At 41.2% G+C, this 72,089-nt stretch overlaps 3 protein-coding genes across 3 annotated transcripts in view; 1 reads left to right on the plus strand and 2 right to left on the minus strand.

The window, feature by feature from the left end:
* Positions 1-14,906: 14,906 nt before the first annotated feature.
* Positions 14,907-33,923, minus strand: LOC101869821 (lipase member H-like). The gene is made up of 10 exons (XM_005146699.2): positions 33,821-33,923; positions 29,834-30,210; positions 28,178-28,286; positions 25,295-25,396; positions 23,777-23,866; positions 22,516-22,683; positions 20,918-21,010; positions 19,661-19,772; positions 19,137-19,310; positions 14,907-14,994 (listed from the first exon to the last, which is right to left on the minus strand). Exons 1-10 carry the CDS (start codon positions 33,921-33,923, stop codon positions 14,907-14,909), a joined length of 1,416 nt encoding a protein of 471 aa, XP_005146756.2.
* Positions 33,924-39,493: 5,570 nt separating this feature from the next.
* CCDC191 (coiled-coil domain containing 191) lies at positions 39,494-57,217 on the minus strand. Its single transcript, XM_034074419.1, has 16 exons — positions 57,083-57,217; positions 56,205-56,346; positions 54,509-54,634; positions 53,800-53,978; positions 53,254-53,474; positions 52,400-52,556; positions 50,394-50,584; positions 49,892-50,141; positions 48,301-48,776; positions 47,709-47,803; positions 46,059-46,141; positions 44,617-44,718; positions 43,322-43,465; positions 41,708-41,860; positions 41,174-41,328; positions 39,494-39,749 (listed from the first exon to the last, which is right to left on the minus strand). The coding sequence occupies exons 1-16, from the start codon at positions 57,173-57,175 to the stop codon at positions 39,617-39,619; spliced, it is 2,700 nt and encodes an 899-aa protein (XP_033930310.1). The 5' UTR covers positions 57,176-57,217; the 3' UTR covers positions 39,494-39,616.
* A 7,009-nt stretch (positions 57,218-64,226) lies between these two features.
* The window catches only part of QTRT2 (queuine tRNA-ribosyltransferase accessory subunit 2), a 16,529-nt gene continuing 8,666 nt past the window's right edge, over positions 64,227-72,089 (plus strand). Inside the window, exons 1-3 of the mRNA XM_034060244.1 lie at positions 64,227-64,561; positions 65,123-65,178; positions 67,211-67,287. Coding sequence (XP_033916135.1) covers positions 64,353-64,561; positions 65,123-65,178; positions 67,211-67,287 — 342 coding nt within the window. The 5' untranslated portion in view covers positions 64,227-64,352. The remainder of the gene's footprint in view (positions 64,562-65,122; positions 65,179-67,210; positions 67,288-72,089) is intronic.

The following is a 72,089-nucleotide window of genomic DNA, read 5'->3' on the forward strand; positions in this document are numbered from 1 at the left end:
TTAACAAGAAAAGTAGGGTTTATTTTTCCTATGGAGATTTACTGTAAGTCTTCTTTCTGTCCTTCTTCTGCTCATAGCCATGCAAAACATGGAGAGGAACAGACCGCATCAGTAACAGTTACTGCCCCCTTTTCCTGACCAGTACCAATCCACCTCCTTCACATTCCTTTTTACTAACATATAAAGTTCCTAACATATTAAGTTCCTAATACCGTACCTAAACCAACTACTGTTAAAGAAGTGGTTTTTATTTTCCCAGACATGGAGAGTTCTCGTCTCCTCTGTCTGTTATGTAAAGGGCTCATTCTCACAAGGACTTTAACCTATTTTCACAAGGAATTAAATAAGCAGTATAATTCACATCAACTGATATCTGTGCTGAACAAGTACCCAGCTAGTTAAATTTAGTATTGCATCTGTCACAGGAAAAAACGTTTAACCATTAATGAAAATCGTGTGAGCTAACTGACAGCATTTCACAGGTGAGCTATTTACAGAACAGTACTTCTTCTGTTTCAGCTGGCATCAGTGTTGCAACATGACATACAACCTTTGGGTGCCTGTGAAGGCTCTTAGCCAACGAAGTAGCAAATTTTCCTCCTGGAGCTCTGCAAAATGATGGCATCAGCAATAAAGCCAAGTAGAAAGAAAATAAGTTGAAAGGGAAGCAGGAAAAGATGCAGGGAATGTAGTTTAATTAGGCTACAGTTTCATTAAACCTGGATCATTTCTAAGCAGTAAATCATTCCTCCCATCATTGTCCCAGCCTTTTTGGGTGGCTGCCTATTTGCCCACTGACACAGTAGCACTCTCAGTCCCTCCTTGGCTAAAAATGAAAGGAAAGCTGATGACTGTCATTTGTTACCCTCTGGCCTTACAAATAACAGGTATTTTGATGCCATTTGACTTCTTCTTGCCAGCACATTTCCAGCCGGATTTATTGGATAACCAGACCCTTGTGGTTCTTCTTTGACCATGGATAGGGCTGGAGAAAAAGCAAAGCAGAACAAAACAAAGAAATTTGAGCAGTAAGAAGGAAAAATTTCCTCCTTTCTCCCTTTCAATCCCAAGCAGAGAGCAATAGTCCTCAGCATGGGTTGTCAAACACACTCCTGATTGAATAGGTGGGGAAGAGGGGAGTAAAGCTGGCCGTTAGCAGTGATGGAGCATCAGAGTAAAAAGGAACCAGGTGTAGTTACTCCATCCCCACCATGCACAATGTGACTTTTTCTAGTTCTTGGATAATATTCTCAGTGGATTATTCTCACCTTCCAGGAAGATGTGCAACAGAAGGATTAAGAAGTAACCTCTCTGCAGAAAGCCCCAGACTCAGGTTTAGTGCTACAGAAAAAAGAGGCATCCACATAGAATGCTGTTAGAAGATGTCAGGCTTAGTCTGGGTGAATAGAGATCTTACCTGGGCATGCAAGGTATTTTTAACTGTTTATGTTCATGTCTCCTCTGGACCCTTCTTAATATTTGCTTGGGTATGGTTTAAAGGTAAATGAGAAATTAACTGTTAGAGTTTTGTATTTTTTTACTGTGCATTATTTCTATAAAATTTTGTATTTTTTTACTGTACATTATTTCTATAAAATAGAAAATAAAAATAAAAAATAATATCTTTTATATATTATAAAATATTATACTTGGCAATATTGATCAGTATAAATCACGCATGACTCATTTTGAATTACTTCAATACCCAATTTCTCCTCTTGCTAGTAGGAATAAATTAATTATAACATCAGGAGACATTGTAGAAAGGTTAAAAACAGGCATGCATGTGTTCAATCTACTGCAAACTAAAAAGTTTAGGTTAATGAAATGTCTGAGGAAAAGACTCTTATTAATTAGCAGGTTCACAGCATTCTTCACAGCTATATTTTAGAGATGCCAAACTGTAATATATTAGCACTGTAGGCAAAAGCTGCATCTCCATCTAGAGAATCATTTCAAGCTTATTTTATTCAATCTTGGATCGTTTTTCTAGTGATTTGTATGCTGTAAACACTATCTTTTCTTCAAAGTCTCACATGAGACAGAAGCCAAGTGCCATGTTTATGGCCCTGTAGATAATGGGACAAAACTACTGAAAGAGCTCTAGTTGTATTTATTTTTATAAAGATTCATTAACATCATACCTCATGCAGGGAAGTTTTTATAGATTTATTTCCCCTTTCATTGACTTTATATATGATATAATCTGCTTTCTTCTTTTCATTGCAATGAGCGGGAATCTTTCCATTGACTTTGCCAAGTACTTCAAACCTAGTAAACAAAAGAAGTACAGTACCTCGCAACCTAACAGACTTGGAGCTTCATACATAACATGCAGAGAACGCATGGAGCAATGAGTACTGGCACTAGTTATCACACTGCTCCAGTCCTTCAAGTGAAATCTGAAAGCAGATTATTATAATGCTTCATTTTTGATCTTTTCAGCCTTTGTGCTTTGAAGAATGTCAATAATGTTGTTATTCATTGGGATTGCTTTTGTGAGATAGACACTTCTATTTTTCAAACACAAAGCTTATCCTGTCACTGAGAATCACCTTTCAGAACCAAGCAGTAAAACTGGCGTTTGTGGTCCTGTGGGTTGTTCTTGTTGGGAGGAAAAATCATTGCTGGAGGGAGGTTAAGGAACGGGTGAGCTGCCAGACTCACAGGCAGTTCCAGGGATGTTCTGTGCCTGAGTGGGCAGGGGAAGGAGGAGCTGATTGCTGAGCCAAGTTTGGGTGGCATGGCTCCAAGTGAAGAGTGTACCAGGGTGGAAAGCAGCACTTAGTGGAGGCAGCACTTCTTCAGCTGACAGACAGCTTGGGATCCAGCTCTGACTTTAAATAAACTGCGTTTGGCTCAGCCTGGGATGCAACTGTGTCAATGAACAAAGTGAGTGCCCTGGTGGACAACTCCCTTAGTTCTTTTCCCAGATAAGACTGCATCCAAGAATCTCCCTCCTTTTCTCTTGAGCACGTTCCAGAGCTTGCTTTTGTCATTACTTGACTGTCTTTGTTTCTGAAAGACTTCCTACATTTTTCTTTATTTCTGTCACTTCAACCTCCTGATTATGTTGAAGATTTATGTTATTTTCTGGCTGCATTCTTTGAAGCTCGTCACTACCGTCCTTTTGGTAGTTACAATGACCTCAACAGGTTTCCTAACCTATCCCAATGAAGGTGACACACTTTAGCTGGAGCAATTTAAACAGGAGGTCTTTGATAACAATCCAAACACTCTGAGGTAGAGGGGGCAACAAGTCCATTTACAAGAAAGGCAAAAGTCTGAAGGGCTACCAGCAGAGATCTGCCAGTTCTCCCAGCGGCTGACCACTTTGCTTTGCTCTGTGCTGCCTATCAGTCCTCAGGGAAGCACTAGAGGATGGCTTCTGTTAAAGTCTTGACACCTATTTGCACATATTAGATAGAGCCTTAATCTTTTTCTTCTTTCGATAAAGATGCTTGTTTGTAAACCCCTATGCCCCTGACCTCTCTGAGCCTCCCCACTCAAAACAAACTCAGCAACCCACAATCTTTCTGTGTGGGCTGCTGAACAGTTGGTGAAACTCTTGGCCCATTTCATTTAAATATATTCCTTTTCTTTCCTGTTTATCATATGTAATAGAATACGGATGTAGGTATTCCAAAGAACAACCAGAAAGATTGTAACAGCACAGATTCAGCAACAGAATTTAGGGTGTGTGGACCAGATACAGTACAGATCAGCATGAGTTTTTCACTTGATAGAGCTATACGCTATATCATTATACTATATGTTTATTGTATTTATTTAAAGTATTATTTCCACAACAAGGACATACGATTTCAAAGTAAAACTGGCAACTTTGCTGACCAGAACAGTCCTCCTCTTTTAGTTCAGAAGGAAAGGAATGCAAAAATGAGAAAGGAAAAAAAACACCTTTTTATTTCCAATTAGATCCAGCTATTGATAATCAAAGATGGCCTGGAGATCCTACTGATAAGTTAACAATAATCTGTATGAGGACTGAAGGTTTTATTGTATTGCAATGGGTTTGTGTGGAGAGGTCTTGGTAGCAGTGAGGTTACAGGGGTGCCTTCTGGGCTAGAAGCTTCCCCCATGTCTAACAGAGCCAATGCCAGCCAGCTCCAAGATGCACCTACTGCTGGTTAAGGCAGAGCCCATTAGCAATGGTGGTAGTACCTCAGCCTCTTCCTGAAGGACTGAAACCCATGGAAGGGACCCACGCTGGAGCAACCTGTTCCTGAGGGATGCACTCCATGGAAGGGATGCACACTGGAGCAGTTTATAAGAACTGCAGCCTGTGGTAAGGACTCACATTAGAGCAGTTCATGGAAGACTGTCTGCTATGGGAGTGATCCTACACTGGATCAGAAGAAGAACATGAAGAGTCCTCCCTGAGGAGGAAAGAGCAGCAGAGACAACATGTGATGGACTGACACCCATTCTCCATACCCCTGCACTGCTGGAGGGGAGAGATAGGAAAAATCAAAAGGGAAGTTGAGGCTGAGAAGAAGGGAGGGGTGGGGGGAAGCTGCTTTTGAGATCCGTGTTTTATTTCTCATCATCCTACTCTGATTTGATTGGTAATAAATGAAACCAATTTCCCCAAGTCAGATGTGTTTGCCCATGATGGCAACTGCTGAGTGAGCTCTTCCTGTCCTTATCTCAACCCATGAGCCTTTTGTTGCATTTTCTCTCCTCTGTCCAGCTGAGGAGGGGAATGATAGACCAACTTTGGTGGGCACCTGTGGTCCAGCCAAGGGCAACCCACCACATATGCATATAGACAGACAAGTATACAATCTACTACCTCCAATTCAACCAGGCTAAGAAGGAGACAGAGCTTAACAGACAGGCAGAGTCATACTGTTTCTGGAAAATTTCCAATTTATATGTGTCTCCTCAATAATGTGAACTTACCAGGATCCCATGTGTTTTTGCTAGTCAAAACATTGGAAAATATCCAAAATTCAGCGATCTTAAAATAGGATATTATGCATTATATATACCACAACACCTTCAAACCGTAAGCGCAGTTCCTGACACCTTTTATACAGCCCTCTGTTTCTTTAAGGAAAATCAGCTGGAAATCAAATCCTTTAAAGTGAAGGAATTGTTTTGAATAAGAACTGAAAAACTAAAGCTCCATCTGCTCTTCATCCACAGTGAAGATGTCTTGCTGTATTTTATAGGAAGAGGGGCATGTCTTGGCATCACATACCTGACAATGCATGCACCTCCTGTTGAACAGTATGCTATGCTATGATTAACTCTCTATCTTCCTCTTCTAGTTGCCTGAAGGATGGAAACCACAGACCAAAAACATTAAGGAGCATGGAGTGGATGGATGGGAGAGAAAAGATTGGTAGAGCCTTTAAACACCCTTTGCTCCTTTCCTTATGCTGTGTATTTTTTTCTTAATTGGAACAAAGGCATAATACGCATATTATACACAAACTATATATTTTATGACAGTTTTGAGCACTAAGAAAATCTTTGCTCGTCAAACAAAAAATCCTTAATTGCTTGAGACTGTAATTAGGTAAGCTCCTTTTTAAATGCTTACTTAGTTTTCATCTTAATCAATCACTTAAATCACCTGGAGTTTAAGTGCTCTACTGAATCAAGGTCTAAAAACTTCATTATCTGAAAGAGCTGAGTTCTTACTCAGCCATGTAGCTAGACCCAAATATCCACTCAAAGTAGATCTCCAAACCTTAAGGAAATCTAGCTACTTTTTTGACATTTGACACATACGAAAATAGACTTGGAGTTAAAGACTTACATCAATAAGTATTCAATACACCAATACATTAATAAATAAGGTTGATGATTCCTCTGATTTCACCTCCTTCATTTCCACTGTTATGTTGCCTTTCCAGCAACATAAGTCTAGGGTTGGAACTAGATGATCTTAAGGTCCTTTCCAATCCTAACCATTCTATGGTTCTATGATACTATGATTAAAATTTCCTTCACTGGGTTTATTTCTGATACATGTATTTACAAGTGAGGGGCTTAGCATCCCTCACATTGGCTTGGCCAACATCTGGATTTATCTTGAAACAAAGCCAAAGTAAACTTGTTTTCATATTGTACATGTATGTATTTCAGCTACCTAAGGTTTTTTAATTCATTCTTAGAAATCACTTGCCACCCCCTCTCGCCTATCAGAAAGCCACAAGAATCTATTTTGAGTCATGAAGCTTTCTTCTTAACTGACAGAGAAAACATTATAAGGTAGAAAGTTTTAACATCAAGCTGGTTCAATTAGGCTCCTAGCTTGTTCAACTTAGAAGTATATTTGAAGAGATTATTTATGTGGTAAGTGCAATATATTCTTCTTGAACACAGTCAAAAACCTGATACCCCCTGTGCAAGGGCTATTGCTTGCCAGTTCTTAAAAAAGAAGAAAAAGAATCACTGCAGTCTAGTTCTAATTTTGTTAAATTGCTGCAAAATCTAATTCACTAAAGATCTGCGAAAGAAGTGGCTGTGCTGTCTTACATCTTGCAGGAATGCATTGACATATCAACTAGGAGGAAATAACAACCTGAGTTAGAAGCACTAACTCCCCCACACCTTCCCTCCCTTTCCCTTCTCTTCCTGTTCCTATTTTAACAGAGAGAATGTGTTAAAATTGCCTTGTCTCGCATAGCTAGCAAGCGGGGTTCCCATTCTTAGAACACAACAGATAAATTTTCTGCATACACTGTTTGGAACTTGGATTACTTTTTACTGGTGTAAATCTGTATGTTCAAAGAACTTTTCTCCTACCGAGTTGACTATAGTCTTTGTCTTTGTCCTGTATCTTTTATGCTTGACTCTTTCCACAGACCATGGATTGAGTATCTACAAGTAGATGAGATAAGAGCTTTCTCTGCTCCTGCTCTGAGCTGCTGGCTGTGGGATGCTTCTGATCTTGAAGACACTTGGCAACAGTGGCTGAGTTAATAAGCTTTGCTGAGATCCTGGACATTTTAGTTTAAGATTTGAGGAAAGGTCCTAATGTGGAAAAGTTCCAATAGGTACTGATATATAACATATGTAACTGTCATGTTTGTGTTAAATTTCTATGAAATATGCCTATTTACACCAATGGTAATTCTCATACAGACTTTCCTAGACAGTTTGGGAGTTCCTGCTTCATTGCCCTGACCTGTTCCAGGCTAAATTGCTCATAAAAAGACACAGCCACAAGGCTACTCCTTCCACTCAGGAATTGTGGATTGTATCTTCATGATCTCTTCTATCAGCTCACAAATGATGTTAATTCAAATGTTTTCTATTTTTTCACTGAAGTGGTGAATGCTCCATCCCTGGCAGTGTTCAAGGCCAGGCTGGAGAGAGCCTTGGGCAGCATTGTCTAGTGTGAGGCATCCCTGCTCATGGCAGGGGGTTTGAACTTGATGATCTTAAGGTCCTTTCCAACCAAAACCATTCTGTGACTCTATAATTCTATGGTATATTCACTGGAATAGCTGAAGACTAGTTGTAGCTGGAATCTATGGACTAAAACAAGTTCTTTATAAAACCAGTGTAGTCTGCCAATTACTTATGATATAAATTTCACTATTTGAAACAGTCTTCATGACTACATATTGTATTTGAATAAATACTGAGACAGATTGCTGTGATTAAGAATACATTAATAAAGCATCATTTGTTTAATTTGCTAGTGCTTTGTTAGTTCTTAGTCTAAATATTGGCTTAACTCTCTACAACAGTATTTAAGCAAGTGTATTTTGCCCTTAATACCCAAAGTATTCAGAGTTCATTTGCCTTTAACTAAAAACAAACAAACAAACAAAAGATTATTGCATTTCCTTTGTTGACTCATCTTAAAATAATTTCCAACTCCATTGTCTGGATATAACAGGAAAAAACTAGCACTACAAAGCAAGGTCTCTGTCCTTTGAAGGTATCACAAAAGAGAAGCATTCTTGTTATGATCAAATTTTGTGCATGTTGCAGTTCCCTTAACAAGGTTAACCCCACACTGTCATGCTTCACCATAGTGAAAGGAATAATTTCAGATGTTTTCTGGTTTATTGTTGGTTCGTAGTTTATGTGAAAAGGCTGCCCTCTTCTGACAGCTATTTTATTCTTCTAAAAACACATTTTTTCTCATCTCTATTTATAGTTTATCCTTTGTTTCTCTGTATGATGTTTTTGTAGGACCATTATGCCCTTTCCTTATACTTTCACTCAGAACAATATAAGAAACGTAAGTATGAGAAGGTTAAATACACTATACAATTAATATGTAAACTGCATGAAGCTAATAAACATGATAAAAATCACCACCTCCCTATTCAAACAGTCAAGCAAGTGAATGTCTGGTATTCTGAGATATGGCATAAAATTAATGGCCACAGGTATCACGCTTTCACTTTTTCAACAGGTGTGTCATCTTTCCACTTTTCAGATACACCTATTGTATGGATACCTTTATCCACAGCATTTTGGCAGTACCTACATAAGCCTTTTAAACTGAATCAGGTCTATCCTGACTCACCACATCCTAGTTCACACTGCAGAGCAGTCTCAGAGCATGCATAGAGTAGGCTGCTTACAAATGAAATTAAATTCAAAGATGCTTTCCCAGAACACATCTAATACACTCTGATAAGTACTGGGAAGTCAGTCAGTGGTACCAGAACAGTACTTGTCTGAGTATTAAAGCTAGAGCATATGATGAGCAATCAAGGCTCACATCAACAGCTCAGATTACCAATCCTGGCCTCATAGGCAATGCCACTTGATGTCTACAACTATTGTCTCCAGCTGCACCAAAGTCACAGGGTCAGGGACCTAAGAGCTGAGCTTATCTAAAAGCTACCACATTATAGATCATAAAGCTTGTGATCAGTGTGCCTCTCTTACATGCCTGCAGTGCACAGATGGATGCAACAGCTGAAAAACTGTGTTTTAATGCCACAGTGCAGAGCCCCTTTGACAGCTGCAGTAAATCCAGAACTCTGTGTCAGTAGGCATACAGGCTGCTGCTTCATCTTGTGAGGAAGGAAAGACAGTTCAGTTGGAATTGAGAACAACTGAACACCGGCTTTAACAGTTATCCCTTTTTATACTAACCATTTAATGTAAAGAATTCCTTAATGTGGAACAATGGCTGATGGAGCGTGGGCATGTGAATTATGAAGGGCTGAATAATCCCTGATTTCGACTTGCACAACCCAGGCTTGAAACTTAGTGAACGACAGTGAACGGTTGTGGACTGGCTGCAAGGCAGTGGGCATATTGTGCCCAATCCCGATGTCTTAGCATTAGAAGATGGCATTTATGGAGAGTGCAGGCCACAATCCTAAGTCAGTAAGTGCCTACGTAGAGCTTGACATGAACCGAGGATGAAGAAAGCTGTGGGTAAAGAAGCAAAAGTAGCAGTGCAAGCAAGATAAGAGGAAACTGGGATGTGTTAAGACACAATAGTGAACTGTTAGCAAGTTTTGGAGACTAGGCTCTCATAATCTTAATGTAACCAATTGTATCCTAGTTGCTGTGTGCTACACTGTACATGTATCCACTAATACAGCAAGCTATTGATTATGTATCCAATCTTAATACAGCCAGTTATTGTGTATGTATCAAAGTATAATACACTGAGCCATTGTAAGCAGACACAGACTAACATGGAAATTCTAGTTTAGCCAATAGCTATGTATAGATAGGCAGGTAGACAAACTAATGTAACCCATGAGTGTTTAGTAGCACATGGGCTATCAATAACTGTATAAATATAGGCGATCAAGATCAATAAAGTGGAACAAGATGTGTAACTCATATTGAGTCATCCTCTTGATTCTGGGTTCCTCTGACACCTTAACAGCCCCTGAAGCAAGGCCTGTCACCCAGGAGTCCCTCTCCTATTGAGAACACCCTTTGCTGGGCTCACCTGTGTTTTCTCTCTGTCTCAGTCAATCTTAGAGGAGGGGAAAATGTGGCCCAGTCCAGGATGGCTTAGAGGATGGTGGCACTACCACTCCCTTGGGAATCCATAGATGTAGACCTAAACCTTCTTTATGCCATGAACAAGTAATTTGTACCACAAACAGGGTATCTTAACCATCAAGTGTGTCTGTGAGGGAGCAGTAGCATAACACTTTCCTTATGATTTCTTAACAGAAGACATATTCTGTCTCAACTCTTTTTGTATGGAGCTCAGTTCAAAACATTAGATGTGCACCAGGCATGCTCATCAGACTGAAGGGAGAGGTGTAGGCATGCTTAGACTTGAGCTATTGATTAGCTAGAAGACAGTGTCAAACTGTTCAGCACTGGAACTGGTACACACATGTGGATGTGTGAAACCTTGGAAAGTTCTAAGTGAAAAACTTGAGGTACCCACTGATCGCTGTCAGTGGCAGCTGTCAAATGCAGAAAGTGACTCTTGATTTAGAACCTCTTTAGCTCCCCATGTCTGAATCCTTCCTTCCACACTCATACAATCTATGTTGTATTGGTCCATCACTTACCATCCAGATATTAATGTCTCATATGATTATTAATTACCCTGAAATGCTCCTTTAGAAGTAACCTGTAACTCTATTTACAAAATCCATGTAAGAAGAGCAGATGTTTTTAAAGGGCTTTCTTTGTCCTAAAAAGATATCCAATCACCTTTCAGCATTTCGTTACTAAATTGCTTTCCACTTAGCTGTGTATAAATGTAGCCATTAATTTCACCAACATATATCTGTACTTCACCTTATACAAATAAGAAATCCCAATGTGAAATCAATCCTTATTTGAGGCAGAGATCATAAACTACAGGCTTAACTGTATATATAGCTTCACTGAAATCAATAAAGCCATCCCAAATTAAACTAGCAAATGGTCTTGTTCTACATATCTTTAATCTAGACCACTTCAACCTACTGAGAATTAAGAGAGTGATCTAGCAAACATCTTCTGTATTATACATTGGTTTTCATCTGTATTATACATTGGTTTTCATCTAAGTAAGCTACTGCTTACTCCAGTGGCTACTACTGCTTACTGAGTTTCTTGACATAACCTCATTGTCATTTCATTTGAAATAGTATACATAAAAGATGAATTTATCATATGCTAACCAGGTTTAACACAAACACAAGGAAAAAAAAAGCTTATATTACTTTTATAAACCTGTCACCTAACCATTTCATCTCCCTGTGACTAAATATTAAATATAAACATTGCATTAGCTCTCCTAAGCTTGTTGCATTTGATAGAAGTAACTTAGAGTTAATCACTTCAAGTATATACTAATGAGATCCCTTTGGTATTACAACTATATATGGGTTAATTATACAGTCTCCATTTACTCATGGGATATATGTTTCTTCACGTGTATAGAGATTGTTCCTTAAGGTTAAACACAACAGATACAAGCAAACTTCTACAATAGCATTAACACAACTTATCATTACAAATTGGGAAGTGTTTCTTGACTGGACAATTTTACAGGTGAGAAAATCAAAGCACAATAGTATCACCAAGCCACGCAGCAGGCCAGTGCTTATTGCCAAATACTAAACCAGGAGAAAATTGGAGCATTTGGGGTAGTTGTATAAAGCAAATATTTAATTCCAAGTCAAAGTAATCTGAAATGACCTATTTCTCCATTTTATATTTTCTCAATGGAAATTGATTTTGAGCTTTCAGCTCATTCCGAATTTTCCTAATGAAAACCTACATACAAAGTTTTGTAGTAAAATGAAGAATGTTAGTGGATATTTGGTACTCTGACAGAGAATACAGAAGAGCACAGCAATGAGTCCAGCCTCTCCTCAGCCCTGACGCAGAAGTGTGCTCCACTGAAAGCACCATCACCACTTGCTTCAGAACAGGGAACTCCCTGGAAGACCTTAATTTCCTGCCTGATTGTGGCATCCTCTGCTGAGCAGGAAGGAGCTGATAAATTCAGTACGAAGTAGCATGTGGCAGTGAGCCATAAAAAGCACTGCATTTACGAACAATTACAGCATATTTTGCTGGTGCTGGGAGACACAAGGCTACAGTCCAAGTGCTTAGCCACTTGAGAAGTGCAATTATGTGCTGGAAATGCACTGCCTGGAACAATCCTTCTTATGAAATTAAAATTACCAGCTAAAATGGTGGGGAAAAAAGTTTCTTTCCATGTCATGTTGTTTATTGTAACGTCCTTGTCAACCCTGCTGCTTCTTTCCTTTTTACCCAAAGTTTACCCAAATCAAGGCAACAAATCACTATTCCTGTCTTACCCTTTTTATGTTTAAAATGTGTGAAAATATTGTCATTAACTTTATACTGTGCCACGCTGTCTGTCATGTCTGCATGCCTCCTCGTATCCTTTCAACATCACCTTTTACCTCACATTTATGCCATGCATTTGTAACAGAAAAATTCTAGGAAGGTATCTCAGTCCTCAATTCTGCACATTTGCTTGCTTGTGTCTTATGTTCTGTGTCACAACTCAATACATCGCAACTGGTTGTGTAGCCACCACTTTGCCAGTATATTTGTGTGGTAGATAAATGATGGAGGAGGCTAGTAGGCCATTGTCTATGAGTTATGATTACTGCCTAAAAGTATATATTAGTGCTGCATTGCCAGAGTTTTATTCTAATTTGGGGAGTAAGTAAATGACAAAGGCTATAGTTCATAGTGAAAATGCCAACCCCAGCAAATGCTGAAAAGGTGAACTTTTATGTGTCTCTAAACAGAGGAAGCTGTTGAAAATTAAGCTCATGGGTAAACAATCCACAAAACAGGGGAAAAAATACCCTCATTTGACAGCTACATCAATAATAGCTCTGGTAATAAACAAGCACTCAGTTCCATTACTGGAAAGAGCTGTATGAACCCTTTATGCTGTCAATTTAGAACTAACAAAACCTCATTAATTTTTCCAGGTATTAACCAGTAAATGAGTATCTCAATTAAAATAAAAGTTTATAGTCAGAAGTCATACTCATAGCTCTGTGCTTTAGTTCTTCGCAGTAGGGCATAAAATCAGTGAAAAAAAAACCCCTGAGAATATGTGAGACAAAACAAAAATTAAAAACAAATAAACCAAGAAGCATATAAAACCACAAAACTTCAGAGAAGTTTTAGAAAGCAGCATTAAAAGGAAACTTAAGAGGCCATCTGATATACTTCTCTGCCTGAACACCTATGTCACCCATTGAAAGATTCTTCAAACATCTCAAATTTAAATGTCCAAAGACATTTAAAATTTACTCTCAGGTCTCTACACTTTTTTTAAGTGATACAAGAAACAAGTATTTGGAGGCAAAGTGATGAAAGAAAGGAGGCTTAGAGACCAGTAAAGAGGAAACTGGGGTTGATGAGATCAAGGGTTGATAAAAACCTGCAGAAAGAAAACAAGCAGAAAACTAGAAGTTTAAAAGACTCAAAAACAAAAAGGGAAGAGAAATAAATCCCACCCCTCCATACACATGTATATAAGCAGACAAAAATGTCTTGTATTGTGTACCTCCTAATGACTCCCTCATAGGAAAGGAACAAAGAACTATATCATAAAATTATAAAGTCAAGTAAGACACCACCAGAGAAAACATATGGCAATGTAATCATTATTTATATAGAATAAGTTATTCATTTTTTTAACAGTCAGTCCATGAGCCAGTCTGTCTGCAGTTCTGTATTATTTTTTTCCTGTATCTAGAGATATAAAAGCATGTGCAATGGTTGGTTCAAAGCTTTGGACATACTGAACAGCATAGTGGAGCTGCCTTTTGTAATGAAAAGGGGAAGCTGTAACTTGCTCTCCTTTCCTTAGGACACTATCTTCCATCTTCCTTCTAACACAGCTGTTGACTTCCAATAAAACTTAAATTTCATAGGTTTTGGACATCCCATTCCATTGACATTCAGACAAAATTTGTTAATAGGTTCAACCAATGACTGATGGCAGCAGCATAAGAAAGAAAGGAAAAAGATAATGTGCATAGGATACATTTACATGAGTAATCCAGGTTAAACACATAAGATTAAAAATACAAGCATCTGTTCTTCAATAAGTGGCATCAGGAAAAGCAATATGGCATTAGAAAACCTTTTTTTCTTTTAACTGGAGGAGGATATCTTTATGTAGGGCTTATTCTTGTTCACATGCCAATAGGTGAAAGCTGTCATCAATCTCAACCTGAGCAGCAGCTATAATTTCAGAAGGCCCAAATGGAAATTTAATGAAAATGCATTTATTTAATCTTTAAGTTCATCTTTGCAGAATGGACTTTAAGAATTACTTTATATCTGAAACCTTGCTGCCCTGTCCATAGCTTTGATACAAAAACATCTGAATGGTTGCAATGATATTCATCTAAGATAAGCATAAAGCTCATATAATTGATTTAAATAGAAAAATTACATATGTGCTCACAGATCTTGTTGTTCCAGCTCTGAGACAGACATTATACAATAAGAAATTGTGAATTCATTTATCCAACCAGCACAACACAACAAAACTGTTGTGTATTAGATCTGTAGATCACATGTACAGTATATTAAATTCACTTTGTAGACAGATAATTATGTCTCCATATAAAAGCCATTACAAATAATAAATAATTAAATATATGTATGAATTGACAAGTAATGTGCAAGGATCATATAGATAATTCATATGTTAGCTTTACTGCTACCAAATAGTAATAAATAGACCACTGCACATTCTCCACCATGATACCTTTGCTTTATTCAAATTTCTCAAATGCATAGATACCTGAACTTTTAAATTCATTTCACCCTTAGGCACTCAAAGCAAGTAATGCATATTACCAGATAGATCCTGAAAATAAATCTAGCTTATCTCATTTCCTTTCTCATTGCAGTCCTTATCCTGAGGAAGAATCAAAATGTCACTGCTGCAAGAGAGATTAGGTTAATCGAAGCTCTCTTCATGTAGCCTTCTCTAGGCAAGGGATAGGTTTGAAGGTCAGTTCAGTGTTCTCCATCAGTACAAAATCATATCTGCACAGCTTCAGCCTACAAAAAGTAGGGGGAAAAAATGAACACAACAGAAGTTAACACTAATATAAAAATATTTCAGTATTTGGATTATTAAATCTCCAGTATTTACCAGTTCTCAGAGACAGTACTCAGGACAAGGAGAAACATCTTCTTGTGTAAGTTTACACCCTATTTTACGTATCTCTGGAGTAGTTTTGCCACAATGAACAACAACCAGGACATTAGCTGTATGGTGCAAAGTGGCATGAGTAAGAAGTATATCACATTAGTCTGAAACATGAAGATGCAATATTTCACCATTAAAGTTATTAATCTGCATTTAAATTAATTCTTCAGAACAATGGTCCAAGAACAGCCCAATTCTTGTTAACACTGGACCTGAATAATTTGAGTTCCCTAGGTATTGATTTTTCTCTGCTTGCATTGCACGGTGGAAAGTAGAACACCACATCATATAACTTAGTTGCAATGACAGCAAGCGTAAGAAAGTTTCATGCAAGAGAATAATTTGCCATCTAAACACCTAGAGAACTCAGAGCTGCATAATACTACATGAGCACATACAGAGGGAGACATACAATCAGAATCTTACTTTATGAGGTCAGCATGGATGCTCTGCTTTTAGGACAGAAGCAGGTCACAGCTCTGCCCTTCATGTCCTACTATAGATAGCGAGAGTTGGTTTGACCAGGCTAATGACTAGAGTACCCTCTGATGGCACATCTAACAGTGTACTAGCTATGATATTTATTATCATCTATATTGCTCTGAACACACAATAAGGTTATAGAACATAATCCTCCTCAGACTGAGATGTAGCATACAGTGAAACAGCTAAAGGACAAAGCCTGAGAAAGAGCATTCTGCCAAACCTTTCTGTTGTTGCCCATTAGTGTGAGATTTCCAATAAGTCTCTACCTGTCTGTATGTGAAAGGACTGTCAGATTTCTATATATGAATTTGAAACTTTGCAATGTCCCTACAAAGCTAAGACTAGATTTTATGACTAAAAAGATCAAGACAAATTCTGGTATTCTGTATAATGCAAAGCACAGAATTTCATCCAGTCCTTTATCCACAATTTGTTTTGATTTTAATTCAATGGTTTACTATTATATTTTTGTACAGGGAGGAAAAAAGACGTAAAAAGCACAGAAACTGCTAGCATTTTAATAGTCCTTGTAAAAGACTGTGAAAGAATTCACAGGGCAAGTTTCCAGCTGTAACAATGTAAGATGATTATATGCATCCACTTCCTGAGTTGACTTTCAATATTTCACATAACAATATGACACTGTATTTTAGCACATTTGCAAGAGTGTTTGCAACACAGCAGCAGAACGTGTTAACATAGCCAGCTCTCCAACAGCAGTCATCACCTGGGAAGGGCTTTATCTAACCACAGGGGACACAGTACTTAGACAAGCCATAATGATGAATACTAGAAATAAAAACATATGTTTTTTGACATGTTCTGTCTCATTTGAAGTGCAATCCATCTAAGCTTGTGATTACTGAGTACCAGGAATGCATTATGGGAGAGTAGTCCTGAGTGAGGAGCAAGTTCTCCAGTTCACTGACAAAGAGCAAAACAAAACAGGTTTTGTTATGTGAGGCTTTTACAGTCCCTTAGCCCATGTGGATTACCTGCCATCTACTAAAAAGCAAGGGCATGCCACACTCATTAGTTCAGTAAAGGTATTAGTAAGGTCTTATTTTTTGTTACTCCTGTTCTTGTTTTCATTAAAGAAACACAGAGGTAGCTGGGCCAAGTATCTTTAAGACCTTCAGTTTCTCCATCAATTGAGTGTTAAGTGACTGACAGGTTCAAAAGCTTTTTGGGACAACTGACATCTGGGCATGTATAAGTTAGGAAAACTTCCTGGCTTTATGAGCGAGCAGAAAGGATTTATCTCAGAGACCAGAAGAATAATCTGAAAATTATATGTACCTTTTAGCATTCTCACATTCACATACCATCTGTGTGAATAATGGACCAGCACAGTAGACAATTGGTTGGTGATATTCCCCAGTCTTCCACTGTCTGCTATTAACACTGATCTGGGGAGCCTGAGATTTCTATTGTCTTTTATCCTTGTACCAGACCCCTGGATTTACCTACTACTTTATTATGTGGATAATTTAAATACTTTTAATGCAGTTTCTAGGTGATTATCTTGTGTTCAAGTAATTGTTGTAATTACATGTAACTGAATAAGGTAAATATAGGTAGTTATAATTACAATGAGCAATTATGTAATTATATGAACCAATAGTGTTGGAACATCTGCATTTAAATTACCTTCACAAGCTGATTCAAAACACTATTTTCCATTGCCATCTAAAAGTATCCAATGTGCTTATATGACTGCCATCTGTTCAGGCTCTGTATGAAAGATTTTAATGGTCCCTACTTTAAAGCAAATCAAATGCATCTTACTTTAAAACTAACAAGACTCATAGTAACAGGAATGGAAACTCAAACCATAAGAGCTGCTGACTGAAGATCTTCTGTATTTGCTAGGTCATTAACTGAAAAAGTCCAGAATGTTGATAGGGTTGTGAGGTGCTGGAATGGGTTGCCCAGAGAGGTTGTGAATGCTCCATCCCTGGCAGTGTTCAAGGCCAGGCTGAATGAAGCCTTGGGTAATATGGTTTAGTGTGAGGTGTCCCTGCCCATGGCAGGGGGGTTGGAACTAGATGATCTTGAGGTCCTTTCCAACCCTAACTATTCTATGATTCTATGATATGTATCTTCTGATTTACCACCATCAGGTTGAGAAAAAAAAATTGCAATATGATTTAGAGCTTTTACCATATCTCATCACCACCTGTTGTTCAGTAAAATCATATCACTTCACCTGATAGCTTGAGACTTATGGTCTTCCATATCTTAATGAGTATTCATTCTGGAGTACTATTTTGGTTACTTAGTGTTCTGTTTCTTCCTAAGTCTGTCCCACTTATCTTGCCCTCTTTTCTAGTAAATACGAAGTAGTAGATTAATTTAACAAGGTTTCATAATGTTTACAAAGGATCATACCCAATTCCTACTAGGCTATTATCATATACCAAATCAGAAAGCCATAAATGTTCTTTCTCAAGTTAACAAAATATACTGGCTTTAAACTTACTCATATGTAGTATTATTCCCACACATTACTTATTTGATAAGCACCACTACTTATCACTGCTGGGCTTTATTTTAAATTCTGACTTTGTTGAATCTGCCATTCATAAGAAGCAAACAGATGTAATGATTCTAATATAACATACTCTTGCTACTCCTGGATATTTCCTACCTGTTCCATCTAATACATTATTTTCACAAGATGCAAACATTAAATGTAATTTGTAGTGCTATGGTACATCTGAAGATTGAAAATAATGAACATAGGATCATAGGATAGTTAGGGTTGGAAAGGACCTTAAGAACATTTAGTTCCAGCCCCCTGCATTGGCAGGGACACCTCTCACTAAACCATATCACCCAAGGCTCTGTCCAGCCTGACCTTGAACACTGCCAGGGATGGAGCATTCACAACTTCCCTGGGCAACCCATTCCAGTGCCAACATATGGCAATACTGCTGAAATATTTAAAACCAGATATAATTAATAAAATCTTATTAATTATACAGTTATGAAAAAAAAGGCAGATTATTTCATTTTTAGTGTAGGCAAGCACACGTTCTGGTCTTCAAAGGTCTTTATCTTCAGCAACCAGATCAAAAACCTATTCCAGTAACACAAGTAGCCGAAGTGCTCCATTTCATGTGTGGAAAGGTGTGTACCAACACATGACTAGGGTAAAAAAAGTTCCTAATAAAATTTATCTTCTGGAAGAGATCTTAACTGGGCAGGTGTATGTCAGGCTGGTCTACACAAGTGGTCCTTATAACACAGTGTGACCAGACAGCAGCAGCAGCCTCCTGTAACAAGCAGCATGCATGACATCTACATGTACAAGGGTGCTGTGCGCTAAATGTTAATAAGCAGCTCTTCCACATGATAAATTTGATCCTAATAGGATGAGAAGGATATTCATGCATCTAGGAATACATGATTTAAAAAGTCAATAAAGGGAAATACACATTTCTGAGGAAGCATCCTGAGCAGTTCAGTTGATACACAAATTGCATATGTGACAAACACTTACCTTTCTGGATTATTGAGAGACTTCAGCCTCATCTGGAGAACCCTAAGCTTGTGTTTTGGTCCTATTACAGTCTTTGTAGAAAAGGTCAAGGACATTTTTGATATTTTGTCAAGGTCTTGGTAAAATCCAGTTAGTATTTTGACTCTTCTATATTGCTGAAATGTTGAAGCTTCACTAAAGAAAAATGATATTTTGAGTTAGGGGTGTGTTAGATGAATAATATTCATTGTTAGTAAGAATTTATTAAGTTCAAAAATCTGGTGAGATGTAATGACTTTGAGCATTCAGAACAAGGACATCTAGAACTGGATTCAAATCAGCACCATACAAGGACCTGTGGTAATTCATGCCTATTTCAGTGTGAGGACCATTGCCTCTGACAGTAAGCTATATCCAGAACGGAGCTGTGGAAAAGTCTTAACAATCTCATGATACTTTTTGACTTGCATCTTAACAAGTTAAAGGTTTAGGAAACGTAGTCCTATAAAGTGATTTTAAAGATTCAGAGACAAAGCACAACATACCTATTCATCTCTGATTCTACTGTGTTTCCAGCATAGTCAGTTAATTTAACTTTAATGAAACCTCTTCTAATGTTTTTATTCCAGGTAGTAATATCCAGTAAGTAGTTATACACTGTAAAAAGAAATAGGAAATAATAAGATTCAAGGCATGACTTTAACAGGATACAGTTGTTATTATCACCCTGTTAAAAGTATACATTAGTTGATGATAGGAATAGCGACTCTTTACTGCAAAGCATATTTTGCTGCTAGAAGTATGAATAAGGAGACAGACCTAGAGGCCTATACAGCATTGAGAGTATGTAGGGGCAAAGTCCAAGCAGACAGGAGCAGGGAAAAACAGTGGTAGCAGGGTTGGGTTGAGCTGAAAGAGCACTGGTAATAGGAGTTGATTTATATAAAATCCATCACATCTTTGTTAGCCTCTCCTTGGCCCTTTGGAAGAAACAGTGATGTAAGTAAGCGTGATCATCACTATAAAAAGAGATATTCAGTCCCTGGTCACAAAACTTGCCAAGATAATGGAAAAATCTAAGGCAAAAACCTCATTTCACTTGAATTCTCCATAAGCCTATCTCCATACCCCATATCAAAGAACCTTAAACACAGCCAATTAGAAAAGTGTGCTAACATTTGCCTGTGATAGTAGAGTCTGCTAATAAAATAAATTGAATGAAAATCTAAACAGGACCTCTACATGGATATTTAGATACCTAAACTGATGCGGCTAAAGCCCATGCCATGAGAATTCATTCCCATAGAGTATAACCCTGAAGTTGAGTTTTCTCTCCACTGTTCTACTTCGAGGAAGAAACGGACTTTCAAAAGTTGGACTAGCTTTAGTTGGCTGTGTGATGCTCTCCTTCTGGGGTGGAACATAGAGGTGTCTCTTTGTTGTCCCTCACCCAGGGCAATCTCCCATTTTTTTCCCTCTGAAAATGGCAGCAATGATCCAGTCTAAGCAGGTTCTCTCAGCCCAGCTTTTTCCCTGTCACTTGATTCTCATTTTCTGGCTTCCTTCTTCCTCTTGGCAGTCCATCCCATTGCTTTTAATGTTTTCATTATTACTTACTCTTCTGCCACAATCATTCTTCTTCCTCCAGTCTGCAAACTGACACTTAGCTCATGGTTTATTACACCATTTTACACACCAGCTAACAATAACTTTCTACTCTTAACATGCTTTCACTCTAGATCAGCTAACAAATAACAGCCATTTTCATAAAGAGGTCATTATGCATGTATTCAGTCACTCACTGCAGAATGGGTCTTGGTCCGTGGTATCAAAATAAGCTTTCGTTGGTGAACTGTTTGGGATTAACATTTTTTTCCATCTATCAGCATAATAACCTAAAATCCAAAGTTTAAATATTTAATTTCAGACATTCAGCAAAATAATGATACACACATGATTGTACAAAAGAATCTCACTCAAAGTGACAGATTTGTCTTTCATTTTCTTAAATATTCTCTGACAAAGTAAATTGAATTAGAAAACACAGGAATCCCCAGAGTATAATAGTATTTGGTATGCAAGAATTTCATTCTTCTGATATTTTAGTATCACTAAAATTGTCATAATATAACAGTTGGAATCTATTTAGTCTAGAGTACGAACTCAAAAAATAGTGCTTGTAAACTCCAGCAGAGGTAATGGAAATAAACTCCCCAAAGTACCCCACATATTTGCAGAGAACAGCTAGAGAATAATTTCACATTAGGTAAAATTTCTTCCTTTCTTTTTTGAATCATGAAAGTAAACATTTTTAAACCCTTTAGTCTATAATTGTGATTATTCTTTAATAAGATGTTAGGTAGTCTGTAAGGCTCCTTACCTTATGATGTAGAAAGAACTTTAAGGTTATACAATTCTATACTTATTTTCTTCGGGGCTTGATAACAGTCCTTGTTTCTAAAATGGCTGATCTTATTCTCTCCTTCTTAATTTCATTACCTAGACTGAACAATGAGAGCTAGTTCCAGGCTGCAGAGCTACCACTGCAAGGCAGCAAGCAGGAAAGCTTGCAGTAGGACTAAAAAATAGGTGACACCTGAGTGTTCAAATATATCTCCCTCTGTAGTTTGGGCATTCATTGCAAGTGCATCAGGCATGGCTAATAACCATGCTAGGGTAGTCCTGGAATCTTTCTGTCCTACTATAAGGTCCCATTACAGTTGTGTTTTATTATAAAATAGCATACAGGTCTGTCTGTCTATACTTTTTCTTCAGACCTGATCTAACTAGTATAAGCATATATCCTAATAAAAAGATGTAAAAAACCACAAGTTATGTATTTAAGGTTAACTTCTTACTTTAAAATTAATTCATAAGAAAACCCTGCCAAATACGAAATGCTCACACTGTTGTAGCTCTCTTCAAACTGTCCCCAGATCCTCTCTAAAAGCAATAAAATCCCAAAAGGCTAAAACCCCCTCCAAATAAAAGCTTGATTCCAAAAGAAGAGCCAGAGAAACCATGAAGGCTGTATAAACATTATTACTCTTCAATAAAGGTGCTCTAGGGATGGTAACACACTGTGAAAGCCTGTAAAAGTGATAAACTAGGAAGCAGCAGTTTCTCTGTAGAAAGGAAATACATTGTGAACCCACTTCAGGCTAGAAAGTATAATGATCCAGATTAGGAACACTCAGGACCTGTGTCTAGCAGAGATAACTATAAAGCAGACAAAGTCATAAACTTTAAACTACTTTAAATAGTATGCAGCTTTGCATGTGATCAGTCTCTATGGATCCCCTAACATGATACTACAGATCTCTGGAGTGGCCCCAGAAAGAACTAGGTTGTATTTCCTGGAAACTCTCACCCAACCTAGAGTGGATTTCACAACACTTACCCAGTACTGGACAGGACATTGGGTGGAAAGCTTCACAATCGACACATTTTCCTCTCTTGTAATCAAAGTAAGAGTCACAAGGATATGTTATTATGTCACATCTTCTTTTCAAAGATGATAAGAAGAGAAAGACGGATCTTTGATGGTCACACTTAAAATACTGAAGTCCTTCAGGAAAGAAAAAAATTAAATACTCAGTGAATATATAATAATTTTATGTTCATGAAATAAAAGGTTTTATCAAAGTAATCCCATTTACCTGAGTCATTCCTAGCTAGCCCTGCTAGTTAGTTGCCCACCAATTGGATGCTCACACACACACAAGAAAAAATTGAAGACTATTTTGAATATTACATATTGAATATTACATAAAGGTTTTATATTTAAGAAATAGTCCCCCAAATCATATCAGATTTGCAGATTTTTTTAATAAAACATAAGTGAGTTAAAATTTGCCTCATTGCAGGCTGTTCTGGGGGGTAATAAATTCCTTCCTCTCCTAGCAGAACATACTATGAGGACTGTACAGACGAAGATGATCCTGAGTCTTAAGGAATTCTCCCAGACTCACAGACATACAAGTGGAAGCCCTAAGCTTTTGCAGCAGCTTTCTGTTCTGCTATAAGGTCCCATTACAGTTGTGTTTTATTATGTAAATGAGTGGTGCGGCAATAGAAATATAGACAAACTTAAACATATGCAAAAAGAGTAAAAAAGCCAACAACAGGCAGCAGCTTGCTTAAGATTTTGGGGGCTGAAAAAACCCAAAATTCTGCAGTAAAAGATCATGTCATAAAACTGTTTTCATCCTAGAGCTTGCAGGACCTGTCAAATCCTAGTTCATCACTGCCAATGAGGAGGAATCTAAGACACAGCAAAGACTTGAAAGCCTTGCCTTCCATGTCATATGCAAGTGATCCTGTACAAACCACTTGGACACAAGCATCTTCCCCCATGCCTAGTCATATATAAACATAGAATAATAATGATCACTATATGCTAGTTGTATATATATAATAATATAATTCTATACTGCCAATAATAATGATATGGTGGAATATGTATGCTCATAGGAAAATACAAAAAAAAAAGTCAAATGTATTTGTTATTTCTCAACTGCTGAGCAAGGGTGGAAAAGAAAGAATCCAATGGCCTCAGCTCCCATATTAATGAATACGTGCAGTGTCCATTGAATTCAGTTTAACTTCTTTTGATTTGATCTCAAAATCTTTCCTTATTAATTGAATACATTTGTATTTACCGCTGAATAGTGTTTTTGGACAACCAGGCTGATCCGTTCCTCCATTTGGATAGAAATCAATGGTTCCTAAAGGTTTCTTGAAACCTAGTGCTAAAGTAAAACCATCAGGAATCAAAATCATAAACAGAATTATCCAGTCAATTATTTATCATTACATTCCTTACAAAATAACATGGCGGTCTTAAAGGAAAGTTTTGCAGTTATACCATTCTTTTGTTCTATAAATGGAAGCCACATTAGGAGTTAAAATCATTAACCCCATAAAAATGTTTTTTTTTCTTTTTAAGAAACTTATACACATGTGAAATGCTGTACACAAATGTATAATAATTTGTGTTAAGATTTCTACTGCCACAAAAGGAAAAGGAAAAAACAGAAGCAACCATTCAGTGTTGTATCAGACATTATTTGCACAAAGGAAATGATGGAATTCATGTTCTCTCCAGCAAACAAAATTCTTTCCCAATGTAATTTTTGTCACAGTAAGGTCTTCCATTTTTTTGCATACATTGGATTCTGAGCTACACTAATATAAGCAATATATCAAAGCAGAAAAATCTGTATCTACTCCATAAAAGATGATGAGCAGCTTCAGCTCAATCTTACGTCTTCCTTTGTACCACTACTTATCTTTAATCACATAATATGAACATTAAAAACCCAGGTTTTTGAATGATTCATATACAAATTTGTATAGTAAAAAGCTTAACTTTCAACGTTATAAAAGAAACTGGTGTGAAACTACAGAAATACTGCTATGAGTGGTAGATGTGAAAGGTTTACTTATAACTCTGAGGAAAACATTAAACCAGATTATAGCATGGATGAGCATTTATAACATTCTTTGGTTTAACCTTACAATAATGTGTTTTACAACTTTAAGCACTGGATCTGTAGTGTACTAACATGATACAACTGAGATGGGGCGCCTCAGAAAGGACTAATTCAGTGATAATGGCATGCAAACAACTGCTATGTTCATACACACTAGCACAGCAAAAGAATGTTAATACTGAACTATTTTGGAAGTGGAAGTATCATAAATCAATGCAATAGGCATGTTTTACTCAATGTGTGGGCTTGTTCTTTTCATATTCAGAAGGAATATACTATAACAAACAAGACATAAATGACTGGCATTATCATTACTATATCATTACATTAAATAGACTCATGACTATCTGGTTATCTACATATGCTTTCAGTTAGCTGTTGGACATGAAAGTTATTTCAGTATTTTCAGGTTCAGCCATGAAGCTTCACTTACTCAATAACCAGCTACTTATATGAGAACTGAACAAAACAGCTCATCACTGCTTAAGTTACTAACAAAGCTGAATTATTTCTTTTGATGAATAGGCATAATAACATACAGTATGATTTCAAAATTATAGACATTTTTAGAAAGCAACAGCACAGCAATCTACATGATAACACAAAATATGTTATTGAATTTCTCTTTTGCTTTCCTGCCTTTCCTCCAGTTCTGATAGGAAAGCTATTACCATTAGTCATTACCATCAGTATCTGAATGTATTACATCAACAAACTGTGCATCAGTTCGGTCCAGTCTCCCTTCTGGTGGTTCTTGAGTGAACAAAGGGCCTGCTGGATCAAGACCTAAATGAAAATAACACTAGCATTACAAATCCTGGGGTCTGGTTCTACAGATATATACAAGACCAATGTATATGATTCTATTTAAGCACTATTCCTCAATGACTCTTCATATTCCTGGGATAATAATAAAAATAAAACCCAGTACAGTACTTCAAGTTTCTATTATTCAACTTGCTAAGCAAAGGGAGGGTTCCTACCAGACTGATCAACCCACCTCTTTGAGTTTCCCTCTCTCCATAATTCGTTGTGCTTATCTCCCACTTCCCCAGATTAAGATGAGCCAATAGCATTAGGGATCAAATCCCAAGATATATAAACACTGCGGATTCTCATTCATTTTAGGGATAGGGAATTATAGTTGTGCAGTCCTGAAGCCTGGTAGATTTTGAGATGGTAATTTCTGTCCTTCGCTGAAAAGTGAAATTGTTAGCAGAGGTTTGCTCTGCTCCTATTTTCTTGACAACAAAAGCACAGACAAAATGAGGAAAAGAAAAAGCAGCAAACATGGAAAATGAAACTGTTGAAGGCAAAACATATTCCTACACTTTGATGACTCCTAAATACATTCTCACTGACTACAGGACAAGGACATTGTATGACCTTAGATTATCTAAATTTATATCATGATTTAACTGCCAGATGTGTTTAAGAACTAGTCTAGGAAGGTTCTCTCTCAAGATCAAGATAAACAAGTCCCAAACCACCACAGAGGATCATGGAATGCCAGGAATTTGCATTCATAGTACCCCAGGTGACAAAAGTAATTGGTTTAGTCCACTAATTAGTTTTATACTTTCAAAACCTCCAAACAGTGAGGAGAAAAATAACTTTTTCTTGTATTTTTTTTAATCCCATTTTTCCAACATTTCCAATAGTTTGGGACACCAGCTCAACTTGTTTGAAAGAGAAAGTATCAAAACAGTCTCATAAGAGGTTATAATCCTTGTGTGTTCATACTATTCAATCTTTGCCTTTATTTATCCACATCTGGAATTATAAGAAGGCAGTTGAAATATCTCATATAATTCCATTTACCAGTGAGCATGTGAGTTCAGGAATTACATGGATCTACTTATTGTGCAGAGAAGACACAGACCTGCTAGCCTAGCACTGTAGTCAAGTCTGCCCTCAACCAGTGATGGAAACAAGCTCTAGGGAATTGTGTAAAGCATAACTGAGTACTCTTAACCAATGGAATACAGCTGGAGCCTGTCACACTCTTAGAAAATTCCCTAACTTTCAGATTACTGCACAAAGAGGTGTGGAGTCTCTAATGCCCTTTGTTAAGGCTTGCTTCTGGCTCTTCTTACGTTTTGAAACAAATTAAAGTACTCTGAAGAGAGGGTTTGGAGATATAAATCTCAAGGAGAGGTAACTTCTTCCTTTCAGCCTGAAAACAGCTGCTCTCTTAAATCCTAAATACTATCAGGCTTCAACACTCTCTTCTCCCCTTAGCATCCTTTTTGAGAGTTAGCTTAGTCAGTTTCCCTCTCAACGCACTAGCTGCAGTGAGTTCTGCTCTTTCACTGCAAGAAGTATCTGGAGCCTCAAGTGCCCTCGAGTCAGTACTATGGTTTCTGCCCTAGGAATCAGCACCTAAAACTTAAGCATAAACTTTGTGTAGTCCCAAAAGATGTACCCACATTGAGGGTATTCCAGTGTTCACTCTGTGCATCTGTGCTGGTTCTGGCTGGAGTAAAGTTCATTTCCTCCATAGTAGCTAATATGAGGCTGTGTTTTGGATTGTGCTGAGAACAGTGTTGATAACACTGGGATGTTTTAGTTACTGCTGAGCAGTGTTTGCACAGAGCCAAGCCCTTTTCTGCTCCTCACTCCACCAGCAAGTAGCCTGGGGGTGCACAAGAAGTTAGGATGGGATTCAGCCAGGAGAGCTGACCTCAACTGACTAAAGGGATATTCCAGACTGTATGGTGTCATGCTTAGCATACAGAACTGGGGGAAGAAGGAGAAAGCAGGGGGACTTTTGGAGTGATGGCATTTGCCTTAGCAAGTCACTGTTATGCATGATGGAGCCCTGCTGTCCTGGAGATGGCTGAACACATGCCTGCCATGGGAAGTGGTGAATGAACTCCTTGTTTTTCTTTGCTTGCACACACATCTTTTGCTTTACCTATTAAACTGTTTTTATCATAACCCATGTGTTTTCTCACTTTTTCTCTTCTGGTTCTTTTTCCTGTCCCAGTGTGGGGGGAATGAGTGAGTAGCTGGCTGGGGTTTGGCTGCTGGCTGGAGTTAAATGACAGCAGCGCCAATCCTGCAGATGGCAATGCTGATCATGCAACAAGTATGAGGTAATATTTGTAGCGTCCATTCACAGGTTTCACACCTCATCTAGGCTCCCCATACAAGATAGCTCAATGTACTAAAGCCTACACTATGTTCAGATACTTCAAACCGAAACTAAGTCCTTGCGCCTGATTTCTGTAGTCTGACCAAGAGCTTTTGAACTTCCTTTCAGAGGGACCTGACTTACTCTGTCAACTAGACATATCATTTAACTTAACTGGTATTTGGATGTAGCACTCAATTTTCATTTGAGAGACTAGAGGTAAACAGGCTGTAAAATTTCAGCTGCAATTTATGTTCTGAAGGCAGACTTCCTCAATTTTCTGAACTTGTTTCATGAATACATTTTTCCTCACATATATAAATAAATAGTTCTCGTTTGTTGATATTTCAGCACTAGCATCTATGTGATTTGCAGCCACAACAATGATATACCGCACGTTAGAATACATATATCAGGATTAAAAGCCTTACCTGTAATCCTGCCAAGCTTGCCATTATACTTCTGGCCAACAAAACCAGCTATATGAGCCCCAAGACTAACTCCAATCATATACATAGAGTAAAGAGAAGCTCCATCCACCTATTAGGGGAAGAAAGAAATCAATCACCAAACAAAGCCATAACCACACAAAGTGAAGTGAGCAGACATCAGCAGACTGATTTAGTTTTCAGTTTCTGTCAGTACTCGAAGTTATTTTTCTAACTTTAGAAACAAATGAGAATGACAAAGTTCTTGTCAATTTGCCATTCTGTATTAGTTAAATACCTTAACAATTATTAAATTCTTTGACTAGAAACGTGTAAAAAGGAAGCTTGAGTCTCATTTCTTCCAAAATATCACCCTAGTTAGAAGGGGAGCAGGGAAGGGAAGGGGAAGACATTTACCAGATAAGAGAAAGGTGAACCAAAACTATGAACTAGGAAAACAAGTAATAAACTATCTTCCTCTGTCTTATCCTCCCAATGAAATAGATAAACCCATAATACCATCAACAAAGACTTATAGCACAGAACTGCAGAATAATGGTGTGAAATGCACACCTGCAGGAATGCCTTAGGATGCCCATTCCACAAAGCAGGCAAAAACACAAAACAGAACAAAACCAAAACTACTGAAGAACTCTGAAACACTGTCAGCAGACCTGTTGGAATCTCTGCAGAGTGATGGGATGTTATATGGGTTCTGGTACATTAATGTGTCTCAGAATGAATTAACAAAGGCCTCACGACAGCTTACAGGTATGCAAGTGACAGCTGTGGGACACAATATACCCCACTACCACCACTTTGATAACTTGCACAACTGCTAAATATACTTTTTCAACTTACCCTGGGTTGGAGACTATTCTTATAGTCCTATTTTATTTTTCTATTCTTTAACAATAAGTTTACGTGTTATAGCTTGTTAGTACTATACCTAGTCCCAGAGAACAGATTCTGATAGGTTTTCCCTTCTTTCACCTCAGCCTTTCTCAAAACTGTTTTTTTTAACTCAGACTCCTCATGGATGTTTTCTTACTACACAGCATTCAAAATTTCTGAGAATGGCTGTGAAAAGAAGTAGTGAGAACAGAAGAAAAACCAAGTGATAAATCTAACAATGACATAAATGAGTTTTGTTCACTTGATTAAGCAATGAATCCAAAGCCCAGTTAAGACCACCAGCATCAACAATTGTTTCTGCAACTCCCTTTAGAATACAAAGTTTATACCATTTGAGAACAAATATTTATATCCGTCAGTGATTTCTTTCTCATTTAAAATCTTTAATTGTAGTAGTTTAATAGTAAAAAAAAGTGCAATGCTTTTGTGAAATTTTAATGCTGCATACTATGTGGACATCTCTCACTTCACCTCCTCACTGGTGCATTCACTCTTTCCAGAAGACCTAAAACTTCCAGCTTGAGTAAAGAAATCAGAGGCATTCTTCAGTGAAAAGGAAATAAGAACTCAGCTGAAATTTAAGATATGCAGTAATAACTGCATGCAAACTCAGTGAATACTTTGGTAAAGAAATGTCATTTGATATTGCTCACTGGGCTTCTTTTTAGAGATATTTAAATATCCATTCCCAACCAAAGTCTGCTATTTAAAGTTATTCAGAGGAGATGCAAACCTCTGCCTTACCAGCATCTGGTCAACATAGTTCTTCAGTATTTCTGCAACTTTTCTGCAGTTGGCAACAGCAGATACGTAGTTCACAGTTGTAGCACCACGATTCCAATCAACTATAATAAGATTAATATCCTCTGAAGACAGTAAAAGCTCCTTCATATCACCTAGCCATGCTGGTGGAGATCCTGTTGGTCTGAAGCCATGAATAACAAAGACAGTTTTCTTGGAGGTATTAAGGTACTCAGATGCAGCAACATTGTGTTCAATGAGCCTCTCAGAACAATTTGGGTTTTCCCTTGTGTACAGCAGTAACTGGACATGGAGTTCTGTTCCAGATAGAGCATTGCCTATATTAAGATCTGTGAATTCAGGACATATTTTCTCATCATCTGAAAAAGATGAAAATGTTGGACAGTCATTTGATGAATTAGACCACCTGAAATAGCATCTGAAATACCACATCTTCACTTTTAATTCCACTTTTTTCCACTAAAAGTGAAGAGCTTCCTTTTTCTTCACTTCCTTTTTCTTCACTCTAGACTTTGGAATATGATGCCAGAATGTGCACTGAACAGCACGCAGTTTAACCACTGACTCTGCAAATACCACTATGCTTCTCTGAACCCTTCTAACACAAAATCAACCTTTTTAATTGCTCCTGAACAGTATTCTCTCTATAATTAATATGAACTAATAGTGTTGATAAGATCCTTTGCTTAAAACCACCAAATTTAGGTTCTCAGAACTTTTTCACAAGTGGCGTGCATTGTTTAGACAGGAAAACTGTTGTGGTTGTTTCTTCTTCTTTCGGCCAGGGTAGCAAAGTTGCCAATCTTTAGCCTCATTGATCTAGCAGTAAGAAACAGTTGCCTGACAGTATAGGGATGACCCAGACCCCTTTCCTAATTTTGGATCATTTTAAGGACACTATTGCCAAGAAGCAAAGAAAGAAGATGAAAAAATAGTACCTTGTTCTGAGTTTGAATAAGTAAGAATCTGTACATACTGGCACAAGAAAATTGTGGTATTTGACATTACTGTGATGGTGATGAGGCACTGGAACGGGTTGCCCAAAGGCATGGTAAATGCTCCATCCCTGGCAGTGTTCAAGGCCAGGTTGGACAGAGCCTTGGGTGACATGGTTTAGTGTGAGGGGTCGCTGCCCATGGCAGGGGGTTGGAACTGGATGATCTTAAGGTCCTTTCCAACCTTAACTATTCTATGATTCTATGATTTCTGTACTCGAGTGGCTATGGTATACAAAGTTAAGCTACAGACCAGTCAGGATCAACAAGAGGAAGGTGTTTTTCAAAAGAGCCTAAAAAGACTACTTATCAAGATCAAAAGTTAACCCTTTAAAAAGTAGCCTTTGGCTGCTGAGGTCACATTGTGTAGATAAGCCATTTCAGGATTCTAGGCGTGATGCTGAAGCCTGTCACAGCTCTTCTGCATCGCCCACTCACCTTCACTATGGTGTCAGCTGGTTTATGTCCAAAGAAATATAGTCCCATCTCTTGACTTCTTGGCTACACTACTTTGCACAAGGCTTTTGTCTGATATGTTATGACACCTTCCTCAGTCCTTCTGTCATTAATAACTTTGTAAAACAAGTCAACTTCTAGAAAGCAAAAGTAGAAATAGTACCTACTCAGTTCCTAAAAAAAATAGTTTTAAAATAAACTTAATTCTTCAGAATTTTTGAGGTCAAGGGGAGGCAGATGTAGCTCTTCTCCTTTTCCCAACAAGCAACAAGCAGGGAGAACTGAAGCCACATTTGCACATCTGAAACAGCCAGCAAGCCCTCACCAGTTGATAAAGCTGTGAAAGGCAAGCTGGGTGTGTGTGTGTGTGTGTGTGTGTGTGTATTACAAGGCATCTGAAAAATGTATTTGATACCATAAAGCAAATCTAATCAAAGCTATACAAAACAAAACAATGTGAATTGCAGCACCTAATATGCAGTAAAGACACTAGAAACACTAGTTCACCCAGGGAACTAATGACCTCATATATGGCCAAACCATATATGTCGAATGACTCGACCAGTTACCTCTGGTCTGGACATCACAAAAAATAATGGATATTGGCAACCAGAGCAGGGTTGAAGCCACAGAGTCTTAGAAATAGCCTGAAATGTTCTGTCTCAAGTGGATAAAAGTTTCATGCCTTATTTTCATCACAATAGCTAAAATTATTACATGTGAGAAAAGTTAGACTTAATTATATTTCAATATAAATATCACTGTCCTCTTCATTTAGACACTGAATAATTTAAGTGAATTTGACTGAGATTACTGTGAAGGTTATTAACTGACTAATGATACAGGAAGGAAACTCATTTCATTGATCAGACTTATTATAGAATCACAGAATGGTTTGGGTTGGAAAGGACCTTAAAGCTCTTCCAGTTCCAACCCCCTGCCATGGGCAAGGACATCTTCCATTAGACCAGGTTGCTCCAAGTCCCATCCAGCCTGGCCTTGAACACTGCCAGGGATGGAGCAGCCACAGCTTCTCTGGGCACCCTGTGCCAGCCCCTCAGCACCCTCACAGGGAAGAACTTCTGCCTAAGAACTCATCTCAATCTATCCTCTTTTGGTTTAAATGCAAGCAGAAGTTCTGAAACGGAAAGCTGATCAGCTGCAGCTGCCTTGAGTTTAACAAAAATAATAAAGAACCTGGCAAAATATCACACATATGACATGATACTGAGGTATTAATAGAATGTATCACCTTTAATTTCTAGTTTTTGTATAATGATATACAATGATAAAGCTAGAATACAAATTCTATTACACAAATGTAGTATACATAGCTGAAATAAAAACCAGCTACCTGATAGATAATCTTAAGATCCTTTCCAACCCTAACTATTCTATGATTCTATGATGACATTCTTGCTATTCAGATTCAAAGCTACAACATGAAACTCATTTTTGCCTAATATTCTTCTTAAATCCAAGTTTAAGCACTGATCCATACAATTCAGTCCTACATCTCTAACATACAAAAGAGTCATACTAAGATAATGTTGAACATATCCATTTAAATGTTTTGAATTCTTATCATTTGTTTGGTAGAAGTAAGTATTCTTCTAAAGGCAGTGCAATGACAGTGACACAAAACAGTGTTGTCCATGGAACTGAGAAATCTATTACAAGGAAATAATTTAACTGACAAAACCTATTTACCAGCTGGCAAACATCAAAGGGAAACAACTCAGTTACTTATGACTGTGAAATGACAGCGGTTATTCTGTGAAAGTAAATAGACAAACAAAGAAAAGATGATGTCTTTACTGTGGAATTAGGTAAGTACTGTAAACAGATTTCTAGACTTAATACCTTGCATAGTTTAGTAAGGATTCATTAAGGGGAGGTTTTTCAAACTCCTGTTTCTGATTGATTACTGGAAGGAATATCCCAACTGTCCTTTGTGCACACTTGTGGGAGTACTCACATACACTTTTCTGTACAGTCAGAACATATAGACAGGCATTGGGCTGTCACATGTTCGGTTTAAGTCAGTTTATATGCAATTTTAACTTTCCTGTATATGTTTGTTATAAGTATCTTCCGTGGTTGAAAAGGGAAAAATCTTAAGTGCACACTGACTTCCTGGTAACTAAATTTTACTATTTAAAGCATAAGACATAGCTTGAATACCTATCAAATCAGCAGTAAACAATAAGCTTATGCTATGATGTTAAACTATTTCACAATTACCTCTTTACTTTGTACAAAGTGCACATACCTGAGTGTGTCTGGGTACAAAGTACAGCCAGAGATAAAGTATCAGGCTTCGTTCTATTTATTTTAAAATGAAAACCTACATCTCCGTTTCAAAGTGATCAAATGCTCTTTACTAATTGTCTGCTCCATGAGACAGAATTCACAACATATAAATATTTTGCCCAACTTAAATGAAGGAATACTCCTTTTTTTAATGCTTGAATAAAAACAAAGAATACATCACAAAGAATAATGTAATGGTTCTTACCTGATTTCACCCAGGATATCAAATAGATGAAGAAACACAACTTCAACACGTGGAAACGGAGAAAAGTGATAGGTAAAATCCACAGACAAGTGACAAATTGCATGTTTCCTCATAGCATGCTGGATTTCTAACCTAACTGAATGCCACTAATGAAGTAAGTGACACGCAGAGTAGGAAGAAACAAAGCTGTATACAAGCTTCTGCAATTCATGACTCCTCCTATGGAAAGACTTCAGTAAATAGGGTGGTTTCTGCTCTTTAAGGGTTGGAACTGGTTTTTAATCTGTTTCCCTCTCTGCCTATCAGTAGATTTACACGTAAGCAACTACGTTACGTACTACTGATAACACTGCTACACACTGGAATTCAGGAAGCAGAATAACTAGAGGTACATTACCTTAGAGACCTACCGTGTGTCTTCTTTTAAGCGTCACTCAATTGCAACTACAGGCACTAAGATGGGCAAAAGAAACTCGGAACAAAAAGTCATTCTGGTGACAGGATTTTTCTGTAAGAACTTGAAAATAATTATGAGAAGTGTATCTCCATGGATTATTCTTGCACAAAGTGATCTTCTGAGCTTTTTCCAAGGTGTCATTCCCTAGGCTAAATCCAGAGGTCTGTGGCATCCTTATATGGGAGAGAGATGCAGTTTAGAGTCCCACAAACCTCAGTCAAATTCTGACTCGCTGGTTGTTTTGGGTATGTCACTTCATTCATTCCCTCCATGTTCCCAACTACAAAATTGATGAAAAAACATTGATTTTTGTGAAACTCATTTATTTACAAACCAGTTCAATGGGTAAATACAAGAGGAAAAACTTCAGTTTCTTGGAGTTCATAATGAAGCAAAGAGGCAGATAAACTCTGCATTATTCAAGTGGATGCCCAGTTTGCCTATGTCTGGCCCCCAATTATTTCCACTGCAGGAGTAAGAAATACAAACCTTAACCACTCAAATGTGAAGTAAACACATGCCAGAAATGGTTTTTGCAGTGTATCCTTCCCACTGCTTCTAAGCATAAGGTCTAGGAGTCCCTCTTTTCCTACCACAACAGTTGGTGCTGTGTGTTTCATTACTTTTAAATGGTTGGTCTCTTCGGCTGGCTTTATGACTCTGAAAGGTTCAACAAGGCTGTGCTACACAAGCTTTTGCAGCAGATGGGAGGTCTCTTCAAAGGCTTTTCCCCTTTCAGTGTAGCTACAAGAAGAAGATGCAGTACATCTACTCATATGAAAATCAACTCAGTTTACTTAATCAGTGAGCTTTTATTATGTTTTTGCTTCCATTTGTCAAATTTGTCACCCTGTTCTGACTACAGCTCACTAAGGCAGCTCTTGCTATTCCTTTACATTCCCTCTTCATCTCAAATCTTTGAACTTTGTCCAACTGTTAGAAAAGCACAGCCTTTGTTACATAGAATAAGTAATGGTATAAGTCAATTTGACTCCCTCCTTCACACTTTTCAGTACAAATTATTGTTACAAGAAAAATTAAGTGCACTCAAGCAACCACCATTTAGGCAGTAGCCTCAACATGCACGCAGTATGCAGTGCTCATTCATATACAAGCTAAAGCATGGAAAACTCAACACCAGTAAAATCAAACTGTTAATAGCCCCAGTAAAACACTTACCACACTTATCCAAGAGCAATCACCTCATCTTGGAAGAAAATCTTACATATGTACCTTCATATATACATAATGCCACTAGTTGTGAATAAATTGTTAATGTTTGCTCATTTACACATGAATTGGGAAAAGAAAGGAAATGTTAAGCTCCCTCTTGAACAAAAAACCAGTAAGCCCAGCTCACATGTATGTAATGTACAGTGCCACCCATATATGACCCATGAAACAGTTTTAAAACTCTCTGAAATCAGTGTCAGGAAAGGACTCCCTTATTAAATCAACACCCAGAAAGTGTTTTTGCAGTGTCAAACAGGATCTTGAACTAGTGCCTGCTGGACTCTGTTGTATGGCAAGGGGACTTACAGCGGCACTTAACACCAGCTGGAAATTCACAGTTAGCAAACTACTGTTACCATTTACACTGTAGTTTCTACTGCCATACCACTGTCAGGTAAATCCTTCAAGGTGACTCTGAGTTGCAGGCGCACTGTTACAAACAGATGTGAGACACTCAAAGGTCAGCAACTGCCCATTCCACTTGGGTGCATATTGCTACGGCCACAGCTTTTCCCATAAGGATACACTTCTCATGCCAGAATGCAGAGGTACCTGCTCTGAAATTGCCTTACGCAAATCAGTGAAGGATGCTGGCACTGCCTCTTCAGGATTCAGCCTGTCCTCCCCCCGGTGCTCAGGACTGTTGGAGTAGTACCTCTTAAATGAACCCTGATGTTTTTGGTGGAGCCCACAGTCTGCCAAGTATTAAAAATCCCTCAAGGCTGGCCACATATTCAAGTAGAAAAAAGATACATTAAAAACCTGAAAACTACATAAAAATTAATGAAAAATATATAAAACCTTAGTTTTATTACAGTACAAGTTTACTATGATTTATAGGTAACAGAATGGCACTTTTACAAGTTTACCTGCAAAAGCTTCTGGTAAATTAACAGCTAAAACCATTACGTGCTTTTCAAGATTAAGATCGAATTCTTACACAAGCTGTGATATCCGGATCTGTGGTTACATGCATTTCCCCTTCTAATCTTCTCCCTACCCCTGAGGGTTTCGTCATCTTGGGAAATCCCACTCTCGTAACAGCTCTCATTTCTCTCATGAATCAAGCCACTTCTCCAGAAAAATTCTTCTCTAACCACTAGCTTAAGAGTGCTGCTCCCTTTCAGGGAAGATGAAACCATGGAATCCTAGAATCATAGAACAGTCAGGGTTGGAAAGGACCTTAACCCCTGCCATGAATCACACCCGGATTTTGCAATGCAGTGTGTTTAACTATGAAAAAAGAGATGTCTAAAGAATACAAAGGGAAAAACCCTGACTGGGTAGAAGAAATGTAAGGCTCATTATGTATTCTACAGTGAGGCTTGCTAGTTCCTGTAAATCGGTAATCTCTTTCTAAATAGACTTGACTAGTCAGTAACATTAGAGAGTACCGCACACAGAGGCAAAGCACATAGAATCATATAAGTATAGAATCATAGAATGGTTTGAGTTGAAAAGGGCCTTAAGATCACCTAGTTCTAACCCCCTGCCACGTGCAGGGATGGCTCACACTAGACCATGTAACCCAAGGCTCTGTCCAACCCGGCCTTGAACACTGCCAGGGATGGAACAGCCACAGCTTCTCTGGGCACCCTGTGCCAGCGCCTCAGCACCCTCATAGTAAAGAATTTCTTCACAATATCTAATCTAAATCCTCTTTCAGTTTAAAGCCATTCCCCCTTGTCCTACCCCTATATGCCCTTGTAAAAAGTCCCTCTCCAGATTTCTAGGCCCCCTTTAGGCACTGGAAGGTTCTCCTAAGGTCTCCCTGGAGTCTTTGTTTCCCCAGGCTGAACAACACCAGCTCCCTCAGCCAGTTATATTCCAGTTCTTTTTAAATGCTGAGAAATATTTAACACTTTACATGATACTTTGTTAGCTATCACAATGCTTTACCATACTGATGACTAAAACACTTGAAGGCTTTAAAAGCTCTCAAAGCAGGATGTGTCATTCAGCCCCACTCCCACAGTTGCCATACCCAGCCAAGGCAGCTGCCATGCAGGGCTGGCAAGAGGAGCTGAGGGTGTCGCAGCACTCTTCTATGTGGTGGTGGTGGTTCTTCACTGTTTGCTTGCAGTTACACCCAGGTGAGAAGGAAATACCCAATGGGCACACATGGGACACACACTTCTTCCCAAGGTCACATTTCTGCACAATACACACACTTCCATTGGTAGAGCTGACAGTAATAATTACAGAATCATAGAGTAATTTGAGCTTTGACGGTCCCTTCCAACCCATCTAGTTCAACCCCCCTGTAATGCACAGGGACATCTTCAACTAGATCAGGTTGCCCAACATCACATCCAGCCTGGCCTGGGTTGCCTCCAAGGATGGGGCATCCTCCCTGACAATCTGTGCCAGTGTTTCACCACCCTCATCATAAAGAATTTTTTCCTCACATCCAGCCTGAATCTCCCCTTTTTTAATTTAAAACCATCCCCAACTCTTCCTGTCACAACAGGCCCTGATAAAAAACTTATCATCATCTTTCCTATAGGCCCATTTTAAGAACTGGAAGGCCACGATAAGGTCTCCCTGGAGTTATCTCCAGGCTGAACAACCACAACTCAGCCTTTTCTTCTAAGAGAGGTGCTCCATCCAGATTCCTCTGGTCAGCATGGAATACCCAAAGAACAGTATATGATAGATATTCTTGAAGAATAAAGGGGTCTCTGAAAAACAGCTTCTTCAGGAAAAATAAAAACCAATGGAATGAGCATCTTAATACGCTGACATTCCCCAAAGAATAACAGCACTAGCAAGCACCGGCCCCATCTGGGTGGCCACCTAAAACCACTATTAAATATGACATAGGCCTTGCCACAGCTGTGATGAGGCCTTTGGCACAACCTACACACGCCTTAAATGACAAGGCTTGTGAACTTGGAATCCATGCTTGCCTCAAAAATCAGAGCACTGTGCATGTGAGCTGGCCAGTGCTGCAAAATACGCAGTCCCTGAAAAAGAATCAAGGTTTTAGATCACCTATCTGCCATGCTGTGATCTGGACCATTAGCAAATATGATGTGCAGATAGCTCATCTCTGTCCTCAATGCATCCAAATCACCCTGGCAGTCAGAAAGGAACTGTTCTCTGGGTGGCCACGTTTGCACTAGTGCTCAGGGGTCAGCTGATAGTCTGACAGGTCTGTTTGCTCTCTCATCAAGCACTTGCAACAGAAAAGCACCAGATTACTGATTAAGGAAAAACAGGTGTTCAGTTGTGTGCTTCCTGTGATGGAGGATTCATATCAGTGCCACAGCACTGCATGTGGAAATGGTCTTGGCCTGAAAAAAACCCTGTGCTAGGCTTTGGTTACCTAGGCCTCACTGCCATTAGCCAAGACACCCCTACAGATACCTCACAGCAGAAGGACATTGTGGAGAATAACCCCTTGAAGCACACAGTGAAACTCAAGTTTCCATATATGCTTCATTTAAGTTCCTTCCCTGTAGCTGGTGCAGGGCTGTGTTTTGGCTTCAGTCTGAGAACAATGCTGATAACACAATGATGTTTTAGTTGTTGCCCAGTAGCACTTACCCTGGTTGAGGACTTTTCAGTCTCATGCTCTGCCAGTGAGGAGGGGCACAAGAAGCCAGGAGGAAGCAGAGACAGGAAACCTGACCCAAACCATTCCATACCACAGCACATCATGCCCAGTATAGAAACTGGGGGGAGTCACCTGGAAGGGACTGATCGCTGCTGGGGTTGGTCTGGGTATTGGTCAATAGGTGGTGAGCAGCTGTATCATGCATCACTTGTGCTTTCTGAGCTTTCATTTCTTCTCTTGTTGTTTCCTCTTATTACTGCTGGTATTACTCCTATTACCACTATATTTTATATATAAAGTTATTTATTTTATATAAAAACAGTTATTAAACTGTTCTTAACCAGAGGGGTTTACATTATTTAGATTTCCCTTCCCCCCAGTGAGAGGAGAAAAAGGTGGGGGGAAAGTGAGCGACTGTGTGGTGCTGAGTTACTGGCTGGGGTTAAACCACAACAGCCCTGAAATGGCTTCCCTTTGGATTTGGTTCAGTCAGTGGGAAGAGAGCAGTGGACAGAATCAGTCTTTTGTCTCCTTTGACTCTCTTCTGTCATGTTTGGAAGTCAGGAAGAATTTCAGCTACTCTCCTGCGTAACTGGTTCCTCCGTTCCTCTCTCTCTCTTTCCTCTTTCATCAGCAGTGGGTACTGCCTCCATGTCTTGAATGCATTCATCATGACTTTCCTTAAAGAAATGGAGACAAAAAGAACTAAGTGACAACATGCAGATGTGCTCCTAACAGAACAGGTAATCAAAAGAATACTTTTATTTGAGAGGGGAACTCCCCTAAAATAGCAGTGGGATTTCTCTTTTCTGCTGCTAGTCAGGTCTGTGACATTAAACATCTATATGCAAACCACTCTATTAATACGTCAACCATGGCAGGGAAAAATAACACATTACCTCCTCTACTCCTCTCCCCCAAGAATTTTGCTTCTCCCTCTAACAGGATTCATTAGTTAGAATTTGCTCAGCATTCCGAAGATGAAAGATATTTCCTGAAGAATAAAAGGGTCTTTGAAAAACAGCTTCTTCAGGAAAAATGCAGGCTCATTTTGTCCAGACCAACCCCTTGGAAGTGCAGGCAGCTGGGCTTCAATTTGTACCTGATTTTAGTTACCCCCCCACCTTGTGCCCTGGGTTCCCAAATGAGCAACAGTCCTGTCCAAAGAATAGTTTGCTATGTCAGGGTCTGAATTGACTTTTGCCAGTCAGTGGGGGAAAAGGTAAGGAGAACAACATGTGATAATGCCCCTGATATGAAGTCATATGTAGAATGAACCCATTCTTTCCTGGGTCTGAATTTCTCCTGGATGCTCCACTTTGCTGGCTTGTTGGGCTAAACTGTGCACTGTTCTGATCTGCGAGCAAGCTAAACAGGTTTGCTCTGCCACAGAAGAGGTGAATTTAATTTAACTCTTCCTCCAAAGTGCTGTAGATCCTGTCTGGGCTATGCAGAGACAGCCTATTTGTGACTGCAGGCAACTGACAAGCTTTCATGGTGACGTATGTAAACATGCATGTTTTCTGCTAAAATGCACAGCTACGGAACAGTAAGTGAACTGGGTGCACCAGCTCCAGACATGATCAATAGAATTGGCTGCTGTAGTTCTCACTGCCAACTCAGGCTGACAACAGCATAAATGGAAAGATTCCTTAAGGAGGCTTTCTATTTCATCAGCTTTGGATTTGTGAACTAAATAAGCCGTTGTGGATAAAACAGTACAGTGTAATTCCTGCACAGTCACTTGGCTTGCTATCATTGTACCTGAAGATTTTCTTAAGGCAGCTTTTAGCAGAAGCTGCATGGACAGATCTGCTAATCGGCTTAGAAGGGTTCAGTTACTTATCCACTTTCACTGTATTCTCTTTCAGCAGATTTCAAAGTCCTATGAAGTGTACCACTAGACCTCCTTTTCCAGACTGCATGGAAAATTCTTACCATAAACCTCTGTTCATGTTGTCTGTGCATATCATAAAAACAAAACAGTGGCAGTAATGAGCCTATTTGATGTGGTTATAGGGAGCAGATAATAGACCTGCCAAAAGTCTCAAAAATAACCCATATGGTATATTAAAAAGAACTGCTGGCAAGGGAGTGCACTTACTTGTTACTATGCTCAGTAGCAATCTTCATCTTCTCCCATAAGATACTTTTTTCTTCCATGAACAGATTAAACCATGAACAGAAGTACCTCCTCATGAGGTAGGCTGCATGGAGTGTACTCAGTCTCTCCTCCAGTGTGGAGAGATAATCGTTATACTAGGGAACAAGGACAGAAAAAGAGGTGAGAATGGTTTCTTTCTGCCAACCCCCAGCCCAATAAGCAGAAACAGAGCAGTGGTGAGACTGTGGCAGTGAAGGGTGAGCTACAGGAGTAGAGGAAAGTCAGTGGAGAGCACGATGAGGCAGTGTAAAGGTGGAGGTGCAGTGCATAGGAGAGTGTCCGGGGTGGAGAAGAATGATGAAGAGTGGAGAGCTGAAAGAAGGTCTCTGAAGAAGGGAGTCAGGTTTCTGGCATAGGAAAAGTGTAACTGAGCAAATGCTGGGCTGCATGTATGTGAAGTGGCACCGTGGTGTAGGAAAGGCTGGCAGCAGCCAGCTTGCTTAGTATCATTTCTCCACTGTGGCGCAGGCAAACCTTTAGCCAGTTCCTGAAGCCCCGTCTCAGCAATACATGGGAATAGAAGTCCTCAGCCCGAGACACCTTCTCCATAAGGCTTCTCTGGGTGTCCTGAAGCCAAGCCATCAGGCATTTCCTCTGCAGGCCCAAGCAGTGGTGCCTTTCTGCCACCTGAATAAAGACAGCAGAGATGGCAGCTAGTTACCAGGACTAGTGACCACATAAAGCTAAAGAAAACTGGGTACACTTAGAAAACTCACCTCAGCTTTTTAGGACTCACAAAATGCAAATGTCTGACAGCTGGAATAACTTACAGGACAGGTTCCCACAAAGGGGGGTCAACATAAGGAGTAAGACCAGCCTCTGTATCAGGCCACTGCCGTGTCACTTCCAGAAAACAGCTTTTTGAATTAGATGCTCAGTTTAACCTATTGTGAGTGGAGCAGAGTCATGGCCTGTAACAATTTAGTCCAGCTCCATCCATAATGCTGACAAGCAGGACAGATTTAGGTAACAGATGCTATCCCTCTACTTCCCAGCAGGAGGCCTATGTGCATTTGTTTGAGTGCTGTAAGTAGCTGCAGTTCAGTGGAAGCTTGCCAACACAGCCCTAAGGCTAAATCTTCAGAATATGGTTGACTGTTATTAGTCCACCCCGATAAAGGATCCCCATTCAGTCATAGAATCATAGAATAATTAAGGTTGGAAAGGACCTTAAGATCATCTAGTTCCAAACCCCCTGCCATGGGCAGGGACACTTCATACTAAACCATGCCACTCAAGGCTCTGTCCAACCTGGCCTTGAACACCACCAGGGATGGAGCATTCACAACTTCCATGGGCAACCCACTCCAGTACCTCACCACCCTTACAGTGAAGAACTTTCTCCTTATATCCAATCTATACTTCCCATGTTTAAGTCTGAACCCGTTATCCCTTGTCCTATCACTATAGTCCCTAATAAAGAGTCCCTCATGTATGGAAGGGTTTCATTAGCAATACTGATGTGTCAAGGTCTCAGAAGCCACCACTTGCTATTCTGCACTGAAGATATGGCCAGGTTAGAACAACCTGGATTATCACTTCTGGAGTCCTACCTCTATCAGTGGCCAACCCTGCACCAGCAGCAACTCCAGAGAGAGGGAAAACCCTAGAGATGGACTGGGGTTAACTACTGTAACTACAGTGGCTTGGTGGTGTATTACTGATTAGCTTTGCTGTGGAGCAAGAGAACTGACAGGCTCGTGTCCTACAACTTCAAGTTACTTTTTTTGCTGTATCATGCTACACTAACTCCCACTGCATTACTGGCATCAAATCACTTGGCAATTTGTCCATCAGACAAGTGGAGGCTAACAAAAGAGGGCTTCACATTAGGTTGAAATTTGTTCCTTTCTCTGTCCTTTTGGTTCCTGTTTGATCAGCTATAAACAGGGTTTCTGACAACCTTTCATGGTTATTGTCAGATTTAAAGAACTGATTTAAAGAATTAATATAGGGCACGGTATGCAGGGAGAACTTTTACTTTTTTCATCTCTACCTGTCTTAAGAGCCTATGAATGTTTATGCTGCATCCATTCTTTTTTCTTTCCTCCCAGGGCACCAGTTCTTTCCTTTATCTTCAGCACTTACCACCAGGTTTTCCTTGGCTTGCTCCCTCAGCCTTTTCCATGGCACCATTCCCAGCTTTCTGAGCAGGACCTTTTCATAGTGATCTCTTGCCTTTTTCTGGAGCTGCTGCTCTCTCTCCAGCCTCCTCTGCTTCTCCAGCTCTTTCTGCAATACAATGAGTGGTAGTTTTAATTCACTCTGGATAAAGAGGATTTTAAGCAATGAGATCAGATTGTCATATTGGAGCTGGAGGTCCTGATCTGACAGGAAATAGGGATCTGCATTGTTTTCAGCAGTGCAGACCAGACATGATCCCATGTACTAGAACCTGCGGTAGAAGGCAGAGCAAGTTATCTAACATTCTCATGGAAGATTATGGTATTTCTGGCCATTTCCCTAGGCCACTCATCAGCAACTGGCCTTTACTCAGCACTGCAGTTTGGTGTTACTGCAGTAGACATATAATCCACGGCTGCCAGCAGGGTTAATGTAGCAGCAACCTCCTTTAGATAGGCCTTCATCAATGTGGGGAGGGGTGATTTGGTGATCTCAAGGAGGGCAGCTTTCTATGTTTATAAAACTAGATTGAAAACATGTCCAAAACTGGTTCTGAGTTGATGCACAGACCCTACCACTTAATCTAGCCTAAATAATCAGAGAGGGATATGGGTATTTTATAACTGTACAATATTACTTTTAACTGAGATTCAGGGATGCAAGTCAAACATCCCAAAACACTCAATCCAAGTAGAACAGTAGTTGTAGGTCAAATTCCTGTAGGATCTCAAATGTGCTATTTGGGTTATTAAAACATCTCATTTCCAAGTAACAATAACGAAGTGGGGCTACTCCTAGGCTACTTCCAAGGAGAGGATGCTTCTATTCTTCACGTGGAAAGTTGCCCTTGATGTAACTGTCAAGCTTGTTTACTTTTGAATGTGACTGGTATCATTATGCATGCTGGCAGGTGATACAAATGGAAGGAGCAGGCTGAAAGTAGGCTGACCATGCTGCCACTGGGGGCCTATGTGGCTGTATTTCAGTAGTGAACATCCACCAGCTCTGTGACCCCTAGTCCTGATGATAAACCAGGCAGAGTAAATACTTCATTGTGTGTCTGGTCCACAGCCCTTTCCCTAGTACTGCCAAAAAGGGGGAAGATGGTAAGTCTATATAGCAGGTGCCATGGAACTCAGCTCTACTAATGAAGATTTTTGGCTCACATTACTCTGTCTGCTGACTGAGTGCCAGTGAGTAATGGCTCTTCTTCTCTCTCCCTGCTAAAGAAGGTGGAAACAGGTAAGGTGTTTGCTCACCAGCTTCTGCTGCCTTCTCTCCTCCCGTCGTTTTTCTTGCTGAGCTTCCTTTTCCTCAGCCTCTTTCCTCTGTCGTGCTTCCTCTTCAGCTTTCAGCTGGGCCTTGAAATGGAGGAAGGTAAAATGTAATTTGGTGCATGTGACCTTTTCAGAGAACACAGACCTCTAAGCTTTCCCAGTATTCCTTTGGTATTGACCAGCACCTGAAACTTCAGAAGGAAGCAGACTTTGTCACATACTAGACATGATCTGTGCTGGACAATGAACTGCGGGAGGGAGAGGAAGGAGGGACTGTTCTTTCTACTACCTATATATATATGTATATCTTTCTGTGCCCTAAGCTGTATTTGCCCACTCTTACCCTAAAAGAATTAAAATACACACCAGCTTACTGATAGCCTGATTGCTGAAGTCAGTTCTGAATTCCTGGGCTCTGCTCTGAAATTTTACTCCTATGTACAAAGCAGCATTACAGGTACCCAAAAATTTCTTTCCCCAAAACACTGAAGATCAAAGAAGTTGTTTTGCTTCAGTACCAGTCATACTTGTCACAATAACCTTCTCTGAATGTTTATCTACTCCCCTTGCAAACCACACTTTACCTTCATTTCACAAAGGTTTTACTCTTGATATATGCATCAAAGGCCTAAAATCCTCACCAACCATAATGCATGATTACTATGACTCTGCTTTCTGATCTCTGTGACTGTGGCAACTGCAGCTGAGGAAACTTGATGGAGTCTGTCCACTCCATGGTTAATGTTTGCTAAGGCTCATTTTATCTGTCTTGCTTGGAGAAGGAAGAAATGCTGGTTGCTTTAGGACCCCAGTTCTGAGGTTTCTTATCCTAATACAACTTACTATCAATGTCTTCAGTAACAGCTTAATGCCCTGAAGCTAAGAAGGCTCCTCCACCAGATATGTATCACAGAAATTGCATATTAACTATGCAAACTTTGTCAGTATCTTCTCTTTTCAGCAGAGATTTGCTAGGAAGATGCAGGATTTTTACTTGGTGAGACTGCACATCCTCAAGCTGCATATGACCAGACAGGAAAGGCAGGGGATGGAAAACCCATCATTGCCAGGTTCAACCAGGTAGATCTCTGCATGTAATTCCACCCTTTCCATCCTTGGCAAAGACAAGTTATGGTCACAGGGTAGGTGTGAAAGAAGTGCTGAGAAGTGGTAAGGGAGATTGCTTCTAGCATAGCAACTGCATCAATATGAAGTGTCTGCCTGTGATATGGCAGGGTTGGTACTTTCACCATACGCAAATGCAGCTGTAACTACTGCTTCAGATGTGTGCTTTCTCACCAGCTGTAAGACTCCTTGTCTGGATAAAGGGCCTTCTCTTGGCTCCTGACTCCGGGCTTAAAGCAGCATTTCTTGCAACCAGATCAATGTGAATGGGACATGACTTCACTTTCCAATTCCCTTACCAGTTTTTCCTCTTTTCTTTGTTGTTTGGCTTCTTCTAGTTTCCGCTTCCGTTCTGCCCGCTGAATCGCCCTCTCCTCCATTGCTACAGAAACAGAGGACATAAGGCTTAGCGCAAATGACTATCAAATAACAGCAGAAGTTTGGTGAACAAGGAGGACCACTTCACTCTACTGCCAGGCCCCACTGACCTGACAATGCCAGCCTAAAGGGACTTGCTTTCTGCTGCCTCTTACGGCCAGCAGAGTCATGAACAAGGAACTCATAAACATCTATGGGATGACTGAGGACTACCCCAATTGGATTCACTCCACCCTCCTTGGTTGACAGTCACAGCCATGAGGCTCAGTTATGAAAGAAGCTGTGTTCAGAGGTTTTACTCTGCCTTCCCTGCTCAAGTGCTGAGGCTCAGGGCACCTCGTTTACTGGCAACTGCTATGAGCTCCAGTTGCTTATTTAAGAGCAACTTCATGATGGAAAGCATCCTTGTCACAGTGACGCACAAATATATGGACTCACTAGTGAGAAACTACTGCTTAATATTTCTTCTGGGAGATAAACGACAATGAGTTAATCTTGCTGGCTATCAGCAAAGGTGTAAGTGCTGACATGACTACACAGGACATGCAGTGGGGTTGAGAACCTGTGTTTACTTCTTCAGAAGAAACAAACTAAGCATAGGCTTGAGCAATCAATAACTGGGAAGCATTTAAGTGTTCTAACAATAAGTTTCCTCATTCTTTTCTCCTCTCAGCTGTCCCAAAATTACCCATCATGGGAAAATCACCCAGTAATAAATTATTCATTGATTTTTTGGGGGATCTTCAAACAAAAGCACTTGAATGCTCTGAAAATATGCTTACTAGCTCTCAGTTGCGCAGTTCAAGCAAATCAGAAAGAGTCACGGCTTGGACTAGGTAGCACTGGAGCTGAACACAGTCAGAGAAAGTCAACCATTAATTCCCAGCTATCATGGCAAAAAAGCTCTGGCAATCCCCAAACTGTTAAAACATCACAATGATCACATTCCAGACAAATTTTCATGCAGACTGTGACTGGCTCCAAGATGATATGGGAGATCATGACCTAGGCATATAACAGAACCTAACTTAATTCACTGCATGAAAAGTCTGTGCTGCATGTTTAATGTGTATATGCTATCCCAGTGTGGCTGGAGAAGGGGGGATACCTACAGAAGGATCCAGAGCTCCTTCCCCAGCCTAGCTACTGCTGTTTCACAAAACCTTCCATAGGCACTTACTTCTCTTTGAAATCTCAATAACTCTGTCAAAGGCAGATTAAAATGACTGATCAGTTTAACTCTTGCTTGGATGTGCAATGAAGGTAGTACGACTGACAGCAAAAACCCCAGAAGAGCTTCTCTGATTCTTGTCACACCAGAAACAATCACAAGCGTTAGGAGTAACTGCTGACACAGTGTACTAAGCAGGGACTTGAAGGGGTTGCAGTGGTTCAGATTTTATAGATGAAAACAGCTCACTCTTTCACAGTGCTTGTCAGGCTGGGGATGAGTCTTGAGTTTTACTTGCACACTGTCATTAACCAGTAAGGCTGAGGCAAAGAAAGAGAGGTTTCCAGACAAGCTATTGAGAAAAGTGGTCTGGAATGGTCTTCACTATCTAGAACAATACCTTTCAGTATGGGATGAGTTGAGGTCACCTGGCTGGAGGGCCTTCTGCCTTGCATCACTGCCCTTGTGTTTTCTGGCCCATGAGAAACAGGTGGACTATGAAAGGAACGAGTAAAGAAATTCATCAGTAAATGTGGTTAAATGCTGTCTCATGCCCACCACCTATAGCTGAGAAACAGCTTTGTACTTTGTATTCTCCAGTGTGCTGCGTTTTCATTCTGGATCCCTGGTACACCGTTCTTCTGCTTGAAATGGGATTAGTGATTAAAAAGGAGCTGAACACCCAGGGCTGCTGTGTGTTCTGAAATACTGAGGATGACACTCTATTTTCCCAAATAAATAAATCTCTGCTGTCACTATGTGCAACACTCCAGTGTTGCTGTTTCTCAGTGGATCCTGTATGGATCACACAGTGTCAAGTCGCTGCAAAAAGAAAGAAAGATAGAGAATTGTAGCTGGCCTGATATTACTCTTGAGGTGAAGTCATATGATAGTGGTAGCATGACTAGAAGTATGCCTGGCAAACTCTGGCTGAACTTGGGCAGGAATGAGACATGCTGACTAACTGAACCTGCTTTATCAAGAGCATATACCTCAAATAGGTTGTATTCTTGCATGTGGGTTGGTTTTCCCTCTCGGGCTTGTCCTCCCTGGTTTGTGAAGCAGAGTTGTCAGGCTGCTGAAGGGGGGTTACAGCTGTGGCTTGTGCTGCCTTTTCTTCTATTCTGCTCAGCCTCTGATTTTCCTGCAGTTCAAGGATCAGCTTTTGCTGTCTCTGAAGCTGCTGCCTCTGCTCCTCAATCAGACGTTGCTGGAAAGCATGACGGTGCTCAAAACGGCTGCCATAAGCAGGAGCTGTCCTTAGACCAGCTGTCTGTAACTGTTGGAGGAGAGTGGCTATCTGATCCTTATATACAGCCTGGTCCTGGGCACTTGGAGCTGCATGTTTTATGGTAATCTCCCAGGTACACATGGGTTTTCTGTACGAATGAGATGTGTGAGCAGCATCCCAACAAGAGGGGTTTCTGGTCTGGTCAGGTTTTTTCTGTATGAGGCAAGTTTCAGTTGGCTAAAGAAAAAAAAAATAATTGGCATTGATTAAAAGCAAACACTCTTCTCCCTTCCCTATATACTGTTTCTTTATGCAAATCTAGCGAGACGCCTGAGAAATGGGGTAATCTCTGCTAAACAATCTTTAGTTCCTAGCCAGGGCAGAGGGGCCCCACCGTGCATAAAATAGGAGGGCTGTGGGAAAGAGCTGTTAAGGAGCTGTGTGCCTCACTAGGAGGAAGAAATGCTGGTAAGACAAGAGCTCTGGCAGGAATATATCCTATTTTGTTAAGGAGCACAGCTCAAAACCAGCTTATTTCTCATGGGTCAACTCATATCTCAGGGATTAGCACACTCCTTTTTTGACTGTGCTGTCCCTGCTCAGTGCTCAAATGAAGAACAAAGGAAAAAAGCAGTTATTGAAGTGATCTACATGGGTGATCTATTGGATGGCCCCTTTTCAGATGGAAGAGAAGTCTACAGGGTGTAGCTTCCTCATGCTTCTTCTCCAGTTTTGATAAATATTACCATGAAACTGGTGCACAGTGGGGAATGAGGCTGCACCTTTTCTGATACAGAGGCATCAGATGCAACATCTACTTTCAGATCCCTAGGTCAAACACCAATTTTAGTGCCATCCTTCCAGTACAAATTTTACTAGTGCATCAGAAATAAAATACAAGTCCCCTAGGATGATATAAGCACCACAGGAAATCAACTTTTGCTGCCAAGCAAACAAAAAACTTGACCTGTAATATGTGCATGAGCATTCATGCTGGGATTGGGATACTGCTGTGGTACAAGCTTTATAGACCTGACAAGTGGCAGTTTTAGGAAGCAACCTCTGATTCTCCTCTTTGCTTCCTTGTGATGTGTGCTATTGTGAAACAGCCAGCAGCATTTCCCCCCATGTCACTGGCATGACACAAATCTCTCGCCATGCAGTCCACTGTTATTCTAAGACGAAGCAGGCATTAAATATGTAACTGTGATCTGTCAGCAAAAGTGATCTGGAGATCACTCTGGGAAAGAAGCCTCTCTCTGGGACAATGTACTCTTTATTTCAGATTGCACAAAAGTACTTTGAAAGAGTACAGAGATGCCAGTAGACAAAAAAACATGGAAAGGATTTACCTTGTGTTTCTGCATATCCTGATGATGGTTCACTTCTGCTGTTGCAGGCTGGTTAGCATCCAGTGGCCTGTCCAGCCCATCCTTCTCCAGTGACACTGCCTCCAGCAGCTGTGACATCTTTTTCTCAGTCTCCTCTCTCTGGATCTGTAGCTCCTGTTTCCCTGTTTCTGCTTGGCTCCAGTGCCGCCATGCCAGAAAGCAGCAGCGCAAAAGCCGTCGCTGGTTATATTCCTCAGACAGTTGTTTTTTCCTGAATGAGAAAGCAGTAGTGTTATGATAGAGTGGGGCTTCTGCCCAGACCTGTCTGAAACAATTGCATCAAGCACAGCAGCGTAGGCCATGGCATGAGGCCCCATAATTTCCTCAATCTGTTTGTTGCTTAACTCTGAAAGCCTTCCAAAGCTGAACAGTTTCTCCAAGGACAGGTGGAGGGCAGTCCCTGATCACTGCACTGCCTAAATGCTGCTGCAGTAGGAGGAATTCCATAGTGCAGGGTCACTACCTGTTTTGATCTTGAAGATGAACTTGCAACTGCTGTGCCTCCTGCACTACCTTCTGGGCCCAAGTATAATTTCTCCAGGCTCGCAGGGCCTTCAGCTGGCATTTCCAGTCAGCAAGGGCTTTGGCTTTTCCCATTTTAATTCTGCGCTCCAGGGTGACTTTCAGCCAGGCAGAGAAACATCGTTGCATGCACTGCATGGGAGAGTGTCAGAAAACCAATGAGCAAGACACAGCCCATCATACAGATGCAGACCCTCTCCACCCTTCCAACTATATGACTTTCTTTTTCAGAGCATATGCAGGTCTTTTACAAAAAGCAGGAAAGGATTAGAAAGATAACATCATAGGTCACTATGCTTTTGATTAAAACACACTCAGTCCACCAAGTATAAAGGAATAACATTTCCAGAGACAGGAAAGCTGTTTTAAAATCTAGAAAATGTCTAAGATGCTACAGGTAAGAAGAGTTACGTGGAGAACAGTTCATGAATATTTCAATGGACCACTTTTTTAACTTAGACAAAAATCAAGATGCTACCTAGTACGAATTTATGACACGACATCCTTGTTCCAGTAGGAAGCCAAACCTTTCCCCTATTGTGTAACTAGACTCACTGCCTCTGGGAGGGATTTACATCATTCAGAACAGCAATTTGCTATCTAATCTACCCCACAATTCTAGCCCTGTCACTGCAGATGCTGTTAATTTTGATTCCTCAAGTGGGTCACCTCACAGGACTCGGTTGTACCCCTTTTGTCCTAATGCCTTGTTTTAACTGGATTCCTCTCACTCACTGAAATCTCCAAATGAAGTCTTATAAAAAGGATAAAACTACCTACTTCCTTCTGCTTTAGACAACTAATCAGTGTCGCTATTATGCTTAGCTCAGCTAAGCCATGGCTTCTCACGTGCAGCCCCAAAATTGTTCTGTGGTTTCCTTCAGGCTTATCTTCATAGCTTACATAGTGCTGAAGAGAGCTTGTGTACTGCTAAACAGCAGCCAGACTCAAAACCAATGGACAGGCTGATGAAGTGAACCAGGGAGGAGATTCTATGATTAATAAAATTCTAGATGTAGGTAAGTAGACATAAACAGTGATGACAGCTCTATTAATTAAAAACATTATGTGATGCATGGCATTCATACCTGCACTCAGAGAAACTTATTCCCTTTTCTGAGACTGCCTATATAGAATCATAGAATAGTTAGGGTTGAAACGGACCTTAAGATCATCTAGTCCCAGTACAAAAAGATCACTCTTTAATCCTAAGCTCTTGATATTACTAGGTGTATAACTCAGAACTGACCATTGTATCAGAATAATGAGGGTAACAGACACAGGTTCCTACTAGGAATTATAATAATAGGAATTATCAAAGTCTGCATGGTTGCATCAAAAGAGCTGTTGCAATAGCACAGAATATCCTACTGCACCTGATGGGAGTGGATCCTTAAGGAACCTGTTAGTGTGAATATGCTGGTACACTTCTTAAGAGACCCAGCTCAAAATTCACCCCAAGCTTAAGCACTTCTCTTTCACCCCCTGCACCAGGGTCTCTTCCAACCCTTGGGATTCTGTGATTCATATACACAATAAGGGCTTCTCAGGACTTTTTTTCCCCACTTTCCCCTTTCCCTTTTTACTTCCTTCTTTAAGGAAAGCAGATCTTGCTTCACTGCCTCTTCTGTAAACCTGCCTACTTCTAGACTGCAGAAACCTTTATGTTGGCAACTGTCCCAAGAGTCACATCTTTGCCACAATTCTAAGAGAAACCTCTCCCTGAGTACACCTGAGGCATGGAAACACTGGGGATGGAGACTCAGGATTTCTTGGTCCTGCTCTTACAAGATACTTTTTGCTCTACTCTTCTACTTTCCAGGTATGGGGAGGAAGGCTTGGAAGAAGTAAGAAGTTCTGATAACCAGGACTTTTTTACTTCTGTTTTGCAAAGAGCAGCTGGGGGCAAGTAGCTCAGTGTTTCAGATAAAGAAGGGTGATGCTCACTTTCTGTTTATTGGCTTGAATCCTGAGCAGCAGCTCCTGAGCCTTTCTCCGTTTCTCCTCTCCTTGCTCTTCTTTCTTCAGGATGAGGGGTGGTGAGGCACCAGTATGTATCTTCTGCATTGACAGACTCTGGCTCTTTTCTTGTCTCTTCCCCTCCCTGGAAAGTGAACAAACATAGAGGTCTAATACAATGAGAAAAGTACTGTAAGCATAGATTTCGCTCTTTTTTTTTGGCTAATCCTAAGAGAATCATCTCTACAAATTAGAAAATTTATGATTATTTAACCCAGCCTTCTTAGAAAACAGCCTCTGTCAGGGAATCCCAGAGATTAAACAATCTGGAACATGTCCAAAATACAGCAGGCAGAAGAAAACAATAAGATTTCAGTAAAGCACTTGCATGAGATTTAGGATCTCAGGGCTGCCTAAGTAAATAAATGGCATCCCTACAAGTTGCATCTCTGTGACAATCCAAGCTCAGCAAAAGCAAAAATTACGTATCTGCAGTATCCTCAGCCAAGAATACTCTTTATTCTCTTGTGGCTGCATTAGAGGCTAACTAGGCTGGATGTAGCCACAGAGTTGATAGAGAGAATGCATTGTGGTACAAACATACTCCTGCTTTGTCACTCAGTGTACTCATAATGGCTATGGGGAGGCCAACAGTATCTTTTGCGCATCTTCCCACTAACATCTCTGCCACAGATGTTGGTAACAAAGGACTACAAGGTTTTGGGAGAGTTCAGAGGAATGGCAAATATTTCCTTTGGGGCCCCCACGCCTCTTATGTTTAGCAAAAGAAGCTGATAAGTGGTCTTCATGTGGTTCTTTTCATGCCCCCCTCTCCCTCTTACGTTCTCCAGGCTTCTGCCATGGCCTGCTTCTCAGCCATTTCCCTTCGCAGCTTCACCATTTCCCTCTGAATTTCCTCCTCCTCCTTCTTAGCCTTCAGGGCCTTCCTTCTGTTCTCTGCCTGTACTTGGAGCCTGGCCTCAGAAAGAACTGATTTCTTCAGGGACTGTACTTGTCTCTGAAGCTCTAATGCCTTCTGATGCCTTATTCGGTTTTCTTTCACCTGGGAAGGAGGGAATGAATAAAAGTTAAAGCAGATGCAAAAGGCTGAAGAAATTGAGGCTCACTGTACACTAAAACGGTGGGTCACAAACCACCTTTCACATGAAGCAAGTAACCCTACCCATAGCTGGTACTGACTGATTTTGCTCCCAGATCAGCGAAAAACTCAGTTCAAGAGTGAGGTTAAACTGGTATTACTTGGTGTGAGCAAACTCAGAAATTACTGCCATGGTGGCTTTTCCTGCAAGTCTTTAGAAGCATCAGTATCTACTCTAATCCTATAATCCTGTCTTATTCCTTTGAAATGTGCTGCCTTGCCTGCTCACCTGCTTGTGTCTAAGCTCCATCGTTATTCGTGGATCTGTAAGTTTTTTGTTTTCCTTGATGTCTTCAAGTCGAAGGCCTTCCCTTATCCCACAGCTCACAGCTTCACTCTGCAAAAGGTGCTGTAGGTATTCTTCGACAGAAGAACTTTCTGCTTCGTATTCTAGATAGCTGCACAAGTCTGAAATGAGGAATTCAAATTAGCTAAGCTAGTCTGAAATGAATAAACCCCTCTGCCTCAGATCACAAAGCCTAATGTAATTAAAGGGATCACTTTCCCAGAATGGGGAAGTCTGATGAAAGCAGACACATTTCTGATGAAAGCAGACACACTCATTACACTCCATTTATCCCCAGAGTCTTAATCAGTCTTCCATTGAACACACTAGAGCAGTAACAATATTTTGTCCAGTTTTTACTGCCTTGCTTCTGACCACCTCAAGCACCTGTATAAATCTGACATACCCATACACAAATGAAATAGAATTTCTCTTTTACAAAGGGATACATTGAATACTTATGAGGTGCATTTATGCAGCCCTACAGCTACCTGCTGTAAGAGCTAGGGAAGAAAAATGCTCTCTAATCTTGATTCTACTAAGCCCGCTAACCTGATCTAGCCAAAGCAACTTTCACATCTCAGTCTGTCAAGCCACAAGGCCTGGCTCCCTTCCCCAGCACATCCTCAGAAACAAATTGCTTTGTTCTTACCATCAAACCGCTCATACTTCAGAGGGGCTGCGGAAGGCTTTTCCAGGAGGGCAGAGTCAACTTCTTCTTCTCCATTGCTCACCAGTTCCAGTTCAGACTTCATCCAGTTACTGAGTAGCTCTTGAGCTATCATGAGGAAGGAGACTCATGACTTCACTTGTTAAAAAATAAACAGGTAAGTATAAACTAGCAAGACTCTGACTCTGGGATAGCTATATCACATGCCAGAAAGGCTATCTAAAATGACTGAAAGCTGATCTGCAACAGAAAGTGGAATAAGGCTAATAGTTCTGTTCTCATCTTGATCTATAAAAAGAACAGGAAAGAGAAGATGGTAAACATTGTCCTTATCACATGTCACAAATGAACTCTTCTCCACCTCGTTTATCTTACAAGACTTTGTGGACATTTAGATCACTTCTACAATTACTACAGCCTTTATCAAGGAGATGGAATTCACATGAGGCAATTCATAACTAGGATAGCTTTCATGCTTTACCACTACCCTTGCAGACACTTAGATACTTTCCACATGTACAGCCAAGGTTGTCATATATTAAATACAAAAAGAACCACTGTTTGACCAAATGTTTCCTTCATTTGTACAGGTTAACCTTTGCAAGTACCACAGAAACAACCAGTCTAGATTACAAACCTGTCAGGTGGCAAACTTCACCAGGGACTACCTGTACTCAGAATTGACGCTGCAGCTACAGGAATGCACCATCCACACGATGGATTTGGTACTTACTCCTCAGCAAGCTCAAATGTCTAATGAACAATGCATATAAAGTCCCTCTATGGACTTCTAGTATTGGAAGGAACCTTAAAGATCATCTAGTTCCAACTTCCTGCCATGAGCAGGGACACCTTCCACTAGACCAGGTTGCTCTAAACCCTGTCCAACCTGGCCTTGAGCACTGCCAGGGAGTGATATCTATCTGATAACAGAAAGAAGAAAACATCGCTTGGGGAAGGGGTTTTTTTGACTAGGAAATGTGATGTCTTCATAACTGGACTATAAGAGTTCTGACAATTCTCTTATTGATACCTTCTTTTGCAAAGTAGACAACGTGTAGTTAATACCATTAAGTATTCTAATAGTAGCTAACTCAGTTTTTAAAATGCTGCCTCCTGTCAGGTTTTTACACTGCAGATGTACTTCCAGCACTGCAGGGAGATAATTTCTCTCTTTTTTCTTATTTATCAAATTTCAGTAAGTATTTGTGGCTACAGGCATTAGAAAGGGAATATTCAGTTAGGTAATTAGTGAGGAAAATTTTGCATCAGAATTGAACTAGAACCACACAGTTATTCCTAGATGTGGAAGTTACACAGAGCAACTCCATTTTCACAGCTGGCCTATTATCAAAAATACACCAGGTAGTTTCACCCAGTTTCCTATAGCCCACTAATGGTATTAGAACACACACTGTGTCTTCAAGAGCAGTATCCATCCTTGTCTTGACCTGACATCTCCAGGAGACAGCCAGTTCGTCCTTCTCTTAGATATGTTGATTAAGGTTTACCTTGGACTCCAGCAATTGATTCCTTTTATGCCTTTCTCCATTCATCTTACTGTGAACTGTTTCTTATCGTCTCAAGCTTTGCAAGAGCCTGTCCATACCAGAACCATGACACTGGATCAAACCCAGTCCATTTTAGGCAGCTTGTGGCAGGCAGTATTTCAGCTCACCTTCCTCACAGGCCTCATCATAATCTTGCAGGTATTCCAAGGTTTCTGAACTTGTCACAGGACCACAAGGCTCCTGTGGATACCTTGACTTTTGAAGGGGACAAGCTTCAGAGATAGCAAACGCAGAGGCTTGGTCCACTCTCTGTAAATTGAAGAAATTAAAACATTTCTAAGGATTGATGGACATTAATTTTTAAGCTTCCTATATCCATGTTTCTTCTCCAGAGAGAGCAAACATGAGTGGGAATGTAATACAAGATAGCATGGCCTTTTTAAGAAATAGATACATTTTGAAACACGTTTCTCAGACTGTTCAATTGACTGCAGAAATTGGACTTGGAAATCACTGAGTAGTAAGCATTCATTTCGCAATTAGTGCCAATCATAGTGATTGGAGAAAATGCAAGGACCCATCCCCTGGGGGCTGGATAGAGACTTGCTGAGCTAGTCCACAGCAATCACCAACTATGAAATCTGGTATCAGCATTTTGTTATAACCAGCTGACCACTGTATAAATGGTCTGAGTGATTTTTCGTCCCATATTCATGTGAGGTATAAATGGCACTGACGTGTCACTGTGCTTTCACATATAACACCTGTAACACAGGCAGCCCACATATATTCCTAGTATCTAATCTAAATCTGCCCTCTTCCAGTTTAAAGCCATTTCCCCTTGCCCTTTCACTACATGCCCCTTCCAGAAACCCCTCTCCAAAAGCCCAGGTGTCCTGTAGCCCCTTTAGGCACTGGAGCTGCCCTAAGGTCTCCCCAGAGCCTCCATAGGAGAGGCTCCAGCACGCTGCTCATCTTCAAGGCCCTGCTCTGGACTCCCTCCACAAGGCCCCTTAACGCTCTCTCCGCCGCCTCCCGTCGGTACCTTCGCCCCGGCCGCTGCGGTGAGGCGCCGCCAGCGGTACAACAGATGTGCCGAGTGCCCCGGGACCGACACAGCCGCGGCGGGCACCGCCATGAGCCGCCCGCTCCTCCCGGCGAGCTCCCGGACGCACCGCGCCGGCAGCGGCTCCGCCATGGCAACGCCGCCGCCAGTGCGCGGAAGGGCGCTGTGTGTCCGCGGCGCACGGTGATGATGCGGTGGGTACGGGAAGCGGCGGGGCTCAGAACGCGTTCACACCGCCTCCTGCCGCGTACGGGGCCCGCGATGCAGGTGAAGCTGTGCGGGATGGGCGGCTCTGTGGGGATCTTATCGCTCTATATAAGTACCTGAAGGGATGTTGTAATGAGGTGCAGTTGGTCTCTGCTTTCGAGTAATAAGTGATTTGATAAGAGGAAACGGCCTCAGGCTACATCAGGGGAGGTTTAGATGGAGATAAGGAAACCTGTTCACCGAGCAGGCTGCCTGGGGACAGCGGTGGAGTCAGCGTCCCTGAAGTGTTCACACACCGTGTAGATGAGGCCCTCAGTGACATGGGTTAGTGTGGCCGTGGCAGGGAAACGGTTGGACTTGATGGTCTTAAAGGTCATTTCCAACCAAGTTGATTTTGTGATTGGATACTTCTATGATTTTAAGCTTAAGCTGCCAGGACAGAAGGCTGGAGGTAGGCAGCACCTACACAGGGTGCCCTCCACAACAGGGCCACCAACATGGCAATCCACCCTTGCTTAGGCACATAAAAGTCCATGTGTGTACTGTCTCTCTGGGCAGCTCTCAAACACCCCAGACACCGGCTCCCACATTGCACATGCCCAGCCCCTCTCACCCTGTCTAAACAACCAATGCAGACCTGCTAACCTGAAATGAAAAGGTTTGATGTTGAGACAAGGAGGCACAAAAGCACAAAATGCAATCAGTTCTAAGTAATGTTAAGTTTGATGGCTTTGTAATGGAAAATAACTGCAGTGCCTGAAGGTAGTTGACATAGTTTCAGGTCCTTAGGACTTCAGTACAAAAGGTGTAGGAAAAGCAGAATAGAAAAACAGGACCTGGGGATGGGGAGTATCTGGGACTAGCTGATGGCCAGGATGGGCACACTTAAGCTAGCTGATAAGTAGAAGGACAGGATGATTGCTGTGTCTGTGATGTTAATTAAGCTGGGAAAAGTAAATGACCCTTAAAGATCACCATCACATTTTGTATGCATGCGGGAAACTTTCTGGAAATGATGTAATATGCCCAGTGGCCATATAAGGATGGCCTGTAGAGCAATACGGGGACACACGTTAGGAGGAGATACCCCCTTATCTCCTGGCATAGCAATAAAGAATACCTGCTTGTCAACTTGAAACTGTTGGCGAGTTTGTTCATGGAGTTTTCTCTGAATCAATGTGAAGATACTGATACATGTGCTGCTGAGCCTCAGCCCATCCAGGAACTCCCAGCAGAGAAACTCAGCTGCTTTCAATGTGCAAGCTCGAAACAAAAAGCTCTGAGCTCAAAGCCACCAAAAGACTGAAGGAGCAGCAGAGGACTGACGCCAGCAAAGCCCAACAGCTGAATACCTCCCTGACAAGCAGCTATATCTCAGATACAGCAGGCCACAACACCCTCCTACAATCCCTATGGAAAGGAGTGGGGAAAACCACCACCTGGCATAAAGGCAGCTTTGCTCATCTTGAGGATGCTAATGGCTGGTGAAGATGAAAACCAAGAAAGCAACTTGTCTTCAAAGGAGAAACACTTGCCTTTTTCCTATAGATATGACTGTTGCATTGGTGAGAGGACCAGCTGTGCAGTTACACTTACATTCTGGGATGTTTATAGGAAAAGATGTTACTTCATACTAAGCGGTATAAATTAAAAACATCTCAAAGTCCGTGTTCTGTGTCTCTGGGCAGTGCTCTCAGTCCAACCAGGTGGCAGACTTCTCATTTCAGAGATCAGCTGATGAAACCAGTCCCAGAAGTGACAGTTACAGAGCTTTATCCTTGCCACCTAGATCTGTCTGTTAAATTCTGACTAGGGAAACTGATTTGTCCAAGACTTCACAGTAAGTCTGTGCTGAGAAGATTCGTAACAGTTGTGCATTTGTGTATTTTCGTACTGCATTGTTGTCTTTTTCCTGTATTTCTGACTTAAGCAGTAATTGCTAAAAGACCACAAAGCAATGGATTACTTCTGCAAAGTGAGGGAAAAGTCAGGCTAAAATGTTACTGGTGGCCATATCACCATAGTACACTCAGACTGTACATTTCTTATGGCAGGGACACTCTTCACTTCTCCTTTGGAGAGTGCATTTTCAGATACTACAGGAAATGAAAGCATTATCTTAGTAATGCACCAGTATCATATAAGCATGCAAATACTTCAGACAGATCTCAGAATAAAAAACTTTACTACTTTGGTGTAAACAGATGGAGAAACGTAAGTGAAGAACTAAATATGCAACCAGGAAGTCAGTAACATGACAGTCATGAGGTGGTGGTACCACCTCCCTGGCTGGGTTAAAACTTGCAGGTAAGGGCATGCCTGTTTCCTAAGTCTCACTGGCACATGTTGGTCCTTCCTGCAGAAGAACAAGGCAGTTTTGCCCTTCACTGTGTTAAATGGCAAGAACATCAGGGATTGGAACAGGCTGCCCAGGGCAGAGGTGGAATCACCATCCCTGGAAGTGTTCAAACATCATGTAGATGAGGCCTTCAGTGATACGTTTTAGTGGTGGCCTTGGCAGTGCTGTGGAATGGTTGGACTTAATCATCTTAAAGGTGTTTTCCAACCTAGGTGGTTCTGTGATTCTGTGTGTGAAGGAGCATTACCTGTCCAGGCACTATTTTACAGCTGCTTTATTTGAACAAGAAAATGAAGAAATTGGTCCAGTCTGATCAGAAAGATGACCAAAGATCTTTCCAAAAGCATCAGACATTATCTTGCAATATCATTATTTGCAATAGCAGTCATTTCCTTGCCCCAGTTTTCTCCAGCCAAAGGTTCTGGGGCTGTTTTAAGCAGGAGATCCTTTCTATTTCCAAGTCACTCCTGAGAGAAATTTGTCCAGTTCTCACAGGGAAGTTAGCACCAGCTGCCTGGCCTGGGGTGCTACTGAATCCCTGCCCTATAGGTATTGTCCCAGAGACACATATACAGATACATTCTGATCCTGAAAGACTTGGCTCCATGGTCAAGCTGACTTCTTGTCAGAGAAGTAGGTCTTTAGCGTCTCTTCAAACATGCAGTTGAGTTTACCAGCCCAGTCAGTTCTCTTAAGAAAGCAAGCTGCAATGCAAATAGCCAAATCCTGGCTTCCAGCCCACTCTTCCTCTTTCCAGTCCCAGCACTAGACACACAATGTTTCACAGACTGTAAATAAAAGCCCATAGTCTACAATGGGCCCACTCCTTCATTACACCCACAAATTCCAGTGATCTGGATAATCCCTCAGTCAAGAAAGAAGGAAATAAACTTGTGAAATACCAGTAGACAGTGATATGTCCATACAAGTCTCCAGGGCAACAGGGTAATTGTGTAGATGACTAATTTCTTAAGGTAAAACAAATTGGAGCACCTAAAGGAAACCAGTAAACACTTCATTTTTTGCTTAAAATTCTGGCCATAAGCATTAGTCTGCATAGCAGGATGCAGCTGGTACTCTTTGCCATGTTCTGTGGACATTTTGAAATGCCATTTACTATGAAGCAGGCGCTGGGTATAACAGCCTTAGAGAAGAACAAACCCATGGCCAAGATGTGCAGATCTGATTTAGTTTTACACTGTTCTATTTGTTAACATCCTGGTATGCTAAAAAACCACCCCAAAACAAAACAACAAACCCCCATCATTTTAATGACATTGAAAATACTGTTTCCTGAGCACTTTTGTGTTTTATTTTCTGCTTGGGGTTTGGTTTTTTTAATTCTGTGATCTCAGGTTTAGTAATTCCAAGAAATTTCGTATTGTATCAGCACGCTGTGGGGGTCCCTCATGCAAACAGCGAAAGCCACTCGCTTCCTCTGTGCTGAAAATCATCTTCCAGTAAAAACTATTTTGGTATGAGGGTTTTCTTTTTTGTTGTTTGTGAACTTACTTACTCAGTAACTACAGTTATATTAGGTCAGAAATTTAACATTGGTGCCACTCATTTTACCCCCCTATGGAAGTGATGATAATGGCAATGTTGCAAAGATGTTCCATCAGATTTAATTGTTTCTTACAGTGTGATTCACTTGAGAATGACTCAAGGATAATGAAACAAACGCCATTTTCTGCATAAATTCTGGTATTTTCTGTCCTTTGTCCATGGTGTAGACACCATAGAGTAGAAGCATGGAGGCTCCAGAGTATTATTCCCAGGACTGATGGAGGAACAGGGTTTAGTTCTCACCTCAACAAGAAGCGATTCAAACTCCTTTCAGAAGAGATAGTAGGAAGAAAACATTAAAGATTGACTTGGCAACTGAGGAAAGGAAAACATGGGCAAGTTGCATTGGGTACTCAGTCAGCAAAGGAGGAAAACCCATCATTTCATGAGTACTTTAGAGACATGTTACCTAGTATGACTGTAGAAATATGCACAAGAGGGAAGAATGTATCCTTGCTACATATCCTTGTAGTCCCCAAAACCAGAGGTGCCTAGGTGAGGGCACCAGCCACCAGGCTCAAGTTTCTCTCTAATTCTACTCAGTTTCTCTGCCCTGTGAAGCTCTCATCATCCTCTACAATATGGAGCAGCTTTGTAGGAAGAACTTAACCCTGCTTTGCATGCATATGGGTGATCTCCTGTGGTTCCTTACACTCCAAAATAATCTAAGTGAAAGTGTCAGTCCCTACTTCAGATTTCTCTCTGCTAACCCCAAAGATCTCTGAACTTATGGAAAGAGGATACGTGCAAGGTGGAAGCAGAGGTACATCATCCTCCCAGCCACAAGCTTTGACCTGAAGTCTCTCTCAGACAAGGGACAAACCTGGGGTGAGAACCACCCTGTCCTGCACTAGTGCTGTGCTGGTTTTCCCCAGGACAGGCAGCTGAGCTACTGCAACTGTGCTTGCTTTAAGGCTGTAAGCTAGACCTTCTGGCAGCTGGAATTATCCAGGACAACACACTATGAGCAGGATGGAGGCAGAGAGGGCTGAAGTATCCACTTGCAGCAGCTCGCTGGCGTGGGAGAAAAGCTGGATCACTGCTGTCACTGGAGTATTTGCCAGAGTAGCAATTCTTTCAAGGGCTCCTATTTATGTTTTCCCTGCTGTGGTATTTTCCCTTTCTCCCTCAAAACCACTCAGCAGCATCAAGAGGCCAGTCATGTGGGAATATGAATGGAAAGTTGTTTTACTTTTGTGAATGGGCTTTTAAGCAGATGTTGTCGAGGGAATCCCCCTACAAGCCAGGGCTGGTTTCTGGTTTATTTTCTTCCCTTCACTCAGGCAGAAGGGTCACCCTCACAGCAGCCATCCCAGCCTTGGGTGGAGTAGGTAAGCATGGTCAGGGTTAGAAGGAGATACCACTGGGTGTCTCCCAAAGAGAACAGTGGGCTTTTGCAGACCATTGGCATCAACCAGGCTGCAGGGAATCCTAGCTTTGTGTGGCCATCGTTCTCTGAGGTGGTGAGCTGCTGACGTTTTTTCTCCCCCTAACCTGTGTGGCTTTCAAACCCGCCTGGACGCGTTCCTGTGTAAGCTGCTCTGTGTAGCCCTGCCTGGGCACGAGTTTGTACGAGCCGCTCTCCATAGCTCCCTTCCAACGCTGGTCCTTCTGTGTGACATCCCATCAGCTCTCCAGCCAGCAGAGCTGAAGCTCCCCCCGCTGTACAAGCAACGCAACAACGTGTGCTGCCAGCGCTCGCTGGAGCTGCACCCTTCCAACCAGAGCCACGCTTCTTAGCATCACCTGGCCCCTGAATGCAGGGAAAGGGGAAGGGTTATTTGTTTTAACTGGGAAATGTGATGTCCTCATAACTGGGCTATAAGAGTTCTGACATTCCTCTTGTTGATAGCTTTCTTTGCACATATGAGACTATGCCATTAAGTATTCTAATAATGTATTCTAGATAAAAGGAATTCAGCTGAGCTAGGAACAAACCTGAGGGATCTGTAGCTATAAACAGGAAAACCATCGCAGAGAAGTGCAAACAAAAATAAGAAACACAAGTAGAGCAACTTCTCCACCCACTGCAAAAACAGCTCCTTTTGAGCCACTGTGCTGCATAATGCATTCAGACAGTGCACCATAAGTAGATAGGTGTATTCTCTGCTATTAGTTAAACCCTTGGTGATTGCAAGTGAAACAGCTGACCTCCTGTATTGAAGTGAGTGCTCGACATGTCTTCATTCTGCAAGGTTCACTTTGAAGTCTTAAAAGAATGGCTAACTCAAGTAATTAAAATGCTGCTTCCTGTCAGGTTTTTACACTGCAGATGTACTTCCAGAACTTTGGGGAGATAATTTCTCTATTTTTTCTTATTTTTCAAATTTCAGTAAGTATTTGTGGAATTTTGCATCGGAATTGAACTAGAACCACACAGTTATTCCTAGATGTGGAAGTTACACAGAGCAACTCCATTTTCACAGATGGCCTATTATTAAAAATACATCAAGTAATTTCACCCAGTTTCCTATAGCCCACTAATGGTATTATACCACACACTGTGTCTTCAAGGGCAGTATCCATCCTTGTCTTGACCCGGCATCCCCACGAGACAGCCAGTTCATCCTTCTCTTAGATATGCTTATTAAGCTCTGCCTTGAACTCCAGCAATTGATTCCTTTTATGCCTTTCTCCATTAAATGAAATACATCTTACTATGAACTGTTTCTTACGGCCTCAAGTTTTGCAAGTGCTTGTCCATACCAGAACCACGACACTGGATCAAACCCAGTCCATTTTAGGCAGCTTGTGGCAAGCAATACTTCAGCTCACCTTCCTCACAGCCCTCATCATAAGCTTAAGTGCCATGCACGCAAGCGCAGCGTGGACATCCCACCGCCGTCAAACAAAGCGGCTGTTCCGCAGCACTCCCAAAGGGAACCCTTGAGCTGAACCCGCTGTTAGAACAACCCGGCTCCCCACGGAGCAGCCCCGGGTGTGACAACCGCAGCAGGCACCTCCATGAGCCGCTCGGCCAGTCCGCGGACGCACCACGCCAGCAGCGGCTCCGCCATGCGCTGTGTATCCGCCGGCACACGCTGATGATGCGCTGGGTACGGGAAGCGGCGTGGCTCAGAACACGTTTCCACCACCTCCAGCGGAGCACCGGTGGTAATGGGGTCCGCGATGCAGGTGAAGCTGTGCGGGGCTGCCAGTGGGCGGCTGGGGACGCTGGTGGGGCTGGGCAGAAGCGGGGCCGCCGTGCTGCCGCTGCCGGGGTGCCTGCTCTACACGCGGACCGGCTCGGCGCCGCACCTCACCCACGACACGCTGCAGACGGTCGGTGGCGTCCCCGCCGTGGCGCAGATCACCCTGCCCACCCTGTGAGTACCGTGGTCCTGTCTGTCTGTCCGTCTGTCTGTCCTGCATGCAGGGCAGGCTTCTCGCTTCCCCTGGTGCAAGGCGAAATGCTGGAGTCGGCTGGCCCTTTGTTGCATCCCCGTCGGAGGCGTGTGCAGTGGTTTAAGGATGTAGATGGCGGAGGGAGGGTGTGTGTGTGTTACTCTTGAGGAGGCACATGGGGCCCTTATCTTGCTCTACAACTGCCTGCAAAGAGGATGAAGTGAGGTTAGTAATGCTACCCAGGAAATCACAGCGTGATTTCGTGCTCTCCATCAAGGCGGTGATCACTGGTCAGAGGGAGTAAAAGCTCTGCCTTTTTGCCACAGAATTATGAGTGCCCTGGTTTGTAAGATGTGATTCTTGAGCTCTGTGTTTAGTTCTGTCTTGTCCTGCTTTGTTACTTGATAGCCGGACGGCAAGTATCAGTGTCTAAACCAATCGAAGTTCAGACAATGCGTAACAATGGGAAGCAGGAGCCTTAGTGATGAAACCACTGATCTTTATTGTTTGCTTAGTTAACGTGTTTCTCTATCTGAATGCAGGGCAGATATTCATGAGGTCCTGGAAGAATACAAAGAAGGAGCTGCAAAATTCATAGGTAAAATATGTGTATTTGCTCGTATGTCTGGAGAGATAATGCAGATGGATCTTGCTGATGTATTTTTAGGCAGCACAGTAGGCAGAAAGATGTAAGTATAGGCTTTCCATGTTTTGGCAATTCCTCACTCAACGTGGCATTGGGGGAGACCTGAAATAGTATGTTGTCACTCGTATGGCCACAAATCCTTTGTACAAACGACAAAAATAGGGAATTTCTCTTTATTTCTATTTTTATTTTATTTCCCTGTACCCAGTTTTCTCCTTGGGAGCTTCAGCACTGACTAGGGTGGGCTTAGCCCAGAAGGTGAGACTAGAACTGAGAGGTTTGACTGTAGCCCCAAGTCACAGCTGCGAGTCTTGCCGTGTCCAATTTCTAACCTCTTTTGAGGAGAATTGGAAGTTCTCATGAGAATGGCCTCCCCCATGGAGCTGTTCAGATACATTTCTTGAGAACATCTCTCTGCTCAAGTTGGCTTTTTTTGATCCTCATGAAATAGTTTTCATCTAAAGAGGAAATCTTCACCCACTATGAAGAATAAATAGGCAAAGTGCCCACATCAAGTCAGATTCAGCTGGTGAATGCTTCTGCCTCTGAGCTATTGCTGTTTTGAGAAGATGTTAGAAGGACCCATGCTGGATTTGCAGGAGCTTTGAGGAACTAAAGAACCAGGTGGAGAAGCTAATTTTCCCCTTTGTTCCTGTTCCTTTAGCAGTTGCACTGTACTTGCTCCCTGTATTCTCCTTCACTTTTTCCATGTTAAAGAGTCAGTTTTAGGAATAAACTCAATTTAGTTTGTCAAATATAAGACAGTCAACACTGCCATCACCTTCAGCTACTGCACCAAGCCCAAGCCTTTGTGATCTTCATTCCCTGTACTCCATTCTCGGAGCAGTTCCTGAATGAAATCTTAACACCTCAGTGACAAGAATGAGTAAAGCAGTTCTTACATTTGTGACTGTCCTGGGTTTTTCCTGTGGTTGTTGTAACCGCACACATGCAACAAAGATCGCTGTTATCAGGCTGCTGTGGCAAAGGAGCCTGAATGCACAGTGGATGCAGGGTTAGCATCTGGTTGTGAATATGTGTATCATAGCCTGTATTTATGTCTGGGAAGGTAGCTCAGGGAACTGGAGGATGATCAACCAAGTCAAGAAACTTCTCTGGGATGCTTTGGTTTTGTGTCTCAGGCTGCACTGGGTGTAGAGTAAACCCTGTCAAAGTGATGGCATGTCTTTAATTTCTGTAACTTATAGTCAGTTCTTTATATAGGATCTGGCAGACTTTGCAAGAAAAAGCTTTGCATTGCCAGTGCAAAAGCACATCAGACTTTTGGACATGCATTATGTGAGCGAAGTTATAGCTTGGATTTCTAAAGGAAGTTTGCTTGCTCCCAATGTGCAGTAAACTTTGACTGCTTTGGGACAACTTACTGCTTCAAGAAATATTAAAAACCTCTTTCTCTGAAACTTTTTGGAGGCTTCACCAATTTCGGTGACTGTCTGTGAAGAGAAAACTGTATGTCATTGGAACATGCTGTCTAGCTTTCTGGCATTTGAAGCCTCCAAAGTGGCAGGGATTATAAACTTACTTGTGTAGCTGATCTGCTGTCATGCTTTATGCTGTTGTTCATTAAAAGTTCTAGGCTTGAGATTGTTGCTTACTTTAGATTGTGTCAGATATCTCCAGTATATCAGTTGAGTGGTCAAGCAATGCGGCTCTTTGGTCTGGCAAATTTTAATAGCAGGAGTGTTAATCGAGAAGAAATACAAAAAACTCTCAAAGGAGCTATTGAGGTTGCAGAGTCAAAGTGTGTTATTTGATGGTGTGTCCTGATGCTGCACTCTCCTCCCTGCAGCTAGTAAAGGTGGGGGAAAAGTCTGCCTTCTTTGGTACTGCGAGATCAAATGAACACTATATTCTATGTCAGAATGAATGTACTTATGTGTGTGAGAATACCCTGTTCCCCTTTTGCAAATTTACAGACCATTAGCTTGGTTTTGGTTCATGAAACTCTATTCTTTGTTTCCAGGTATGCCAGAGAAGGTGCTGTACTGCTCCCTTCATGACCCTGTCACTCCGTGTCCATCTGGCTACAACACTAACAAGGTATGGTAACTGTAAGGAATTGAAAGGTCCACTTAAAGTTCCCAAAAGAAAGCTGTCAGTCCTCCCCTTGGCTGTGTGGGTTGACATAGCCACAAGATTTTTTTATGCTTTGTATAAATACTTGCACAAAGAAGAGCATCATTACATGTATGTACCTCCAGCTAAATAAAGCTGGACGTTTTCTTACTTGACAGGATGTTCCCTGAACAGTTAAGTAGCAATTCAGATAGAAAGGAGAGCTCTGGACTCCCATACTCTTGTGGTTAATATGGTGATGAAAAAAAAATCTATGTATTTTAGCTTATATGTTGTACAAGCTTATGACAGTGCCACTGATAAGCAATAAACCTGAACCTCTATGTGTGTGTTTACAGTCTGCTACAGGCCCACAAAGGGGAAGATCTTGGTATTTTTGCAGGAAGGTGGCTCAGCAGTTCAGGAGTGCATAGTGCTATGGATGTTTGCCCATTCCATGCCACAGGCACTCATGTTCTCTGTTCAGTCCATGTGCTGCTTGCTGCCTGACACAGCTTTGGCTTGGAGGAGTCACTCTTGGCACCTGCACAGTGCCAAGGCCGATTTGGGTGCCATTGCACTGGGTGAAAGGTCACTGAATGACAGGGGGTAATGACTGTCATCCAGCTGTCAGTGTATACTCTTTCTGCTGGGAACCAGGGTGAGATCTGTCTCTCTGCAGGAAAGGGGTCACCTGAAGCTCGTCTCAATGTTGTGCAGTGGTGAGGTGATGGCAGCAATCTAAACCTGGAGATTGCAGGTTTCATTGGGTTTTGTATTTTGAAGCTGATAAAAGATTTTTGTCACCTTGCTGCAAGGCATTCAGCAGCTAGATTTACACTGACAAATACTTCTGAGAGCTTTCTGAAAGCAGTGGGATAGAAGGCTTTGGATTCTGTGTCAGAAAGACTGACATAAGCTAGATTTAAATAATCAGAGGGTAATGCTCAGTTCTCTAAGCCACATGGCTGTTTTATTTATGAAAGCAGCTGTTTTCCTCTGGAGAGTAGAATGAAGGTAAGTAGACTTGATTACATTCTGTGCCCTTTGGCTCAAACAGTTTTGGCTTTCCTCTGTCTGCCTTCACCAGCTGTTCCTTGATGCTCTCACATAAGAGGCAGCAGGTATTAACTGGCCAACATGCTGCTGCAGAACAATGTAGAGCTGTTGCATTCTAGTTATTCTGCAGGTTGTAATTTGGGATTTCCCTCTACCTTGGAGACTTCTGCCTGTTTCTTTGTTACTCAAATTCTGTGAAATTTGCTGATGAGGCCAGAAGTAATCAGGAGGGATGAATGGATGGATGGATGGATGGATGGATGGTTGTGCAGCAGATACGTAGTGCAACCTATTTGGGTTTTTTTTGTGAAGACCAAAAGGGAATTGTTTTCATGTTTTTTGGTTTTTTTTTTTTGCATAAGTTTATCAAATTCAGCTTGTTTATTAGTATGCATGAGAAATGCATTGCTGAATTTGTCTGGCATAGGAGAATGCTTTTAAACTCTCAAGTCCCAAAAAGTCCCTATAACACTTCAAGCTATAAGCTATTTATGATAGCTTAAAAGCATTCCTCATTTAAAAAAGCACTAAACAGGGTTGAAAAGAGCTAACTTTTAAAGAGCTCAAGCACAATGCTTAATCTACTTAAATACTCCTTTAAAATTTGGGAGCAGCAGTGTCACAAGTCTAGCAGTAATACAACAAAAGCAATCATAGAACCATAACATCATCGAATGGTTCTATAGGGTTGGAAAGGACTTTTAAGATCATCTAGTTCCAGCTGCTTGCCATGGGCAGGGGTGCCTCACACTAGACCATGTTGACAAAGGTTTTGTCCATCCTGGCCTTGAACACTGCCAAGGATGGAGCATTTACTACTTCTGTGGGTAACCTGTTGCAGTGTCTCACCACCCTCACAGTAAAGAACTTCCTTACGTCTTACCTCAACTTTCCCTGTTTAAGTTTAAGCCTATTACCCCTCGTACTAGTGCTACAGCCCCTGATGCAGTCCCTCCCCAGGATCTAAGCTGCATTCACAAGTTAATTCCAGGTTCTGCAGAGTGGGATAAAACATGCATAGTTACAGTGACTGCAGTAACATTCTGTGGCTCTGCATGGTTAGTGAATTGAATGGTGCTAGCCCAGAGGTTTTGAGGTAACATAACTTCTCTGTGAAGTTGCTTTGGTCTTCAAGATTATTTGAGTGTAGCATGGAGTAACGATAGATGATGGAGGCCAGTGTGTGCATGCAAAATGGAAGGTGTGTGAGGAGACTGAGAAGACTGTGCATGAAATCCTAATGAGTACCTGCCATTTCTTACATTATCTCTGTTTGAAAGCTGTGTGTTTGTTTTGTGCTTGGTATTTCAATCCCTTAAGTGGCTGGATTTGGGACCTAAGATAACGCTGGATTCTAAGATTAAATTGCCTAACCTTTTGTATTCTTCTCTGTGTGTGTGCGTGATACATACGTGTATATTCACACAGGTGGTATGAATTCACTGCTCAAAAGAGGAAATAGTTTATTGATTTTGCATTATGTACAGAAAACTAGTGAACTGTAATTCCTATTGTATCCTTTCCTGTGTTTGTGAGATGACAACATAAGTTTGATCGAATTAAATATTTTCATAGAATCATAGAATAGTTAGGGTTGGAAAGGACCTTAACATCGTCTAGTTCCACCCCCCCTGCCATGGGCAGGGACACCTCACACTAAACCATGTCACCCAAGGCTCTGTCCAACCTGGCCTTGAACACCACCAGGGATGGAGCATTCACAACCTCCCTGGGCAATTCATTCCAGTGCCTCACCACCCTAACAGTGAAGAATTTCTTCCTTATATCCAGTCTAAACTTCCCCTGTTTTAAGTTTTAACCCATTGCCCCTTGTCTTATCATTAGGGACTGGCTACAGTCCCTAATGAATAGTCCTTCCTCAGCATCCTTACAGGCCCCCTTCAGATACTGGAAGGCTGCTGTAAGATCTCCACGCAGCCTTCTCTTCTCCAGGCTGAACAGCCCCAACTTTCTCAGCCTGTCTTCGTACAGGAGGTGCTCCAGTCCCCTGATCATCCTCGTGGCCTCCTCTGGACTTGTTCTAACAGTTCCATGTCCTTTTTATGTTGAGGATACCAGAACTGCACACAATACTCCAGGTGAGGTCTCACAAGAGCAGAGTAGAGGGGCAGGGTCACCTCCTTTGACCTGCTGGTCATGCTCCTTTTGATACAGCCCAGGATACGGTTGCTTTCTGGGCTGCGAGCGCACACTGAAGCTGGCTCATGTTCATTTTCTCATCGACCAACACCCCCAAGTCCTTCTCCACAGGGCTGCTCTGAATCTCTTCTCTGCCCAACCTGTAGCTGTGCCTGGGATTGCTCCCACCCAGGTGTAGGACCTTGCACTTGGCATGGTTAAACTTCATAAGGTTGGCATCAGCCCACCTCACAAGCGTGTCAAGGTCCCTCTGGATCCCATTCCTTCCCTCCAGTGTATCAACCTAACCACACAGCTTGGTGTCATCGGCAAACTTGCTGAGGGCACACTCAATCCCACTGTCCATGTCACTGACAAAGATATTAAACAAGACCGGTCCCAACACTGATCCCTGAGGGACACCACTCGTTACTGGTTTCCAGCCGGACATTGAATCGTTGACCACAACTCTTTGAGTGCACCCATCCAGCCAGTTCTGCATCCACCGAGTGCTCCACCTATCAAATTGATGTATCTCCAATTTAGAGACAAGGATGTCATGTGGGACAGTGTCGAATGCTTTGCACAAGTCCAGGTAGATGACATCAACTGCTCCATCCCTGTCCATCACTTTTGTAGCCTCATCATAGAAGGCCACCAAATTGGTCAGGCAGGATTTGCCCTTAGTGAAGCCATACTGGCTGTCACCAAGCACCTTGTTGTTTTTCATGTGCCTTAGCATGCCTTCCAGGAGAATCTGCTCCAAGATTTTGCCAGGCACATAGTTGAGACTGACTGGTCTGTAATTCACTGGGTCATCCATTTTCCCCTTCTTGAAAATGGGGGTTATATTTCCCTTTTTCCAGTCATCAGGAACTTCACCTGACAGCCATGATTTTTCAAATATGATGAACAGTGGCTTAGCAACTTCATTCGCCAGCTCCTTCAGGACCCACGGATGGATTTCATCAGGTCCCATGGACTTGTGTACATTCAGGTTCTTAAGATGGTCTTGAACCAGATCCTCTCCTACAGTGGGCCTAAGGTCTTCATTCTCACCGTCCGTGCGTCTGCCTTCCAAGACTCGGGTGCTGCGGTCAGAGCCTTTGCTAGTGAAGACCGAGGCAAAGAAGTCATTCAGAACCTCAGCCTTCTCCAAATCCAGGGTAGCCACTTCTCCTGATAGCTTCCAGAGGGGGCCTACATTGTCCCTAGTCTGTCTTGTTTTCACTACGTACCTATAGAATCCCTTCCTGTTATCATTAACATCCCTAGCCAAGTTTAATTCTAACTGGCCCTTAGCTTTCATAACCTGGTCCCTAGCTTCCCGGCAACATCCCTGTATTCTTCCCAGACTGCCTGTCCTTGCTTCCACCTTTTGTAAGCCTCTTTTTTCCTTCAAATTTTCCTCAGCAGCTCCTTATCCACCCAAGGAGGTCTCCTGGCCCTCCTGCTGCACTTCCTTCTAGTTGGGTCACAACACTCCTGAGCTTGTAGTAGGTGATCCTTGAATATCAACCAACAGTCTTGGCCCCCCCTGCCCTCTAAGGCCTTATCCCATGGAACCTTGCTAAGTAGGTTCCTGAAGA

This window comes from Melopsittacus undulatus, chromosome 2 (assembly GCF_012275295.1).
Source record: "Melopsittacus undulatus isolate bMelUnd1 chromosome 2, bMelUnd1.mat.Z, whole genome shotgun sequence".
NCBI lineage: Eukaryota > Metazoa > Chordata > Aves > Psittaciformes > Psittaculidae > Melopsittacus > Melopsittacus undulatus.

What these genes read in the sequence shown, in the direction of transcription:
- LOC101869821 (XM_005146699.2), bottom strand. Translation starts at nt 33,923, where the DNA reads ATGCAATTTGTCACTTGTCTGTGGATTTTACCTATCACTTTTCTCCGT. An exon ending in ACTATGTTGACCAGATGCTG is followed by an intron (nt 28,287 to 29,833) that starts GTAAGGCAGAGG and finishes TTCCCCTAATAG; the next exon opens with GTGGATGGAGCTTCTCTTTA. An exon ending in TCCAAAAACACTATTCAGCG is followed by an intron (nt 22,684 to 23,776) that starts GTAAATACAAAT and finishes TCTTTCCTGAAG; the next exon opens with GACTTCAGTATTTTAAGTGT.
- CCDC191 (XM_034074419.1), bottom strand. Translation starts at nt 57,175, where the DNA reads ATGGCGGTGCCCGCCGCGGCTGTGTCGGTCCCGGGGCACTCGGCACAT. An exon ending in CCGCAGCGGCCGGGGCGAAG is followed by an intron (nt 56,347 to 57,082) that starts GTACCGACGGGA and finishes TTCAATTTACAG; the next exon opens with AGAGTGGACCAAGCCTCTGC. An exon ending in ATGGCAGAAGCCTGGAGAAC is followed by an intron (nt 52,557 to 53,253) that starts GTAAGAGGGAGA and finishes TTCACTTTCCAG; the next exon opens with GGAGGGGAAGAGACAAGAAA.